The sequence below is a fragment of the Amia ocellicauda genome, chromosome 8, assembly GCF_036373705.1.
Source record: "Amia ocellicauda isolate fAmiCal2 chromosome 8, fAmiCal2.hap1, whole genome shotgun sequence".
Lineage (NCBI taxonomy): Eukaryota > Metazoa > Chordata > Actinopteri > Amiiformes > Amiidae > Amia > Amia ocellicauda.
The window spans coordinates 11,762,586-11,834,674 of NC_089857.1; the positions used below are offsets into that span (position 1 = coordinate 11,762,586).

At 37.4% G+C, this 72,089-nt stretch overlaps 1 protein-coding gene across 2 annotated transcripts; it reads left to right on the top strand.

The window, feature by feature from the left end:
- Positions 1-1,363: 1,363 nt before the first annotated feature.
- npr3 (natriuretic peptide receptor 3) lies at positions 1,364-34,956 on the top strand. Of its 2 annotated transcripts, none has more exons than XM_066712037.1 (8): positions 1,364-2,217; positions 9,144-9,266; positions 10,106-10,275; positions 23,174-23,309; positions 24,628-24,722; positions 25,925-26,033; positions 26,613-26,700; positions 28,501-34,956. In XM_066712037.1, the coding sequence occupies exons 1-8, from the start codon at positions 1,545-1,547 to the stop codon at positions 28,610-28,612; spliced, it is 1,506 nt and encodes a 501-aa protein (XP_066568134.1). In that variant the 5' UTR covers positions 1,364-1,544; the 3' UTR covers positions 28,613-34,956. The 2 variants fall into 2 exon arrangements, with proteins under 2 accessions (XP_066568134.1, XP_066568136.1); XM_066712039.1 differs by having other exon boundaries at positions 26,616-26,700.
- Positions 34,957-72,089: the final 37,133 nt, after the last annotated feature.

Consider the following 72,089-nt stretch of genomic DNA (forward strand, 5'->3'; position numbering starts at 1 on the left):
TGGAACAGAAAATAAATTCACTTCATGTACGCTTAAACATTAGTTTCCCCTTTAGTCCTTAATTTTAGTATAAATACCACTGAATAGCAGGAAAGTATTTAACAACGTAAATTAATCAATTTGTAAAATCATACTTCTAACTAGCTTTGTGAATTGATCTGTGCTGATCATCACAGATGTGGAGAACTGTTTTCATAACACATATGGGAAAATCACTTACAAGTAGCAGGTAAAAGGTGTTCCTGCAGCTGAACATTGTGTCTCGTTTTCGTTTTACTCTTAACCCAGAAGAACACAGCAGAGAAAGCGTAAGGTCATGAAGATGGTCCGGCACCAGGGGGCGCTCTACAAAAGGGCTTCCACATCTCCCATGGGAAAAAAGTTCAAAACTTATTTTAAAGTCATGTCCACGCTGTAAATAATAATACTTTACATTATAAAGCAATGGTAAAGAATAGAATACAAATAACTATCGATAGCATTATGAAAACAAACACAAAATGTACTGTATTAAAACAGAAAACAAGAAACACACACAAAACACAACCAACAGCAGTTAACAAGGACATGAGCTAAAGGCAACTGTGATATGTTCAGGTAATATAAATCAATTTATATTCCAGGACACATTTTTCAACGACCAGTGTTTTGTTTGCATTTTATACTTACATTTCAAACGTGTATAGATTTGTATTTTGGATGCCCTTTTGCAATGGAACAATTACCTACACTTTTCCCCCAAAACAATAAACTCACAATTAGTCCACAAAAGCCCTAAATGCATCTGTGCGCTCTGATACGTTGACATTCAATAGTCTGTTTTATTCAGTTTACAAAAGCTGTCTGTGACGAACTGGAAGAAAACCCATGATGAATATAGACGTATGTGATAAAGGTCAGGTTTTTTCCTACGCATGCTTTACATACGGCCACAATGTCGGGCAATTTAAGTGTTATCCAGTTATTTACTGCCAAGTAAATTAAAGCACAAATAACTGCCCAGTCGCATCTGCACTGTCCAGTATGCACGAAACTCGGACAGTGTTCAATTTAACAAACATGTTTTACATTAAGTCAGAGTTCATTGAACACTATATATATATATATATAAATGGATGAATGACTGAGCAACAATAATACTCATGTAACATGGATGAGCTACAACACTGTGTCACACGTGTGCCTCTTTGCCCGGCTCGTTTGTTGCAGTGCGGCCCAGCCGCTGTCCAGCCGCGGCGCTGGCCCTTTAAGGAGGCGGTGGTGACGCGGGGCTCATCACGGAGATGCTGCTCGGTCCTCCCCGGCCCCCCCGGCGGCAGGCTGGGCGCTGACCATATTTAAACAGGAGGAATTACCGGGGAACCGGGAGCATGAGGCGGGCAAACAGACGGGCTCTTTAAACACGTTGAGCGGGTCAGCAGTGCCAGTCCCAGCAGCACTGAAACTTCCAACACAAACTTCAGACAAGTTTCCAGCCTGCGAGCCCGGCAGCCGCGCATCCCCACACCCCAGTCCTTAAGCAGCTGCTGCCACTGAGCCCCAACATGCTGCGCCTGCTGCCCTGCTGCCTGTGCGTCTGGCTGTCCGTGCCGCCCGTCAGGGCCGGTGCCCAGACTGAGGACAGCGCAGTGGACGTGCTGGTCATCCTGCCCCAAAAAAACTCCTACATGTTCTCCATCCCCCGGGTCCGGCCCGCCGTCGAGTACGCCCTGGGCCGGATCAGGAGCGACGAGCGGCTCCGCGCAGACCTCCGCTTCAGCGTCCACTACGAGGACTCGGACTGCGCCAACGAGGCGCTCTTCAGGCTGGTGGACCGCTCCTTCCAGAGCAAGCCGGACGTCATCCTCGGACCCGTGTGCGAGTACGCGGCGGCGCCGGTGATCCGCCTGGCGTCGCACTGGGGCATCCCCGTCCTCTCGGCAGGTGCCCTGGCCACCGGCTTCAGCGACAAGCTCACGGAGTACACGCACCTGACCCGGGTGTCCCCCTCGTACCTGAAGATGGCCGAGACCTTCTCCGCCATGTACCAGCACTTCAGCTGGAAGAAGACGCTGCTGCTCTTCGACGACGACAAGGAGCAGCGCAACTGCTTCTTCACCCTGGAGGGCGTCTACACCTTGCTGAGCTCGGAGGGCCGTGAACTGACCCATGTGGATTTCCATGCCAAGGACGGGGTGGATATGGACGAGGTGATGAGGTACATCTCCGACAATGAAGGTAGGGATGGGACCGTTTGTTGAATTGGCGGCAGCCTCGCATACACACACGTGTCTGGGGTTAGCAGAGCCATTGCGCACTTCAGCAACTTATGCGTCTCTGGAGAACGAGCAACTTTTCTGGACTTCAGCGCCACACGGATTACGTTATGAATGATGTTGAGTGGACAGCAGGGCTGGTTTCGGTCACAGCCCTGTTAACCTAGTCCTGGTCTGTGTACACTAGTAGCACTGGGTTACCCAGGACTAGAGAAGCCGTGCGCTCCGCAGCGTGGATGCGCTCTTTAGGACTCCGCAGTGCAGCCGGGGGAGCTAGTCAATATACGCCCAGGTAACAATTGGACATTGCAGCAACGTTACAGAAATGGCGCGGCATTGCTGAAATGCAACGTTGTGACAACATGCATTTGTAGTTGCTTATGTTGTCACGGCGTCGTGTGTGCCTAGGGGTCTCGCAGAGGGGACTGGATCAATGGTGACGCTTTGAACTCTTACACTGAAGTCTGTAGCCATTGCGTTAAAAACGATTGCGTGCAGTGCATCCTTTTAAAACGAGATCGGCGTGTACGTGTGCATTGTTTGCGCCGGTTTGTCAGCAGTGCGCTTCCAGACGACCGCACTGGGAAGGGGCTGCGCTGCTGCTGCTGTCTGCGCTCAATCGACGCACTTGCCGGTGTCGCTGCTGCGGTTGTGCTCGGTACATTTCCACGGTGTGAAGTTTCGTTTGGTCCACTGTTTGCATTTACAATACCAACACACGCACACAAACGGGCATTGCTCTGTGTGTTTAATGGAATGAACGTATGCATGTATAGCAACACGCGTTATTTATTTGGCATGTGTGTGAATCCTGTACTGTGCTATTTCATATTTCTCTTTTGAGAGGAACTGTGACATTCTACGCACTTTCTCATACCATGATTCTGGAAAATAGGAATTTACTTTATTATAATCCTATTATATTAAACTTACATGCCTAATAGGGGCTCGGGCTGTTGCTGTGCATGTTTAAGAAATGTGGAAATAATTATGTCCTTTAATAATCATTATGGTCCTTCATGGACTTTCATTATGTGTTTGAAGTGCATGCTATGTTCAGCCAGGTTGCCAGAATGATGCCTGGCAAATATGACACATGAAACACATGAAAGTCAAGCTTGCTGTCGGTTACAAGGAGTGTCCTGGTTTTAAATAACTTTGCTGAGATCACTTTATGTCAATTGCAGTTTCATTTGTGTTGGATTCCTTACCACGTAGTACTTTGCACTGAACCCGTATTTGTAGGATACATACAACCTTCAAGGACTGTGCACCTCACCTTTTTATGTGAAGTTTAGTCCTATTCGAATTACTGTCAGATATTGTTGCTTTTATTAAATTTGATGTAGAAGGATACTCCTATGTACTTGGTGTTTTTAAATCTTATGAAGGAAGATTAATATATCCTTATTTTATTATCTGTAAACCTACTTTCAGTGGCACAGCTTCAGCAACTCCCTGAGCTGTTACTGTATCTCAGACTATGTGCTAGTTGTCAGATGTGTGGTAAATAATACATTTTACAGAACATTTACATTATCAAAATAAAGATACAGCCTACAGAACGGCAGCTGCAGAACTGGGGCTCCTGGTATCAAAAGCAGCTCTCTTAAGTTCCTACACGCAAAGGGTCTCAGTTTTAGAAGGGCTGCCCCCAACATATGATGACACGTAAGCGTCGTGGAAAAGAGCACCGTGCAAATATTGTGGGAAAAATATATAATCCGTATGTTATATCTGTTGATATCCAGATGGACAGAGATGAAGGACACAAAAGGGGTAGTTATGTAAGGTCAAAATCAATGTTTCTAGGAGTCCTAGAAGTTGTCAAGATAAAGCAAGTAAATTATCTTCATTTCAGAGACTGAACCAACCTCTGGTAAATGAGTTTCTGGGACTTGCAGGTTTTGAAAGCACCTACTTTTGTTTGATGGGATAATGGGGTCATTGAACTTGCATAAAGTTTTTTTTTTTTTATGATTTTCGTGACTTTTCTGATTTTCTCCATTGACTTCCAGCAAAGCACCTCCAGAGTTAGCACTCGTGTGATGTCACAGTATATTTTTCGATCTCTGATTTCTGGTACATAGAATGAGCTGGACATGAAAAACTCACTCCATAGAATATGTTTCTACTTATAGACTAACCTGAGAAAATATGGATTTTCGGTAGAGTTCTCCTTTAAGTGTTTAGGGAAATTGTGAGTTTGGGGGAATCATCACTGAACAACAGAACGAATAGTGATGTATTGCCATTGTATGGAGTGCTATTTCTACAGATTAATATTCCCGATTTGTCTTGAATTTCTAATGCAAGGAGACGAGAACTTTAGGCTTGAAATGCCATGTCAGTATTTGCGATAGATCATCGTGACAGATGACCAGCTAGCTGGCCGGAGAGCTGTGGTTATAATAGTTACGGTTTTACATTAACATATATTGCTATATACATTGCTACTGAATACATTAGCATATATTATACATACCAAAAGGTATATTCTGTACTGTTCTATGAAAAATACTAGTGGGCAATCAGTGTTGCAGTTTACCGTGAGGATATAAAGAGGTAACTATAGGTTAAACAGCTCTGTAGCCTGGGACACTGGTAGGGCAGGATTAGGAACAAGATCTGAACAAAAGATAACACTAATTCTATATGTCTTGTACTGCTGTCACACAGCCAGTACTGACACAGGCCTTTGGGACAATGTGCATTGCAGTATACACAATTTCTATGTATATCCATGAAGTACACAGTCCACCATTTTAAACATGTGGCACTGTGTTTTGAAACATTCGGAGACATCTGGTATGCTTCTCTATTTCAGGCACGTTCTGTATGAAGCAGATATTGACAGTATTATGCAAATATTTTCTAAATAAGTTTTCAATTTGATTTTTTTTTTCAGATATTTAATCATTTGCAATGTTAAAGACTGGTATGTAAAAAAGGTCACAATTTAATAGCTTAAAGTTTTTTTATTTTTCTTGATGAAACACTTTAAGGGCAGAATGTAAGTTATGACTCCTGACAAAAAAAATATTTGGAATAGTTCCGCATTCAAGAAATTCCATTATCATTCCTATGCGCTCACATAGTACTCCATGCCCTGACAGAGCCTGACTCCAGAACACTCCGAAGCACACAACAAAGCATGCAAATGGAATAAAGCGATTACACATATGTCATCTGTTATCACAGCACATCCAGAGGAAGTGACATCACCCAAACGGGCTCATTCTATAGGCCTTGTAACTGCATGAACATTGGTTAGTGTGTTTGTTTCCCAAAGTTACATTAAATAGCTCCTATACATTTTATTTATTTTTCCAAGATTTGTTGTACAGCATACACACCTCAGCTTAATTTAAGCGCAGATTAACAACATTGCAAGATAGTTCAATGATAAATCAGATATAACCAGTTATAGGTCAAATAGCCTATATGAGCAAAATAATGTTGGGTTAATACCAAGCAGACAGACATTATATGCCCAGAAATCTACACAGGGAAGCAAAAGCAGCATGTAGATGGCCTTCCACTTTTACCACAGCCAATTACATAAAAGTCTCCCTAAAAACAAGTGAGTGAAATTGGACTCTTACAGTTCATGGCAGTAATATCCCACAAACTTGAAGGACAGCACACAGTGGATTTAATATTTATTCTGATAGAATTTGACAAGAAAATACCTAAACACCTTAGATCAAGCAAAGACGAGTCCAAATTCATGACACTCTTAAGGTTGAGAAACTGTTCTGAAAATGTGACAATGGACTGTACTCTTTAACAGCTCCTAGAATATAGCTTTCCTGCTTGAGTCTGAACCGCAGAGACTTTGCATGCATGTGTGATCCTTCAGAAAGGTCATAGTCATAGATGCAGTCTGCGTGGATCTGGAATTCACACATTCTACCATAAAACAGCTGTTTGATGTATGATTAAATAGTAAATGCATTTCAGTCTTATCCTTAAGTATTCAATGTCAGTGATATTCACCTATGGAAAGCATGCTGAAATCACAGTAGTCCATTAAGCATGTAACCACAGCTTCTGATTTAAAAACTTTCTGTAAGGAACACCTTTCTTGTTCATGTTTGGAAAACTAATACACCGCTGTATTCCTCCTGCTGTTTGAGCATTTGTAATCTCTGGGATCTTGTTAAATCCCTACAGAATGGGCACTTTCCAACAATGGTTGGTTGGCGGTTACCAAGGAAACTGGTGGTAGCTAGCAAGGTGTGCAGGACTCCCACTGCTTCCTGAACGGGGTGACCTGCACAGACCTCTCCAAGCAGGCGAGGCACACTCTCACACCCCGCCTGACTCGTGTGCTCTGTACAGTCCTGATGCCTGCAGAACCTGTGTCTCTGTACTGTAGCTGCCCTTCCTGAGTTTTCACAACTGGTTTACACCAGGCTCAGACCGGCAACTCAGACCCAGGAGAGTCAGGCAGGCATATGAGCTGGGCCCCGTTAGCATTACAATGGGGACACATACTGAGTGATTTCAGAAGTACTGCTGACAACCATAATTCAATTCAAGCAACAGAATGTTCCTACACGTTGATATACATGATTTTCATCAGAGGATGTGTGGGAGAGTGAAATATCTTTATGTTCAGGTGTGGGATACCATCCAGAATAGCTGAGCAGTGTTGATCCGTCTTTTGGCTTTCGTAATGTACCCTTTTGAAATAATTTTCACTTGCAGAAGTATCTTTCATGTTAGGATTGTATATCTATACACACATACACACACGTGTCCTGCAGCATCTCATGATAATAAAGCACTAAAATACAATTTACAGTCATCAAGAGGATAGCTGTTGAGGGATCTACAAGCTCAAAGGTTCACAGATGCACAATACAAAGTCAAAATGAGTTTGGAGTTGTAATCAATAAATAAAAACAAAAAGATGCTGTGGGGTGGGGGGTGGTGGTTGTTTCTGTGCAATTTCGATGTCTTCCTACAGAGAGCCTTTCATGAGAGCGTACAGATAAACATCTTAAAAGTTACATTATATTTAGCATCTACTTCTGAGCTGTGAAGCAAATTCATAATGTAAATTCTGACATTACTTATTAACTTTAAAAAGCTTGAAAGCTTTAATTTAAATGTTCAAAACAAAAATCAACAGCAGCATTGATTTAGAGCTTTAGAATGGATGCATTAGGCTTCCTTTCAGAGAACTTGGCTTCCCCTACCATGGAAACAGACCTGGACAGATTAGGATTTCAACAGCGATAACTGACATGTCAGTACACTGGTATTATTTGCATATACACTTACAGTACATTTTTATAGTCACCTAAGGGTACATTAACTGCAGTTTAACCCATAATAAGCATATAGTGTGCTTTTTTCCATTCCTGAGTTAATTTGTAACGAACATCAGTGCCCTACAGAGAGGGAAAATCTAGATTTTTTTAAATACTGTTGGCTTCAGTTTTACCCCATTGGAATCCGTCAGCAATCGAAACAGGGTTTTTAGTGTTGGGCTCTCCATAATTAAAGGGTGCTGTAGTTTGGAAATACTGAAGATGAAGTGTGTCCTTCTCAGGTGAAGATATTTCAGGAGGCTGCTATAGCAACAGGAGACCGTGTGGAGAACATCGCCTGTCTTGGATCTCCTTCTCTTAGGAGACAAACAAACTAACACATGATAAGAAAAAGGCTTTCACACTAAAGACATTTGTTTTAACTTTGTATTTCCTGCCACAGGTATCAGATGCACATGATTAGTAAAACCACACATGTTTACTACCTTCCTTTAAATAATACAAGAGCAGACATCATTTCAGGTCCTTGAAATTGGTACAATGAAATTTGTATTTTTTTTCTCTGGCAATACTGTGTTGCATTAAGTTAATAATAATAATAATAATAATAATAATAATAATAATATATTGAATAATATGTAATGGATAATAAGGATTTACACAATATCTTTAAAAATAAACAAGTCCAGCAAGGCTGAAAGCCTGATATTTTAGCATTTTAAGGGAGCACTCACTGCTATCGTAACAATGGTTAATGTTGTTGGTTTTGTTGTTGTAGTACTCTGACAGTAATTCAGATGTTAGCAGTACGTTATAGACGTTCCTTCTCCTCCTCTCAGTGTGCAATTTGAGGGTCACAGATTGACAACCAGATTTCATAACATTCTAAAAGACAAGTTATTAGACTTACGCGGTAGTACATGAGCTGCATGTTTGCCATTGATTTACACCTTTAGGTAATCTGTTCCGCTCAGTCACTAAAAGCAATTCCAGTGCAAGATTTATTTTTCACTGCCATTTCAGCTTATCTGTTATTATTGCTAATGGGAATTCTCCTGTAGGTTAAGTGCAGGGATTTTACAGGTATGCTTGGTGTGGGAGAGAGGTCAGGGCACTCTGAAATGTGTGTTGGAGGGTCTTAAATAAGCTCTGTAGCTCTGCTGCTGTGGGTGAGTTGCAGATATTTGAAATGGCATTAAAAACTGTGAATCTCAGGCCCTGTGAGTATCTGACATGACTATGCCGTTGGAGTCCAGCAGGTGTGAACTGTTGTTTTTCTTGTAAACTTCTGTACATGAAGTAGGCTTCTTAGAAGTATCCTGCTTCTGCAAATTATGTCCTTTCTGTTGTACATCATCCAACACTAAGACCTTTGAAGACCTTTCATAGTCTGGCAGTCAAAGCTCACATTGTTATGAGATGCCAAATGTCCCCGTCCAGCACTGGCAATATCATATTCCTTGTCATAATTTCCTCTAGCCATTGTGAAATTTCAAACCTCTTAAAACATATTTCTTTAGTTTTTGTACAGTGTTACACCGGTGAGCTCTGGTTTTGCCCTCCATATCTGTGCAGTGTCTAAGAGAGCTATTTCGTTGTCTTCCAGTGGTCATAATGTGTGCCGGCAGTGACAGCATTCGAGACATCATGCTTGCAGCTCATCGAAGGCAGATGACCAATGGCAATCATATTTTCTTTAACATCGATCTCTTCAATTCTTCATCTTATGGTAAGACATACATACTAGCACTCTTTTTGTAGGAGAAGTAAAAAAAATGTCCCCTCTTGTTAGTGATGCATCTGCAATTGCTTGTTTTTTAGGGGGTTGTTTTTGTTTTTCATTGCTTACAAAATAAGTAGTTTCATAGACGTTGTGTGAGAATGCCTTAAGGTAAAGATGTACTAATTTACAAGCTTATATTGTAGGAGATGGGGTAGCTATCTCTTAAAAATCCTGGCTAGCTTTACTGCTTGACAAAATCGCGAAAGTCTTTTAAAGAAATAGATGTTTTGAAATTGGTTTTCATTGCTTTATTATATTTTGAATAATGATGCTAAAATCTTTCTGGGGGAGAAACACAAATTTTACAGTTACTTTTCCATTATTTGCATGATTTATTTTTAATGGAAACTTACTGGAAGATAATTTTATCTGGCTTTATCTACAATAGATTAAATGTGCCTGCAAAAGTTTAATGTTGCCTGTATTATATATAATATAACAATGCACAAGGATTTGGTGAAATTAAGTCATGCCAGAAGTTGTTGAACTAGCCTAGTTTGTAGTTTTTTAATCTTGCAATATGTCTTGTCTGAATGTACACCAGGATTTCAGTGGGCTACACCCTTTTCTGATGCATCTAGACCATAATAAAATAAATAAAATAATAATAATAATAATTACTGTCAGTACAATTACCAAATGCACAGTAATCCTCTTTTGCTCAGAGGATCCTGTAACACATTCTGATTGAAAGCGTGCTGTTTATGAATTTCACTATTAAAACGGACAGCGTTTTGGTTATTCACCTTCAATACAGAACCATTGTTATATAATTTCTACAACAGGAAACGGCTCCTGGAAGAGAGGAGACCAATTTGACGCCGAAGCGAAGCAGGCATACGCTGCCCTCAAGACCGTGACGTTACTGAGGTCTGTCAAACCGGAGTTCGAGAACTTCTCGATGGAAATGAAAAAGTCACTGCAGAAAGCAGGAATTGACGATCAAGGTGATAATGTACGTAAGTCTCACGGCACAGTTTTGTGACTTCTCTGTTTTGTTGGTGATCTTTGGACATTTAACATCCCTATTTTAGTAAAGATTGCTATTCCACAACATTTTGATGTTAACATTCACACATATGTTTTTACTCGTGTCACTGCTCCAACTGAACTTCATACCAAGACAAGCAGCCTTAACTGTTTTAGAATGGTATGATACACTAACATCAACTAAATATGATTTCACATTTAACATTATATACACTCACCTAAAGGATTATTAGGAACACCTGTTCAATTTCTCATTAATGCAATTATCTAACCAACCAATCACATGGCAGTTGCTTCAATGCATTTAGGGGTGTGGTCCTGGTCAAGACAATCTCCTGAACTCCAAACTGAATGTCTGAATGGGAAAGAAAGGTGATTTAAGCAGTTTTGAGCGTGGCATGGTTGTTGGTGCCAGACGGGCCGGTCTGAGTATTTCACAATCTGCTCAGTTACTGGGATTTTCACGCACAACCATTTCTAGGGTTTACAAAGAATGGTGTGAAAAGGGAAAAACATCCAGTATGCGGCAGTCCTGTGGGTGAAAATGCCTTGTTGATGCTAGAGGTCAGAGGAGAATGGGCCGACTGATTCAAGCTGATAGAAGAGCAACTTTGACTGAAATAACCACTCGTTACAACCGAGGTATGCAGCAAAGCATTTGTGAAGCCACAACACGTACAACCTTGAGGCGGATGGGCTACAACAGCAGAAGACCCCACCGGGTACCACTCATCTCCACTACAAATAGGAAAAAGAGGCTACAATTTGCACAAGCTCACCAAAATTGGACAGTTGAAGACTGGAAAAATGTTGCCTGGTCTGATGAGTCTCGATTTCTGTTGAGACATTCAGATGGTAGAGTCAGAATTTGGCGTAAACAGAATGAGAACATGGATCCATCATGCCTTGTTACCACTGTGCAGGCTGGTGGTGGTGGTGTAATGGTGTGGGGGATGTTTTCTTGGCACACTTTAGGCCCCTTAGTGCCAATGGGCATCGTTTAAATGCCACGGCCTACCTGAGCATTGTTTCTGACCATGTCCATCCCTTTATGACCACCATGTACCCATCCTCTGATGGCTACTTCCAGCAGGATAATGCACCATGTCACAAAGGTCGAATCATTTCAAATTGGTTTCTTGAACATGACAATGAGTTCACTGTACTAAACTGGCCCCCACAGTCACCAGATCTCAACCCAATAGAGCATCTTTGGGATGTGGTGGAACGGGAGCTTCGTGCCCTGGATGTGCATCCCACAAATCTCCATCAACTGCAAGATGCTATCCTATCAATATGGGCCAACATTTCTAAAGAATGCTGTCAGCACCTTGTTGAATCAATGCCACCTAGAATTAAGGCAGTTCTGAAGGCGAAAGGGGGTCAAACACAGTATTAGTATGGTGTTCCTAATAATCCTTTAGGTGAGTGTATATGTTACAGTCTAGAAAGGGTTAAAAGTTCATATGAAATCACGTTTATCTCTTGCCCATTTCATGGATGAGGGATAGCTTATAAAACAGACAACTGTGCTCACCGACTCTGTGGAAAATGGTTGCATAATGCACTTATATCTGATATCCACCCTAACCACCCACCTCAAGTGCCTGAAATCAAGCATGTGTGGTGCTGCACTTAGAAATCCCAGCTGTTGATGAACGTGAGGCACATGCGCTCGTGGGAAGACAGAGCGGGCGGTGGAGGGCCGCTCTTTCCCAGGTCCGCACTTGATTCAGTCGAGCAGTCCAGTGGATGGTGCTTAATTTCATGGGGGTAACTGATTGGTCGCAGACACGGCCAGATGCAGCCTGAAGTCAGAGACCAGCATGCGTCATGTTTGTGCGTGTGAATGGTGCGACCCGGGGATCCGGACAGTCCTGAAGTCAGCACTCATGGAGACTGTTCAGTGTAGTCTGGGTTTTTGTTCCCTCATGTCAGCTCCCATTGAAAAGCCATCGTGGTTTCGTGACAGTGGATAGCGGGAGCTGTCATGTTGAAACAAACGGCCGCTGATGAATGGACCGCTGAAGGTTAATAGCCACCGTGAGGGCCTGAGTGTCTGGCTGGCACAGAGATTTGGAGAGATCTGGTCTACAATGGAAAGAGCCGGGCTCCAACAGAAGTGTCCCAGCTGGGTCGGTGTCACAGAGTGAACAGGCGAGCACAAGCTGGAGTCAGAGTGGAGCTTCAGTTCAGTTTAAACCATTACATTGGAAAAATTAAATACTGTTTTAAAAAGTAAGTGTCTTGAGCAACATATATCTCACCTAGGTAAACAATCACAATAAAGTGTTGCATTTTGTTGTAATTTGTTGAGGGACATGAGGAACATTTGTTGTAGACTGATGGCAGTGGACTAACGAGACCAGTTAACGACCACGCTGGACTAGTGCTAGTGGGAGTAGCTGACATCTTACTCGTCATGTAAGCACATCACGTGCAAAGAAAGTCGTCTGGAAAAACCCAAGTTGTGGTGGCTGTAGACTTCACTGTGAACCACAATCACTGCCACACTGGGGAGTCACGATTGGAACTGAAGGATGCTTTTGTGTTTCAGTCAACCTGCTTGTTAGCGCTGCAGCCCAGTATAGAGTAACAGGCTGAAATAAACCAGTGCTGGAATACACAAATGGAGGCGGCAGGAATAGCTAAAAAGAGTCGCTGTGTCTTGATGGAGGATAATATAAAATCTCTATATTTTATTCGTTGTAGACTTAATTAAATAAAGTAATTAGTAATGGGATACAAGTATTGGTGTTTTCCCAAGTGCATTAATTATATATATATATTTAATTACATGATATTTGAACTATTTGAATACTGCCATGCAAAATGGTTACAATCAATGTATTCAACCAATTGAGCTGGTCTCTATTGCAGTTAATATATACACACACGCATACAGTTAAGTACATACACACGTGCTTCTTTAATGACACTGAAAATCAAATGTACACAGAAACTTATTCCAAAAAATGTATGATATGCCACGAACATTACAATGAAGGGGCATACAATGAATACATTATAAAATGTATACATTAATACTCTATAGGGCATCCATTATAATGGACCACTCCTCAAAAAACACCTTGACATTCCCAATTTAATGTGGCCCACATTAAATTCTGAACCACAAATACGATTAGTTTAGGAAAGGGCAACAATTACAGGAAAAGGCACTCTTGTGCCCACTTGAAGAAAGCACAAAACCTACACATCAAAAGCTTGACTGCAGTCAGGGCCCCAGTGACTGTGTTTATTTTTGATGATTTCCCTGAATGTCCATTGCTTGCTCAAAGCATTTTCAGGGCAACAAAGAATATTAAAGGCCTAATAATACTGTAGTCTGCCAGAAACACTCAACAGTTCCATAGTGGCTAACTTCTGTTAAAAAAAAAAAAAAAAAAATTATACGCAATGACAACCAGTAGGTGGGTGTGTTGGATTATCGCACTGTAAAACATACCCAAGAATGTACAGTAGACAGGAGAAGAGTAAGATTTATTTTGTAAGTCATTGACATATTTAGTAGAAGAAAAATATTGTGGCCTGTAAGATTTATGTTGAAGAGGGAGATCAATTCAGCATGAACAGCCAGTGATAAATACAGTGGGATGCCGAAGATGAGAAAGGTTATTAAATAAGGGAGGCAACACCTCTCAGTCCAGTCAGAAATGCAAAGAAATGGTCTCTACCTGCAAAAGTACCGAATTGTGCTTTAAACATTTTTACTTTCAAAAGGAGCCTTTCTAGTTTTATTCAGTAGTTCCACTGGAACCTCCAAGAGGAATGCAATGCTAATAAATCATTGTTTATGGCACAGATTAAAAACAGGCTTGAAAAATATATATTAGACCATTGATACTGATCAGTGCAGTGAAGTGAACCAGCCAAATTACCAGCTCTTCCCTATGTACCCTATGTAGCTATGTATGTAGCTAAGTTCATTTCACTAGGTTAGAAAATGAATGTGGGGCCACCCAGCCCTTTCCTTTGTCTTAATTGTAAAGACCTTTATCTTAAGTGACTCCACTGGAAAACCGAAGCAGAAGCGCCAACCTTATGGAATCGGCAGAAAGTCAGGAGCCAGCTTGCCTCTCCGGTGACAGATGTGTAAGAAGAATAACACACCCAGCATTATCAGCGCCTGCTCATTCTGTTTCATCCATTTTCATGTGTGAAAACAGACATAACTTGGCTTCTGTGGCAGGAGTTTATTATAATTTATTCTTACACAGCATTGAAGCTAGATGCTTCACTGGAGAGAAGGCTTCTGTGAGAATGAAGTGAATGTTGTTTGCCACTCAAATGTTTTTTCTAAAAAAAACTTGTCTAAATCTGCAGTACCTCTCAACAGTAGTTTTGTGTGGACAGAAACAATCCACTAAAACCTTGCAGTGACGCCAGGGAATGCATTGCTGCCTACAGATTCTATCTGGTAGGTTAGACAATACAACCCAGGAAAAAGTATGTGTTTTTTCATGTAAGTCACTGCTTCAAAGGTATGGGAATGTGTAATTGTAGTTGTTACATTTATTAGTGAAAGATTCCGTATTTTGAGTGTCATATGGTGCATGTGCTTACATGTCTGGCTGATGAATACTATATGAACCTATATGGTGTGGTACAATCCTGTTTATGCTGTATGCCACAACGCCGCAATTTCCTCAGCAGCCATTGTGCACCCATAACTTCTCACTGAGGTGAGGAAATTGGCATATAGTTGGTCTTTTTAGTAGAAATCTTCCAAAGGGAGGTATAAGCAAACAGGGATGAGAAAAATAAATATAAGAGTCTTTGAGCTGAATAAGAAATCTGCACTTAGCCAGCTGTTCCCTAATCACCTACATTTTAGGGATGAGCTAAGTGCTAGTGTCAAGCCAGGATCATCAAAGAACTTTTCCTCCTTCTCCGCTCCATTTCAGACTTATTATTTGAAGCCTTTAAGAAGAGTAGAGCAGAGTGAGCAGGGTGAAAAAATCAAAGTATTCCTGCAAGATATTTTACAGTTCCAATGTAGAATCCATGATCCGTGTCTCAAACATGCATCATGAAATTCTTCCGTTGGTGCATTCATTTATATATTTTTGTTTAATGGGAAAGAAATTACACTGAGCCATTGGGGCCTGTTTGGCAGTGCGTACAATCTGCTAATGGAAATGTGAAGTATAATTCCATCCACATAGGTAGCCCAAGATTGGGTGCAGCTAAATCCAGTATTTGCAATCTATACATAATAGAGGAATCTGTTTTTGAACATTAACAATATAAAGAACTCTAGGACAAGTAGATTTTAATTTGAAAAACTTTTTTTTCCTTTAATTCTTTTGATAATACAAAATCACTTAACCACTTCTAGTGTTTCCTAGTGACGACTAGTGACTTTCTGACCCACATTTTCGGGGGCCCCCACATGCTTTTAGTAACTCTGGATTATACTGTTAAAAATACAAATAATTTCAAGAACATTACACCTTAGTATGGGAACATTGCATTACACACTTTTTAAAACTAATATAAGATTAAGATGTGTTATAGAGCAAAAGTTTTTTTTCTTTTATATACTTTTATATTCCATAACTAATTTTAGCTAGCATATGTAATACCAGTTGATTTACTTTCAACATAGAAAAATAGCTGCTGGTAAAGTTCAATTGAGTGACTGTTTCAGAGCCTTGCAATAGCGATGCATATTTGACACTTGTCCAAATTTACAAAAAAAGTATGTTCAACTGAATTACACGGGAATGCAAGGCATAAATAAATAAAAATCCATGCTTCATGAAGGGGGGCAGAAGAGACAGCTCTCTGACGTGGCTTAATATGAGATTCCCACTCTGTAAAGCACAATCCCTCAACATGATTACCTAAATCAAGCAAATAAACCAGCTGTAATCCAAGAGTACTTTAAATAATTGCCAGCATGGATCTAGAGACAACTTTAAAAAGTGAGAGAAAAATATTTTTGAAACAATGTTGATAGTAAAGTAAGTTGGTTATATTTCATAGTAGTAGTAATAGGAGTAGGAGGGGGAGGCGTATAATATAAGGATTTATTGTACATAGATTGCAATACAAGTTTTGACTGAAAACACACACCGGGGGTGAAAATGTCATGCACATCGGTTGTGTATGAGGGGAAAAGTTCAGATGTAGCGTGTTTATGAACCACACGGGAAAGGCAAGGCCCTGTAGCACTCACCTAACATAAACCAGTTATCACTCTGCCACTTCAAATAAAGGTTAAAATGGCAAGACACAGACATGCACACACACACACACACACAATGAGCATGCAAATGAGCTACCTCTGAAACAAGTTATTTAAATTACCCAGACTTCTGAAAATATGAAAGATCGAATCCTTAAAGGGCTTAAATCCACAATGTTTGGGTGTCATTTAGTGCAGTGCAATGGTGCTATGCAGAACCTCAGCTCCTACAAGTGGGTAGTTGACAAAAAGTAATGTCCGGAAATTGAAATAAAATAATTTATTTGAATCTGAAATTCTCTGACAAATGTATTGTAACCTCGGATTTTACATTTTAGTTAAATTTTATGAACCTTTTATCGCATCAGTGCCTTGAATTTGACTTTTGACCATAAAATATGTATATGTAACATTTCAAATTATCTCATTTTGATAACAAAATTGTTTATCTTCATCCTTGACCACTGCCGTTTCTAGAACCTTTACTATCTTTTGATTATCAAGTGAAATGAGAGAGCATTTGCTGTCATAATAGTGAAACCCAGGTGTCTCCAACTACATTTTGAGTAAGATTTGCTGCGATTTTTTTCTGCACGTTGTTAAAAATCTATGAATTTACTTGTGTGGTATAATGACATGCCACATACTCTACATTTATTTTCATATTTTAATTTGGACAAGAAGCAGTGAGATTGTTCTGTTTCAAAAATATATTTTATGATATTTTCAAGTGTGTGAACACCATATCTTTTAAATGTCAGAATTCAACAAAAGAACTTGAAATGTATTTAACACAAGCTTGAGAAATGTGCCAACTCTATGAAACTGAAATGAGGTTTCATTCTAAACAAATAATTATTTGCAAAATGTTTGTCTAAAAATGAACATAACTGAGCAGCAAAGCATTGGTGATATTTCACTGAAAAACTTGAATTAATCCCTTGCATTGTAACTTAAGCTAAACGCTTGAATTAATGTAAAACATGATTTATACTGGTTTATTATGAGAACATGTCCACTGGTGTGACAGCTGTGTCCTCTGGAGTGACATTAAAATGGTGTCATACCAGTTGACATATCTGTCACACCAAAGGACTTCTCACAATGTTTGGCCATTTTGGGGCCTTGTGGTGATTCTCAAGCATTCCATTTTAACTCGCTGGACTCTTTTCTCATTGGTTTTCATAGTTTAATGATTTAAAAGGTATTCCTGTTTTGCATTCTTATTTAAAAGGTGTCACGCCAAAGGACGTAAATGATGGACAAAAAGGGCAATGCTAGAAAAGTACAATATTTTGATACATTTATGATAAAAAAAACTCACCCTCTAGCCACACCATATGCAAAATGCCCGTTCACTTTTTTGGGGGAGACCCCTAAGACTCTCTCGCGGACCTCAGGTTGAGAACTGCTGGTCTATACTTCCTGAAAGAGGAAAGACCCTCTTCTCCATAATGATTTCCAAGTAAATGCACATTTTAAAATCATTATGGTGTCACACCACGGGACTTCCTTTTTGTGGACAACACTAAACCTATTATAACTATTTAATAAGATCATGTACAGACTTGAGGAATATCATTCTTACAGGAATTCGACAGTGGACTGTTACTAATTATTCTTAAAATGATCACACCAGTGAACATTGATCATGTTTAGTTCCCCCAAGATTATTGTGCATTTTGCAAATTTTCATATAGTTTAGATTACATACAAAAGCCTTTTACTATATGACACAGTTTTAATCAAAATAAAATTAAGTTATAATTGTTTTTTGCTCCATGGAAAGAAAAATCAAGACGCCACACCAACTACCCAAATATCCACTACAGGAACACACAGCACAGGAACACCAGTAGTAATAGTCCAGAGGAGGGTGATTTTGTGGATCTCCAGGGAGCACTTCACATTTTCAGTTTCAATGTTTCAACGATCGTTAAGGTAATGCCACTGTTGTCTATTAAGTTTGGAAAATAGGTGTTGATGGGTCAGCTGGGTGATTATTACTATCATCCACAGTATACATAGACTAAACCCATCGGGAATGTGTTTTGTTCTTGTAAGAAAGGAATGGGCTCTCTGCAAAGATACATGTAAGCCCCAAACAGTGGTTGTCTACTAGATACCTGCACTGAAGAGCGAGCGAAGTGAACTGCTCCCTTTGATAAAATGGTTGCTGTCTGATAAGCCTCAAAATGTGTGGAGACTATCTGGTACATAGACATGGTGGAGTGAATCAGTCAGTAAAATGAACACACAAGACTTGAACAGGCTGGGATTGTACAGTAGCTGCCTCACTTATGTGGATGCAACACATTGCTTCTGACGAGTCATTTGGGCAAAGCCAGATGTGCTTTTCAGGGTTAACAAGACATCTTCTTTGTCCCTGAGATTTACTAAATCACATCTCAAGGATTTGCAGCACACCATTTCAATTAGCACATGAATGTAGTGAAAAGAGATGCATCAATATGTTTGTACACAAAGAATCACTGTCGCAAGGGCCCATATCCTTTTATCCAGTCTTGGAAACCTACTGAAAGTGAGGTAACTTTGATCATAAATTGTCTACTCTCATCCAGAAACGCACGCCAGGGATTGCTTCACCGTTTAATTCCACATCCACTACTGCTGACATGTGTAGTTACAACTCTGTGTGGGGTAGTTTCTGCCTTTTAATGAAAATTGAAATATTTTAGAATGCCTTTTACTTGGTTATTATTGAATTCATTTTATTTATTGATTTAAAAATTACAATCGGGGAATTTGATGTTTCATTAAAAGCTTCCAAGCCATTTGCTAACGATAGGCAACCTTTTGTGTCTCCCACTTGCTTTCCAAATGGGGAAGAGCATTTAAGTCAGCCAGCAAATAATTTGTTCAATGAATGGGTCCATTCTTTAGCCTGAGCACTTTATAAACACGGCTCTGAGAAGTGACTGAAATCAACAAACTGTGTTCATTCTCCAAACACAATAAAATATCTGAAATCACATTCCCAGGGTATCTTGAATGACCAGCTGCCTAGAAAAGGACAGTGTGTGGTAACTGGTGCCAGGAAGGCCTGCAATAACTTGCACTTAGTCCAAGCATTACATCTCTCCTTAAACCATTCTGTACATTGAGATTCCTGGTCTCTTGGCAGATTTGAGACTGGTATTTAACCCCCTTTTTATTTCTGGAGTATAGTCTCAGCAGAGAATTATGTAAGGTATCTGTGCTTTGGCTGAAGTATCCAAGATAAAATGTTACAATGGCAAGAGAAAACCTTCTGGGAAAACAGGGCTCCGATCTCCAATGCTCCAGTCTCTGGTTACAACATTGTTTTATAGTCTGACCTTTTCTCTATCCCAGATTACATATTACATATTATTTAATGCTCTGATCAAAGAGGTTCTTCAAACAAATGAGGTTGGGGAATTGGCCATCTTCATTTTAATCTTCCATTTTGTGCATAAAATTAATGTTCTTGTTTTATTAGGTGGAGGTACATGCAGCTGTGATATAATTGTTATTATTCCTATTGGCACCTGACTTCCAGTGCAAACAACTCTGAATGATGTCTACCCAGGACAGATGAGACATCTGCTCCTGTCTCTGTGAAGCCGGTATCTGGATCAGTTGTATAACAAAACTTTATCGTTTTACTCCAGAGTGGAAAGGGACCCTACTGGTCTTTTAACCTTTTGCTTCTCTTCCTTATCTCCTGCCTCTTGCTTTATTCCAGTGTAGAAACATGTCTCCTTCCAAAGACAGGGTGCCTTGGATATGGAAAGCAATCAATAAAATAACAGTGTCAGGAGAATGTTGTCTTTTCTACAATAACAGTGTGGGAAACAGTTAGATTTCTCCATGAGGTGTGGAATATAAAGCAACTGGCTAGCGAAAATACTATCATTATCAGTAAGTGGACAACCTGTCCAAACACAATGTGAGTACTAGACATGTGAAATCCTTGGTTTTCTAATCATAGAGTAGCAGACAGACATAATACATGTTCTTAGTTTTGAAAAAGTACTTTGCTCTGAAAACATGATTTGAAGGTTGAAATGTTGTGTTTTTAAGAGATGGGCTGGGACTTAATCAAAATCCTAATCGAAGTGAACATTTTCATATAACCTCAACACATATGGTAGTGAAGTGTGGTATAATGCAGACATTGCAGTTCATGTAGTTATTTAACAACTAACAAAAAAATATTAATTTTGGGGAAAGCCTCTTCTTATTCTTTTACTCCTCATTCTTGATCACAAAAGTACAAACCAGGTTCCTTTCAGGCTCATTTTGATGCTGAAGTTGACATTAGCTAGAACACCTTTGAGTTCTTCCACACTATAAACCATGTATTACAGCATTAAAGTATAACATGCAGGTTAACAAAACATACAAATATGTAAATCTTACAATGGAGCATTGTATGAATCTGGGGGAGGGAAGGGGGGGTATACATTCTTTGTAGGCCTCGTGCTTTCCTGAGAAAATAAATACTGTTCAAGCGTTTGTTTAGGAACAGACTACATAGTCCAGCTAATTATTTTTATGGTATTCAGGCAGTAAATTGTCTGTAAAATGCTCACTTGGGTGTTCTGTATGGCATTATTTTGATGGCAAGCAGAGAAAGGTTGGAGTTGTAGTGAAAGAATGTCTGCACCACTAAGTTACTGACGTTGGGAAGGGTTGCTTCAGGCACCAGCATGCAAAAACAATCCCACTGAAGATAATATTACTGTTGTGCACCACCACACCAGCTCAATACATCCCACATATTATTTAAACCACAGAATCAGAAGCACTTGACGGATTTCGTCAGAGTGACTATACACACTTCATTGGGGACCGCTTTGCATTGTTCCTGAGCGTGTCATACTAGTTACAGTAACAGAAAGTGCTTGGGTGAAGCCAGTTAGACCTTGAACGTTTTGTGGAATATATTACTCAGCGGTATCGTCTCAGTAGGCAACAACAGGAAACATTGTATTCATTTTTTCAGATGGCTTTACTTGTTGCATTTTATGTATGATATAATGGCACAGATCGATGCTGTGTCGATTGAAAGTGCAAACAGAAATGACCCATTAAAATTAAATGAAATCCAAACATTTGGGGGTTTAATTTTTAATCCTTGTGCTAGGTATTTATAGATAACTCGTCATTATTTATTGTCATTATAATTAGGAAAACAATGCCTGAATACATAGATTCATGTACAACATTCTTTCAGTGCACTTGTATGCAAGTTTGAAGGCTTTACTAAGCTTTTGTACTTTTGAAATGTCGAAAAAAGCAAAAAACAGATTCTGTTGTCCGTGTTTTGTTTTTGCAGTCGGTGTATGCGTATTTTATCCTATTTGGATTTGTTCTCTTTATTAACACAGTACAAAGAAAACAAAACAGCAACCACAACAAAAGCTGGGAGACACACCCTTCCAAGGGGATTAAACTGACCTGAAAATCATGAAAAAGTGTTGAAGTGTACTCAAAGGACTACCCAAAGCTTCACAATCACAAGACCCAAATTCACGCATTGAGAAACTGGTGCACAGAGGGAACGTCTTTGAAACAAGAGTTATTGGAGTCTGAGACAAATTACCCAGCCATGCAGCTGATTTAGGGCCAGTTCTAACTTTGACCCACCGGCCAACAGCAAACCACAAACCTGAGCTTGATAGTGGTTAAATTGAGGAGTAGAAGAAAGGAACATCTGATAATCAATAAAGCTCCTGCTGGGCACAGGTTTTAGTCTTCTGTCGACCTTTTGAGTTAATCCCAGACTTATTCGCTTTTTAATCAGACATAATGAAAACAAATGTATTGTAACATCATTCTTCTAATAGAAGGTATCTGGTATCTGAGTCATCAGATGTTCAGGATCATTTTAGAGATTCTTTAATGCGTGAAGCTGCTTACTGTCTGGGAAAAAAAATATATATATGTATATTAACAAGCCCTGACATATTAGGATCTATAAACATAAATCTACTTGATGCCTGGAGAACTATGATCTGCCAGGTACTTTCCTTTGCCAGATAAATACTGTGTGAGTGATGGATCTTTTTCCTCCCCATGTATGCCAATGCTGGAAGTAACATGTACAGATATTTTTCATTGGGGGAAGGGGTGTGTAAACGATACTGAAGAAAAGATGCCAGAGAGGACTTATATTCTGTCAAAAAACACAAGTAAATGATAAGGCCTGTGGTTATATAAGAATCAGGACTACAGTTCTACATTTCTATTTATCACATTGCATAACAGTGTCTTGAATGTGCTACAATCTCAGCTGAAATAGCTGAGAAGTGTTTTATGTTTGTAGTAAAGCTTTTATCACTTCAGATTTAATAAATTGAAAAAATCTCAGGAAAGGGCAAATCATTTTATTGACTTTGTAGGTTTTTCACTGAAAACATGAAATACTGTTTTAGAAATTTATTTTTACCCTGGATTTAGCATAATAAACAAATATTCCCAAATATGCACCATACCCATGGAAACCAGAGGAAGAAGAAAAAGATTCTCATGCAGCTAAAAATCTAATATTTTTTTTCTTCTTCCACTGATTAAAAAAACGAAACAATACCAACTCTCAGGAAAACGGTTATTGGTCAATATGCGGGATTGCTAACAAGCTTTACTGCGCTTCTCTGTGCAGATCAACATGTTTGTGGAGGGTTTCCATGACGCTCTGCTGCTGTATGTCCTGGCCCTTCATGAAGCGATGAAGAATGGCTACAGTAAGAAAGATGGAGAACAAATCGTGAAGCACATGTGGAACAGGACCTTTGAAGGTAAAGACTTTCCACCAAACTCTCTTGATCTTGCCAGTTCCTACCCAAAATGAAACAACCTGAATATTTGCCTGAATATCGGGGCCAGATCCTGAATGGCAGGTTTAATTGGAGAATCGCATGTCGTTATGGGATGGTGGATAAGTGAGTCTTCCAAGGTGACTTTGTCCCTGAGGAAGTCAAGAAATTATAAATACATCCCCATGGAGAGTATTGGATAAAACCAGAAATTGCTAGGATTTACCTTTCTGGCCCTGTGACAAGGTACAGGCCTCCAAACTTCCATCTCAAATTCTTAGATTTATGTAATTTGTTAGGATCTGGATGTTGTCCACATCGTTGAAAGTGTAGTTCACACACATCTGGGCACACAGCCTTAATATGGTAATGATGTAGAAACATGAATCATACTGGAATAATTTTGTCTTAATGGGGGGTGATTAAATAATTTAGCAATTTGGATCATGTATACAATTTCTATTTACTCTGGTTGTTCAATCATTTTGTTTCATTATTAAAAAGTAAAACACTATTGCCATCTAAATACGAAATATAAAATCAATACTGTAGACATATAGATAGATAAGATATTCCAGGAATACCAAAAGTGTTTAACAATTCATGTTGTAAACGCACCCAGAGAAATCAGTGATAAAATCTGAATTATATTAAAATTGTGCTATTTTAATATACAAAAAAACTCTGCTTAACAATGGGATAAAGGTGTACATGACTGAAACATTTCAGTCAGTCCATAAATTACAGAACCTTATGTGAAGATAAAGACACGAAAACTGACCTGTTAATTAGACCCATCTGGGAATTCACTTTAATTGAATGGAAAGGGCTGTATTCCAGTATTCATATTATCAGATTATAATAATTGGGAGATCATTGGGAGAAATGCAAGAAACGTAAGGCCTCACTAAACAGCTTTTCCATCCCCAATCCATCAATAAGATATCATAAGAAAGGGATGTGCCATCGAAACCACTCACGCACCTCCATGACTAGTGAGCCAGTGTTCGACTATGTGGGATAACAATGTTTTGTTCTGCAGGGTCCTCAAAAATAGGGTCATATTTTCTTGTTAAAATAAAAATAATAATACTTAAAAAATGTCAAGAATTTCGGAATGCAGACGCGAGGATGAAGTTACAATTTCTCGAGGCGATGCCAACGAAAACGCTGGGAGACTGATGAGATTTCCTGTTGTATTGGCTGTCCAGAATGTGTGCACTTCTGGTCTTGTTTTCCTTGGAATGCATGGGGTCTTGTAGCTAATTAATGTTCTCATTCTTTGCATGCCATTCTTTAGGCATTGCAGGTCAGGTGTCTATAGATGACAACGGAGACAGATATGGGGATTTCTCCGTGATGGCCATGACTGACCCCAAGGCAGGCACCCATGAGGTAAGGCCTCATAGGAGCACACTTTAAGGGTTACTTCAGAGATGGAGGGGAAGCTCATGTAGCTAATGTGATGCCACTGATTGACGGAGATCTCGAATATGAAGTGTTCATCCCACAGCTCCTCAACGACAGCTCATCCAGACACCTTAAAGGGATACTTTGGTATCAGGCATTTTAACCTGATTTCTTACTCGCCCAGAGTCATACGAATCCATGGAAACCTTATCTTAATTCTGTGCGTCCAGTTTGAAGAAATTTGAATGTATCTTTTCATTAGCATAACACAATTGCTGGAAGCAAATGGTCGCAAATGTCCCGGGTTCGACTCCCGGCTTGGGGGCCTGTCTGTGTGGAGTTTTCATGTTCTGCCTGTGTCCGCGTGGGTTTTCTCCGGGCACTCCGGTTTCCTCCCACCGTCCAAAGAGATGCTGGTTAGGTTGATTGGTCTCTCTAAATTGCCCTGGGTGTGTGTGTTACAAAACTATAAATACTAAATAGATAGTTCAATAATTTTGTTAATTTACCGGTAATCATAAGAAATTAGCTTCTACATATTTCCTTATGGACTACTTTCGGTTCTGCCTGCGCTTTCTGTGTTTTCATTCGCACACAGTAGAGAATAATTTAATGTAGAAATGTGCTATCCATCCAGCTTTTAAGTATTTAAAATATCTATTAGCCGGCTTTTGAGAGTCAGCGATTTGCGACCATTTGCTTCCAGCAATTGTGCTAAGTTAATGAAACGATAAATTCAAATTTCTTCAAACTTGACACACTGAATTACAAAAGGCTCTGGATGAGTAAGAAATCAGGCTAAAATCCCTTTAATTTCCCTGGCTCTCCAGTATGAGGACCACATTTGGTTCCTCAAGCAATCCGCATCTCACATCTGAGGTCCTAAAAGATCCAAAATATGGTTTCTTATTATAGTGTCCTTTTAGGAATACAAGAATATATTAGTTGCTGCCAGCGAGATCTGCCATGTTTAACGCAAACTTACTACAATGCTTTGCTTTGGATATCTGCTGAGACACAATAACTGGCATTATTTACAGACATTTATTTATGATCAATTAGGAGCATGGAAAGAAACTCAGCACCAGGAACAGGGATGGCAGCTTGCATTTGTGTTGTGCAGTCCCAGGTTAGGTACAGACTGTTTAAAGTCCTGACATTCATTTTCCTTGTTTTTTCTCTTTCAGGTTGTTGCCAATTATTATGGCATTAACTCAAGTTTTCAGATCCAGCCAAACGTGAAAATTGAACTCTTCACTCAAAAAGAGAAACACTCTGCACAACCTGACAAATCATGTAAATTATTTCTGCTGTTTTTCTGTGTTAAGACCCTCAGATGTGTATTTGTAAACTGAACACACAAGGCCAGAGTTATGGGCCAGCAGCACAACATGACAGGAGATGGGGTTACTTCACTTTGCTGTTCCATGTTTTAGCAGTCTACTTCTCTGAAGTCAGATAGGAGGATCTATCCATCCTACCTGCTACTTCGTTAACAGCCTCGTTAATTACTGTGTATGAATTATAATAGAGGTATGAGTGGGAAATGTTAAGTGCCAGCATCTCTTAGGCTGTTTTGAGGGTTTACATTTGAATGCTTTGTGATATATCATATTTACTACATTTGAATGCACAATTTTCAGGCAGAATCTTACAAACATTAAAATGTCTATTTGCTATAATGAAATAATAAGATGCCTGTTGTCATCCACATCTGTCTCTGTCTTATTCCCTGTACTTTGCAATGCATAGTGTGGATGGTCTCATGGTCTTTAATGCATACAAATAATGATGATAATAAAACATGTGTAGTAGGCCAGGGTCTGCAAATCTGAACTCAGTGTGACTACTAACAGTTTCCTTTTGTTTCCTAAGCAGGTGGACTAGGAGTATCTGCTGTAACTGGTATTATAGTAGGTGCTCTGTTGGGAACTGCATTGCTAATGGCATTCAACTTTTTCAGGTGAGTAAATCTAAAAAATAAGTATGTTAATAGATTAATGCAAAATAAACAAACATTTGTAACACTTTTACATTTGTAACTGGAGGTACACAGACACTGTAGAAACAATGAAAATCAACAACCAGTTTGTTATAAGATGATCAAATTGTGATGTACTGTAGCCCTTCGATTACAATTGCTGTAAACTTGTGGCTGTTGACATGAATGCTGTGCAAGATGATGTAGAACAGAAATAAACCAGGTCTTTATGTCACTGCACTCAAAAGCACAGAACGTCTATAAAAAGCAATGGAGCTTTACATTTAAAAACTGATACATACAAGATATGTCAAGTTATGCAAGATGTAGAAAGCCATGTGTATTCATTGGTTTATAATGATTTATAACACTAATTTCTGGTGTTGTAAGGTCATTATTATATTTGATTCTCAGAACACCACATGTGCATACTTCCCTAATAAAGTATGTAATGATTTGGTGTAGAACAGGGGTGCACAACATCCTGCCCATGAATGAACAAAAAAACGAAAAAATAAATCAAATCAATAATAATAGTATCTTAATTGAAATTATTATTTCATGGGGCTCAGACGTCAATGTAAGTAGAATAATTTTATATAACACACACAAATGTATCTGATATATCATATGTCATTAGCTGTGGGGATGGGCGTGGACCGTGTGTGGCCCTTGGTCTGATAACTTTTCATGAGACAGGCCCTTGTAAAAAATATGTTGTGCACCCCTGGTGTAGAACAACAAAAGGAATTCAGTGATCCAGCCTGAGCTGAATGATTCCACTGAAGAATTATATGCAGTATTACTTTTCTGGAAAAGGAACTTCCAAGACTGAAGTGCATAGCAGAGGTCCTGCAGATAAGCCTGGACTCTGTATCGGGGAACAATGGGGAAATTAGTTCTCAAAGCAAATGTCCAGTCAAGCACATAAAGAATAGAAGGTCTGTGACTAGCACATGGACCTATAGACTTAGTACAAGGGCAAACATCTGCACGTGTATTGTGAGTCAAATATGGTTTCATTCATTCAAGAGTTGTCCCCCAAACCACAGCAAATTGCTGTTATCCATGAATGAACAGTAGATACTTTCTATCCATAGTGATTTCTATACTGGGACCTATTGTAATGAAAAGTAAGTGTTATGCTCTTTCTTTACTCAATTGTGTTGTGTAGACAACTTGTATTGCCATTGGGAGGGATTATTATGTAGTGAATTATTTTAGTGAAGAAAACAAAACATCTAACCTGACTGATAGAAGAAGATAGACTGCTAGTAAATTATTGTTCAGATATTGAAAGTGCATTTTGTGTGGAACTGTAAAACTACAAAGCTAAAGAGGAATGTAGGGTTAAGGCTTCTGTTCCCTTCAGGGGAATTCTTTCATCTTTGGCTTCTCAAAAGCCCTGATCCTTCCATTGAATTAATCTTTATTTGCTGCTAGTTCAAGGCAGTTTTGCTAATTAAGAAATGTCATTCTGTAGCTGCAGCTCTTTAAAGAAGAATTGTGTTTAATCTGCCTTTTCCTGTTTTTGTTTTTTTTTTTGTATTTTTTTCCAGGTATTTCTGATTGCATGTCCTCTGTGGTGTTTTCTGTAGTTAGAATATAATTTACTTCAGTGGAAATTTAACAGAAGGTCTGAGTAGATTCTACACTAATCACCTGGCAGCGCGCAGGGGAAGTTAATCAGTATCGCACAAAGCCGAACAGATTTTTGATTAGAAATTGGGAACTTTGAACAAGGACATCATGGTCTACTTTTACCCTCTGTGTTGTTTTCAGGAAGAACTACAGGATAACCATCGAGAGGCGAGCCCAGAGAGAAGAGTGCGACATAGGCAAACACCGCCAGCTGCGAGAAGACTCCATCAGATCAAATTTTTCGGCAGCATAGACAAAGTGAGAAAGCACTGGAGAGAGCGCTTCCGTCCTGGGAAACTGTCTGTAGGATGTGACCAAAGACTCTGCAGGCTGTCAAGGAACTCCATTTATTTAAGAAGTAGAGTTATTTTTCAATCTCATTTTCTTTGACTTTCAGAAAACTCAGGAAAGTTGTAACGAAATGCACTTCCAAGGCATTTCATCTCTATAGAAACAAGGATGTATTTTTAATCTAGAAAGCTTTCTCTTTTTTTTGTTTTTCTGTTTTCGTGGCTTGTTTCTTTGGAGGCCAGTATTGAGATCAGGGGTAGTGGTGGCTCTTTAATTATATATAATCTCTGAGGGGCTGGGAAAGGCTCCGCATTCATAACATAGATGATATGAAAAATATAAAGTTAAATAAGTCTAGTGGCAGTAGAGGGGATTGTACAGCTAGGCTTTGATTCAGATGCTAAGGATTATGGATTGTGGCCATCGGCACAGTTATTTCTTGTCCGTCTTTTTTTTTTTTTTTTTTTCCTTTTGAGGTGTGGTATATACATCAAGTTGTGTGCTGCATCCTTGATTGTTTTATGTTTGTAATTTTATGAAACAATGGGTAGGAGGTGCTACTACACCACTGCACGTGCAGCTTTGGCCACACCCTTTCTGTTGCTGTTCTTTCCATTTTTCTTCCCACCCCCAACTCTGTTCACTGAGCAAAAGATAAAGGAAAACGGAGGGATGTGAGATGTGTAATGGTTTTAAGGGTAACATAAAATATACTAAAGCTTTTCTATTAAAGGTCAGATGAACAGTATTTTAAATAAAGAACTTCAACAGGGAATGGGTAAAAATAAACCTCTCTTTACTCACCATTAGGGGGTGTCAGTGATACAATTTTCTGATTCAGTAAAGCTCTTATAGTTGTTTCTAATACAGACATCGAAATGTATTTTCCAATATGGTAATACCATTAAAATATTGGCATATTTTATATCCAGATGATGCACACAGTATATTACGACAGTATGTTTCTGTTAAAAATGGTAATGGTAACTGATACATGGTATCATCCCATTGGTCTGTATCTTCAAACCAACCACTTTTGGGTCCTCTGTGAGCTGCATTGAATGCCATAGTTTTGGCCCCTGCCATTCCCTCACATTGCTTTTGGTGACTGAATTCGTAAGGAGCATGACAACCATTGGACAATTCGGCTTCTCTGCTAGCCATGACCTTGAAAGTTGCCTCAAAACCTCTTCATAATCCCTTTGATTTTGAGAGAGAGTTGTTTCAGGAGAGTGGGATTAAAATGCTTTGCCGTGCTCTCTGAGTGTGACGTAACATAAAGATGGAGCTCAGGCACTGAGACAGGCAAGGAGGGACATTTGTTATTTATTTATTTATTTATCAATCTTTAAAGTTAAGGCCCCAGAATGTGAATTTCTTTAAGAAATGCTGTTCGGTTGATCTTCAAATCCAGTTCTAAGACATACTTAGCTTAAATTTATGGGCACAGTCCAGCAACTGAAAAAAGGAAAACTCTGGATAAATTATGTTTTAGTTATCAGGCTGTATCTTTTTATATTGAAAACATAACATAAATGCTGAAGTATTGAACTGAAGGTTTAATTATCACAGCTAATATTGGCAAAATTGTTTGTGGAAATATAGGGCCATATTCAGTTAACACCTGTTTCTCAAATAAAAACAAAATAGTGAGGCAGTGTCAAATGAAACTCTCAGAAACAGAGTGCTTATAAGGTTACAATAGTCAATGACATGATTTGATTTTTAATTTGTAAAATTGGGTGTTTAATATTTTACCAGTGGGGTGGTAAGTTTGCCGTGATGTTCAAGCTTTATGAGTATGGACCACTGTTTTCACAAATTAGGCAGTGCATTTCTTAAAACGTATTCACCATCAGTGTTGCATAAGTAGAATATATCTATTTAGTACATATTCAGACAGTTTCAAAAACTTAAAAAAATACTCAAGCCACAGTATTTGAAAGTTTCGACTTGAATAATTGATTCAGTACATGTAGCTTACAATGTGGGTTGAAAAACAATACCACCAGAGGAAAAGTGTTTGAGGTGTTTTACAATGTGAACAAATTATGTACTGAATACAAATATATAGACTAGCTTTTATATGAAGTTCAGTTTATAAAAACAGTGACAAACAAGAAGACGTATCTCTGGGTTGTAGACATGGTATGTTTTTACTTCAAGTTGAAAGTATGTTTTGAGGCCTTGCTATATTGCTATTCCTTAATGTACAAAAGCATTTTAATATATTTTCCCTAAGGTCAATGATGTAGATACATTAGGATCTGCACAGACTTAAAGCATCAGGACAGACACAAGAGCAATTTTACCCTTATGTAAAAATGCCAAATTTTCTGATCACGTATGAGAGCTAATTAATGTGTGATTTGCGCCATATTTTTACCTAAATGTGAATTAATGCTTTGTTAGTAAATTAAAATGCAGATGATGCATATATTTGAAAGATCTATTTTTAAAAAGTAAACACATTTGTGGAATTTAAGGAGAAAACACACTTTAATCTAAGTATCTTGCTGTCTACATCAACCAAATATCATCTGAGGTAATAATAACAATAATAATAATAATAATAATAATAATAATAATGTTACCCATCTGCTTAATGATTTAGATACATGAGTTTATGTAATTTAGTGAGACCCCGGACCAGCGGTGAGTTGTGTTTGTAGAGTGATGGTAATTCCAGAAACTCTTCTGTCCTTGTTGCTCAATTTTCATTACTATTACATAAACAGCAGAACATTAACATCACCATATGCTGTCATTTTCTAATGAACACAACATGGTGTATGTTAAAAGCTCATGGTCTTTCACATTTCATTTTAATGTGCTTTGTGGTTGTGATGATTCTTGTTATCTTTTATTCAGAGGTTGATTTGCTTTTTTCTGATAGCTGTCACAAGTGGCACCCGGCAACAGGAAACTCTCCCATGCCTCGTTTCTTAGCAACGGTATCTAACCGAAAATTATGTATGGTTTGGGTTTTGGATTTGTGCATAATCCAGATAAACTGATTGTGAAACCCATGCCAAACAAGGATATTATAAATAGAACTTTATTTTTGACAAGACATTTAAATTTGTATAATATTTGCCTAAGTATCTAATAATCAATCTATCTAAGCATAAAGACATATGTGTAAAGTTTAAGATAGAATATACATTTATTTTCCCCACAAGGAGTAATGCAATGCATTCATTAAAGTTCCATAGTAGAAATACACAGTCAAGGTTACAGTATTGGTTTCCATGTATTTGAAGTTTAGACCAAATTTTTCTGTTAATTATATTTTCCACCATAGACAGAGTAAAGAAGGTCCTTGATTACGTCTAATATACGGGAAATTAACACAGAATGTGGAAACTGTAACAATTTGTGTAAATGTAGTTGATGGAAGCAGTCAGTTACTTTTACTTTTTACCATAAACTGAATTTTGGCTTGAAATAGTTCCTCCCCTACTGAAAGAAGCTTTTTTTTCCAAACTATACACCATTACAAATTAGACATGAGCCTCATTTAATGTTAACCACGTCTGGCTGATTATCTTTAGATATTAGAGATGTTTTTTTGTAAGAAAAATGTAATGTCAGTTGGATAAATCTGGAAAATTAAAAATGTTAAGAAATCCTAGCTGTTAACTGCCAAAAAATGACCTGGCAAGATTGGAGTCAGGGCAAATACAGAGGCCCAGTCATCTCATGTCTTACATAAGTTAAATACATTTATAGTGTGCTTCATTATATATATATATATATATATATATATATATATATATATATATATATATATATATATATATATTATATATTTTTCCCTCTTATTTGAGCATATGGTGAGGATAGCATCTTTGTGTTAAAAACGTGCCCGTGGTTGAGCAATTCAGGGATACTGTATTAATGGAAATTCCAATTATTTTATCTAGACTACTCAAAGAAAATAGCCATTTCAAGAAGGAAAAAGGCACATCTGGGCTTGTTTCCACAGAGAATTTAAATTACTGAATTCAACATGGTTAAGGTAGACATAAGCCGTTTAGGCAAATACTTAATCCAATTCAATCTCACTGTGTTACACAGTACTAGGAACACTGTGTTGCTACTGAGATTCATCTGTTCTCTATCCAAGAAACACAGTTTTATTTTCAAGTGAAAATCTGTCTTCGAAGAGTAGGTTCTCTCATTTCCTTTTTTTTCATTTCACCTGTTCTGTTGTATTTGGCCATCATTCTTGACTTTGTGTGTTTATGATGAAGAGTCTAACAGCCATGTACATTTTAACAATGCAGTATAGATTGACAGCATATCAGAGATACAACAGCCGTGTATCAAACCTTTAATCACAACATCCATTTGAGTATAGAAAACTAGTAGACTATTCCTTGCATTGAACTCGCATACTTGTTCAGGATAACAAGGATTCACTGACAAACGAATAGCTGCATAAGTCAAAGCTTTTTTTTTTTTTTTTTTTTTAAAGTAAAATGCATGTTTATACACAGCTATCTTTACTTCACAGAGCTCTTCTTTCCTTTAATCCTGGGCAAGTTGCCCATGTATTATTATAGTGTCACTTTCTGTCTTCATTTGTGCTCGAGATATTCATTTTCACTGAACAGGGCTGCTTTATCTACCAGTACAGACAGGTACAATACAGATGACTTCTGAAACCCCCTCCCCCTTAAACGTCCACCACACATTTCCTATGTTTCTGACTGATACATATTCCCTGCACATATACGTTTAATTATGCTTGTGCCGTATTGAAAAAGAACAAATTTAGTATTCTGGAGGAAATAAATTAATTTGTCCTAAAACTCAACAAAGCCCAAAAAGGGCACATAGTATATTATAAGGCTTACGTGGACTAATGGTGAAAATAGTTTATTAAATGCCTAGGAACACTTCTTTGATATTGGGGGGTTTATTTATGTGATGTAGCCCTTCAGCCTCTGTTGATTTGCATTGACAACACGAAAGGAGATATTCTCATGTTTTTCTATCTTTAATTGCAACTTTGAAAAGCTGCTCACGGTTCTGTAATGCTGTACACTTTAGACATGCCTGTGTAAGCCTTTGAAATTCAGCTGAGGTTCGACTGCTCCTTTTAGAATACACAGTAGGGTTTACTTTTTTGTTCTGTACATATTGTTTTTAGCTCTATTCATTTCTTTTTGTGAAATAAAAGCACTGCCCATTTTATTATTAATATTATGATGATGATGATTGTCTTTATTCAAATGTAATCGGTTGAACAATGCTCAGACCATCTTTCCTTACAGACAAATTAACTGCCTTTACATGCACAGAGACAAGCATATATAAACCTTACTCTGTTTTGCCCTAACATAAGCTATCTCCAACTGAATGGCAGTTCACAGAAGCCTTCAAATAAAAGTACTTCATAGATTTACTGTACATACTTCATATGCTGCATAATAATGTGTGGAAGATTTTAATGAATTTACATAAAAGGTTCATGAGCCTGCATACTAATTGCTGAGTGCATACAGTTGTAGCTGAAAAAAAAAATCCTTAACCTGAAACAATGTTATGTGGTATTTGGTTAAGTAAATAGTTACTTTTTCACTAAAGATTTAACTGAACTCGGATGAGACGGGCAACTGGTAAAATGCTGACTGCTAGTTTTCTATTAAACTCTAAAAATATATAGCCTACTTGATAAATAAGTATGAACAATATTGTTTCAGGGGAGACCTGTGAATACTTTCAACCATAACTGTGCCTAAGATCTTCCAAACACAATGCAAACATAGAGTATTGTATGTTCAAATAATCATTGCATAATACATTTGAACTGTAAGAAAATATAGGTATGTAATACATTATGCATTGATGAGATGTTCAAGCATGAGATATTTCTGGAATTGTCTTTTCCATACCAGGGTCCAGGGCTTCTGTGATTTCTGTGCAGATTGTTGTTGGAGACTTTTGTGTTTCCAAAATTAAAATAAACTTTTTAAGTGGCAAGAGTGGACGTTAATACTGCACAAGCTATATAAAATGTTCTGATGTAAGTAGAAGTATCTGCATATAATGTGATGTTATTTATTGATACCTTTTTTTTAATATTCCTGACTGTAGATATAACCTCTTGGTTCTCTTGTGTAATATATTCTATTCAGAGAAGATTTTGTCATTTCAAAAGGTCACCTGACTTTTCCAAGTGTCTATTAAATAACGATTATGTGTACATGGCTTTGTAAACATTTCCTGCAAAACAGAAATGTGATTTATTTAGATTGCTATGGTATATTGACAAATAAAAAAGGAATACAATATCAATCCTTAATCTTGTCTATTTTTCTTCAGTACACAATGCACTAGTGCCTCCCGTTGACGTCCTGAAGACAGTGCTGGCATCACAGGGGTTGCAAACATTGAGCTGGGCCTGCACTCTGTTAGGGGGCCACAAGCAAAGCCAAAAGGCAAGAACAGTATTACATCTAGTATAATCAATGTATTGCATCGTAGTTCACAGGTGATATATAAAAACAGACATGAGACATGCAGTGGGGGTAATTTAGCTTTAAAAGGAGGGGGCGCATATCACATTTTTGCCACTGACTATTGGCACCGGCTCTGCCTAAACACACCGGGCCAAAGCAATAAAACAAGTCTGCACATAAGACAAAAACATACTTTAATTTCAGTAGACTCCCCATCAACTTGTGCATTAACTGTTAACATGTACTGTGCATAAATTACAGAACACATTTTCTGGGGGGTGGGGTTAGATTTTCATCACCCAAACACCCACTAGTAATATTTTGTATCACTCCAAGCACAGGCTCTTGGGGTGAACTTGAGTGCCATTTCCCAGCTTAAAGGTGATTTTTCACATTTATAGTACTGCTGGTAGGTCAAAACAACTAATCTGTGTAGTTTTTATGTGTAGGTTTTAATGCTAAGTGCATGAAAAACAATTCCGAAGTTGACACCTCACTCAAAGTTGTGGCTAATATATGTGCTCACCGTCTCTGTTTTGCTGCATTAGCGCTAATGAAATCCCATTACCAAACAATAATAATGCACCGATGGGAGAGATACCATGGTAAATATGTGTATAATATATGGTTACATCCAGATACGTAACAACAGGGTCTCTTCATTATTAAGGCCCAAAAAAACGTACACTTACAGTGAAGAAACGAGAGACGAGATATTTTGTGCAGAATTCCCGAGCTGGGAGACGCACATCTTTCTGTGATGTGCTGCTCTGTAGGGCTGCCACCTGACCCGCAATCCCGGGACATTTTGGGACAGAATGGGATTTTAAATTATCCCTACACCTTTGCTAAAATTAATCCGGTTGACTGTGCAACAAACAAGTCATTCTGATGCCACTGAGCAATGTTACTGATTGGGAGAGTAATACAGTATTAACAAAGTAAATTACTTTAACCTACTAGTATCTGCATAGGAACAAAGGAAATATGATTAATAATAATGAAATACATGAAAAGTAATATATTGTATCTATTATTATTATTCTAATAACATTGTTTGCTGTGCATGATAATTAAGCACCATTATACATTTGAGCAAAGGTGTAGGAGCTAATTTTCAGGTTAATTTCTCTCAGTTAAGGAGTCTGTCTCAAAGATTACAACAGCGCCCCACCGCATATTAAACAAATAAACTCAAATAAAAAGTGTATATGTTCTCCTGCTCTGCTGTATCTGATGTCGGGGACTGTCGGGGTGAATTATCGTCCACCATAACACTTTCACAAGAAACATCCGAACCAGTGGTTTAAATCTGTGAATGTCCTGGTGTGACGTCACGCACTCTCACTCTTCCGGGTACAGGAATGTGCTTTTTTTTCCCATCTTATTAGTAATGGATGTGAATAAAACTTTCAGGACATAATTAGAAAGTATAGGTACACCCATTAATGAAAAAATAAATAAATTATGATATGCCATGAATGCCAGGCCCGGAAGCACCCCAACAGATCAGAATGGATGGATGGATACAAATTATTCTTGTACAAACAGTTGTAGTTGAAAGTAGGGCTGTGCTGGTGACAGATTATTACCGTCGGGGGGGGCATGGCTCAGAAATTCTTAAAATGTAGGAGGACTCTTCTGTTTTAGTCTTCAATCAAACAGTAGAACTACACAAATACAAAATAAAGGTAGTATTAACAAACACAAACAGAATGAAATAAAGATTTAAAAGAACGATGTGCAAATGACATTGCAAATTGGTTTAAGTGTTATAAAATTATCGACTTAAAATCCCTACTTTAAAAGGAGCATTTGAAATACACTTTTTAGATGCAAATAAATGTAAAAGAACGATATGTAAATTAATAAATTTAAATGTTGTTGTTATCGTTTTTTATGTGTTACAAACATGTGCTTTCAGTTATGTTGTGTGGAGGTTCCGTGCCAAATATTAACATATTGACTCGATGATCGCATGGGAACTGCAATGTTTCACTTTTTGTTTTAAAAACTCTTCTTAAATGGTTGCCTAAGGTACCCGTTAATATGTCACGCACATTTCGTCACCAGTGACAATTGAGTTTTGTGGTCAGACTCAAGTGCTAGTTGTTTTGTATTTATTTCAATGAAAGTATATTATTTTACTTAAGTTTCTGCCTCCAGGGTACCAGGTCATTCAGATAAAGTTTTTTTAATTTCCTAAAATCTTTCGGTTTCCAAGGTATTAATGGTGTTAGTGAGTGAATTTTCTAGTATTGCCTGAGGTATTTCCATATTACAAAGGAGGTTATGTGGTGGACCCAAACAATTATCTAGCTTATGCATTCTTTCCAGTATTATAATACCAGTATCATTTCAAACAGACCATCACATTTTATGCCTACAAAATGAACATTTTCATCAACATTCATTTAATTCCCACAGGTTAAAAACTTATTTTGAAGCTATATTGATAAACATTTAACCAAGGCTTGAATTGCTCTTTAAAGTTGTGGTCTGTGCATTCACTGTAACTGTATAGTCTTTTTTATTTATGTGCTCCTTTTAAATATGGCACTGTTTAACATTCCCATTTTGTGAATTAACAACTGTGAAATGTTACTCAAGTGTGACGGTTGAGACACTAAAATACAATTGTAAGGAATGGAATTATATATCTGCAATACAAGCAGAATTAAAAATACATGATTTAAACATTTGACTAACAATGCATCTGGTGAACAGAATAATGTTGCAGCACTTGAAAATGCCACAATATACAAATTGTTCAAAGGAATGTAACTCACTACTTGCCAACAGAAAACAAGAAAACTAGCAGTCATCTTTGGAAACAAACAAGCAAAAACAAGGAAGCATTTATCAAAAAGGAAATCATCACAATTTCAGTTTTGATACATTGGGAAGACTATCCCACACTCATAATACCAACCAAATATCCTACTTAAGTGTAAATTCAGGTCATTAGTATTATTTATTTTGTATTTCTTTGCCGCCTTCAGCTTTCACTTGTCTTACTGCTCCTCATAGCTTCTGACTACCTAATCCTCATAGCCAAGGTATCAGCCACCAGCCATGCTGGTTTATACATTTCCATTTCATCAGACACAGACCCTGATATACCTGCAGTTGGTGATACATAATGAAATCAGGATGTGTGTGGCATTCTTTACCCCCCTTTATTATAAACCCATGCTTTACATAGCATGGCTGGAAAGGTGAGAATAATTTGATGCAACTCTGGCAAAGAATTATACTATTATTCATCTTTTTCTTTCCCAGGGCAAACTTTGCCATTCTTATTCATCCTCTAATACTATATACCACAATACAGTCAATAAAACAAAGCATATATATATATATATATATATATATATATATACATTGCACTAGAGGGTGTAATTTAAATATATTCCTGAAAAGAAAATATGGAGGGGTCGGATTTTCCCCATGACAGTGAATTACAATTTAGTAATTTAATTCTTCTCCATGTGGAAATTTTCCAAGAACAATGGAATGAACAATGGTAGACGGAATATCCATCTCAAACAGAATGGAGTTTAAACCAAATGTGTTTAACAGAAGATAACTGCTATCTCACACAAGCATAGATACAAATCATTAAGGAAAACCAAAAAGAGAAGTCATAAATCAAGACACACAATATACACAATGAGTACGTGAAATTAAGGTTGAGCCTTCACACGACATGACATTGACCAGACCAGGATGAATGATTAATAGAACAGCTTTATTTAAAATTTCATTGTAAGGCACGAGATACGCAAGCAATTTTCATTGTCTGTTCTAATAGACAAAAAAGTAATTGTTTTTGCCAAATGTCCAACATGCACACTGGAAAACTGACTATTATTAAAAGCAAATTAAGATGTCAGCTGTTTGCAGTAAATGTTTTGGCAACTGTAACAGTAACTGGAATAATTCTGGAAAAACATTTGACATAAATTGTTACAGTATCCAAAATAATGTTATGTGTGTTTAGGATTTTTATTTTGTGCAATGTGTATGTAATAAATACTGGTAGTATTATATATTTATTAAAATGATAAAATAGTATATACTGTATTATGCTATTGTGAACATCAATTATCAATTAAATGTAAAGTTATATAAAACCTTGTTAAGGGGCCTAGGCCTTTTAGTCATGTGGAAAGTTTGTTGCACTGTGGCGGGGGTTGAAGCGCCGTGGCAGTGGCCCCCAGGATGTTACAATATATGCATTAATAATAATACAAATAATAATAATAATAATAACAATAATAATGTTACATTGATTACCTTGCTGATGTGTGATGGCTACAAATACAATGGTTATGTAACAAAGGGTCCTGCCTTGTTATAACAATGAAAGGGTAACATTTTCACTTTCACTATTTCAATGTAGTTATTTTATGGGGTAGCACAAGTGTCATAATATGATATGATAATAATACAGTACAGAGAGTTCATATTATAGAGAAACATCAACACAAATGCTGTTTATTATGTCTACACCCTATTTTACAGGGAGCAAGTCATTCCACGTGCTCATTCCTGTCATTTCACATACTAATTTCTTTATCCCCAGTGGTGTTTTCACCTTTTTGTCCTACAATCAATACCCTCAGGTGGTTTCACCTCTTGGGTCTCCTGGTTTCTGGAAAATGTCTTACAACATGACAATCATTAGCCCACGAACTCCCAGCTTCCCTCAATGCAGCCCAAAGGCTAATCCCAGTGAAGTTATACCACAGTGCCTTCTAAAGGAACTGATGATTAAAAATTAGGCAAAAGATGCATTCTATTTGTCGTGCTTAGTTAAAATAAAATGTAATTTTTTTTAAATGGTTAATTTAAATTAAAGCTTTAAACTATCAGTATAAAAACACCAGGGCAACGTCCGTAGTTTTGTGCTTAGAAAAGACGTAATTTGAATGCACTGGAGTGTAACAGTGGTGAGCCTTCAAATGTGGAGAGTTACTGCTGAGATTTACCTTTGTAAATTAATCAATCTTCAACTTCATTTTGTGGATTACACAAAGTCTGTATGTATTCATCTGAAATGTGTGTAGGTATTCTGAAAATGTTGTATTCCAAAATCTCCATACTTAAATGACTTAATGCCTTGTCATGGCAACCAGTGTTTTGTTTTTCTCAGGTCTCACATTCTTCCAGTAGATTGTTTTCCTGCTATAATTAACTTTAAATCAGTGGTTATTCTAAGAAAAACACAGAAACAAAAGCCACAGATTTGATTAAATACAGTAATACAGTACGTGTTATGTGAGTATGTACACTTGGTGGACAAAATAATGGAAACGCCTGGATAAATGAGGGACACCAAATATATTGACAGCAAGGGCTTCCACACAGGTGTGGCTCTTGCACTAATTATACAAATAACATCCCAGTATGCTAAGGGTCATGTATACAAATGCTGAACAGGCCTGTTGCCTATAATTATAGCTAGCATGGCTGTAAGAAGAGTCCTCAGTGCCTGTGAAAGAAGGGTGATTGTTGGGGCACATTTGGCAGGAGCTTTGGTGACCAAGATAGCTCAACTTGTTGATGTTTCAAGAGCGCGGTGTCTAAGGTAATGTCAGAAACTGGAACTCAGAGGGAAATCAGGGAAGGGAATCAGCAAATGTTAACAGTGGGTGGAAGCCCATACTCCAGGTTTGTGATATCCCTGCATTCATTTTAAGACAAAACAAGCAAGCAACTGCACGGCATGTGTGATGCCAACCTAAAGAACCATGCAGCTCTGAGACCTTGGTTCCAGCAGTGGGGTGCACTCACTCCCTTAGAAGGCACAGTAAATTATTATTTTTACCCCATATTGCAGTCTTCTAGGATGACAATGCCCCCATCCACAGAACTCATGTGGTCGACCCTGTGGTTAGATGAGCATGACACGTTATCTATGTCAAGGCTTTCAGATCTGAAGCCAATGAGTATGAATGGGATATTATGGATTTGTACCCTACTGAGCACAGCATATTTAAAAACACGCCTGTAGATGTGGTCAGATGTATTCACACACTTCATGTGAATCAAATGATTGAACACAATTCAGCCCAATTATAAATATATATCAAACTAAATTAGTCGCTGGATGAATCTGCTTCAAATGCAGGGATGAAATGCTTTTGGCTATTCTTAAATATCAACTAAACCCAATCGAGTAAAAGTATTAAACCTGCAACTGCAAGAGCTGGGCTTGTGGAGCTAATTGGGAAGATTCTGGAATGTGCAAAACTCATTTTCGAAAGTTGAATTAAATCTGCTGTATCAAGTACCAGTGCTACATCGAGAACGTGAAGCTTTGCTCACAAATTCCTCATGGACTTATAAGCTGCTGTTGGGATACGATTCAGGACTGTAAACCTTTTCTGTGTACACAGGTCACCCTGCCAAAACCAACAGGGGCAATCAAGTGAGCTGTCCACAACAAAAAGGACTCTCACTCAAGAAACCAGACCTATCCGGACTCAGACTTTCTGTGTTAATTGACATACAGACACAGCGTGCCTTGAGAGGATCTCATTACTGGCTGTTAGGCAGGGTAAGAGCCTATGTCTGTGACTCCAACTGTTGTAGTTTTACAATGGTCAAAGATGTGAACTTCTATAGCCCTTCTGTGTGAAACACCAAAACACCTTTCTTACAGATTTATTAATTAGGTATTTTAATAGTATGTTCACTTAAATTATGTTATATGTCTTAAATAATAATATTAAAATAATTATTCAAAAGATTGTTTTGAATGTAAATTATTTTGTAACTTTTATAGACTGGAGTTTTTTGATTCATGAATTGCCGAAATCACAATGCACTTGAAAATCATCTATTTGCATACTGCTGCAATGTCACCAGATGTTGGTCAGGACCTTAGGGAAATACATAAGGGCAGCACTGTGAATGCTCTGGTCAAATTGAAAAATTATGAATATGAAATCAATTAGTTACATTTCTTTCATTGTTTTAGAAAAATAATCTTGGTTAGGACAATTTTGTACATTAAATAATACAAATTTCATAAGCATAGAACAAACAAACAAACCAAATAAACCCCAACAAAAAATATACGCCCTTCTTACACTTCTCAACAGTAAATTACTTCTTCAGTCGGATATAACCTGCCAGGTCCCTCCAGCATTGAAAGGCTCAACCAGGCTATTCATAATGCAATTGAACTGATCTGAATTGACACACATTATAAATTAATACTTTTCTTGTGCTCCCCCCCCTTTGAGCGCAAGTCTGAGCGCATTGTGCTGGTTTAAAACTCTTGCATTTAGCAGCCTTTCTATACCTCATCAGCTTTCACTTTTAACGATTATCTTTTCTCAGCCTGGTCTGCACAGAATCCCAGATATGCATCTCAAATGAAAGGAAACATCGACATCACATTATAGTGTTGCTTTTGAAGCTCTTGTCACTTGAGTCTGGGGGTCAGACAGAGTTCTAGTATTACCAAAACTCTCAAGAACTACATCTGTTCCCTATTTTATTTACAATCAGCAAAGGCACACATTTGTATACAAACCTGACGTAACTAATTTCATTTTATTGTTGCTCAGAGGAAAAATGATTTTTTTTTTATTTTACATTTTAGAACAGTGTATGACAAGGCCAGAAAGACAGATTATAAGGCTTAGGCATTGTAGAGCTCCCTAATCTTGGTCAATTTTATTTGTGGGCTGTAGAGGTGCTGCAGGTAGACTGCAAAAATATTTTACAAACAATGCTTTAAAAATAGGAATTCGTTTTATTAAAAATAATAATAATAATTAGGCCTGACCTTTAGTGTTTACTACTTAGTAGTACTCATATAGTTGTCCTTTTTAATGTTAATGAACACCGGGTTATATTCATCAAGGGGTTTACACCGATTCACTATTTCCAACACTATTTTCTGTTTTGAATAAAATGCAAATTAAAGTTAATATGCATATGTCACCATACTAGTTTATTATGAGTAAAGTTAAACCAATAGCAAGTTAAATCAATAGCCTATCTATATATAAACCTATATCATAAATTAAAACACGATTACTGTTTGAAACTACAATGGGACGTTTTATTTTGTTTATATGGATTAGCTGTAGAAAAAAAGATTTTCATTCAATTCTATACACTTACTAGCTAATGTGATGTAATCGACAAATTATGCAAATGTATCTAATTTGTTTAAATTAAAAAATGTGTTTTTGAATGGATTGTGTGGATAGGTTTATGATGCTGATCAAGTTGGCCTTGGGATGGAAAAGGTTGGGGAACCCCTGTCTTAGAGAGAATCGTGTTGAAAAAAGTAGATTGTTGTTTGCATCCAGTTTTTTGTTCAGTTTTGTCTTTGCAAATATTCATGGTGATTGTTGATACATGGTACACTTATTTCAACACTATGAACACATGAAGGGACTTCTAAACTTGACCCAGGCTTGAGAATGCTGTTAGATTACACAAATTCTTAAACATTCCCAGATATAGCAGTTAGTTCCAACATGATCATTCCTTTATACAAATTATAGATACATGAATACATTTGGCAAGTAATAGTTTGGATGGAGAGGAGATGTTGTTGAACGTTGCCGTCACAAACAAATTAATAACTTAAACACCAACGTGTTGCACATTCAAAACCGCAAATTAACAGTTCTGTGGGTTTGTGATGAGGACAAAACAATTGTAGAGCACATTTTCTGTAAAGGATGTGAGATTTGTTGTACATTGTAAAAGCAGTCAGAGATTTAGCTTAGTAGCAGAAGACTGGTGTATTTATTTAATGATAATAATAATGTAATAATCCTAGTATTTATTGTACATGACTTCCTCTACAAATATGTACTTATATTTTCAAATGTAACATATTGTAACAATACCATTTATTTAATGGTCAAGTAAAGAGCAGGAAAATAATAGAATAAAAGCAATTTCTGATTAAGTCCCTTTGAAAAACAGCTACTCGTTCTACAAAGGACTTCAGTCTGGATTTTATAGACCCAAAGTATTTGTCTTTCTCTTGCTAAGTGGAGGACTCAGCACTCAGAGCTGTCAGTCCCAGAGAAACAGCTCTTTGCTTGTTTCCACTGTGCACAGTGTCCCAAGAGAAAAGCGTCCCACTGTTGGCTCTGACCACAAACACAACATGGAGACCCTAGGGGTGAAAGGTCAAGGTGAAATTAAAAAGATAAAAAAAAGAACTTCTAACTTAAGAATATAAAAGGCAGCCTTGTTTTAAATAAAAACAATATGTTCCAGCCTGCAGGACTCTCATTAATGGTGGTGTCCAATGGTGCAAACCACTGGTCTTTCCCTTTCTTTAAAACACAGGAAGGCAGATATTGACCCTGTCACTGAACTCTGCCTACAATGTTCTTTTCAGCTCTTTCTGACCCGTGGAGAAATGGTTCCTCTGAGAAATCCATTAAGAGCAGATTGTGCAGCAAATACATCAGTGCATCACTCACTCACTATGATACCAGCTTCACTTTATTTATGCACAATAACATGATGTCGTAAGTACGGTCCGATTTTTTCTCTCAACCGTTAGTCCTCTGGAGACATACTGATTTTGCTTATATATTGAAAGAATGTTATACAGTTTGGTCCATACATATTTGGACAGTGACACAATTGTCATCATTTTGGCTCAGTATGCCACCACAATGGATTTGAAAAGAAACAAAGCAAAAATATTTGGTTTAAGTGTAGACTTTCATCTTTAATTTGAGGGTAGTTAAATCCAAATTGGGTGAACAGTGTAGGAATTACATCCATTTTTAGATGTGGTCCCCCCAATTTTAGGGGCTCAAAAGTAATTGGACAAACTAACATAATCAAGAATTAAATTGTGAGTTTCAATACTTGGTTGCAAATCCTTTGCAGTCAATGACTGCCTGAAGTCTGGAACCCATAGACATCACCAGATGCTGGGTTTCTTCCCTGGTGATGCTCTGCCAGGCCTGCACTGCAGCTGTCTTTAGTTCCTGCTTGTTCTTGGGGTGTTTTGCCTTCAGTTTTGCCTTCAGCAAGTGAAATGTTGCTCAATTGGATTCAGGTCAGGTGATTGACTTGGCCATTGTAAAACATTCCACTTCTTCGCCTTAAAAAAGTCTTGGGTTGCTTTCACAGTATGCTTCGGGTCATTTCCATCTGCTCTATGAAGAGCCGTCCAATGAGTTTTGAAGCATTTGGCTGAATCTGAGCAGATAATATAGCCCATAACACTTCAGAATTCATCGTGCTGCTTTTGTCAGCAGTCACATCATCAATAAATACAAGGGAATCAGTTCCCTTGGCAGCCATATATGCCCATGCCATAGCACTACCTCCACCATGCTTCACAGATAAGGTGGTATGCTTCGGATCATGAGCCGTTCCTTCCCTTTTCCATACTCTTCTCTTCCCATCATTCTGGTACAAGTTGATCTTTGTTCTAGAACTGTACAGGGTTCTTTAGATGTTTTCTAGCAAACTCTAATCTGGTCTTCCTGTTTTTGGGGCTTACCAATGGTTTACATCTTGTGGTAAACCCTCTGTATTTACTCTGGTGAAGTCTTCTCTTGAATGTTGACTTTGACACAGATACGCCTACCTCCTGGAGGGTGTTCTTGATCTGGCCAACTGTTGTGAAGGGGTTTTTCTTCACCAGGGAAATAATTCTTCTGTTATCCACCACAGCTGTTTTCCGTGGTCTTCTGGGCCTTTTGGTGTTCCTGAGCTCACCAGTGCATTCTTTCTTTTTAAGAATAGTTGATTTGGCCACACCTAATATTTTTGCTATCTCTCTGATTGGTTTGTTTTGATTTCTAAGGCAATTGCAAAGGCAAGTTTGCGCATATAAGTTAAAAATACGCACGCTCAGCATTGTGTAGAAATCTAAGAGACGGAACCGGAAAGGGGGTCGGGAACTTTTGTATGGCTGAGAACTATTGTATCCTACACCAGCTGACCGACAAATCCCTTTTACTCAATCAGCCAATCCGAAATTGCCATCTACTGACACAAACGTGTAATAAATTAATAGCTTGCAAACATAGCAATAAAGAAGACTATTAATATATTGAGGATGGCTACACTTGACCCTATCATACCAGCTTCACACAGCAAAGTGTAAACATTCAAAACATTCTGCAAGGCAGCAGCATTGAAAAAACCTCCATGTCTTACCTACAATGCTGTACTACTCTCTGCTAAAGGCTCAGCATTTGCTTCTGCAATGTTATTTTGTTGTAATTGATGCTCTCCTCACGTTTAGTTATGTTTTTTGTGTTTTTTGTAGAACAGTTAGAAAAAAAAGTCAGATTTTTGCTTCTGCCTATTTCCATTTTGCAGACAACTAATGAGCACTAGCTTTGCCCTTGCTCTCTCCTGCCAGCAACCACGGCGCTGATTGTGATTTGTTGATGGAAAATAATACGTAGCTTACTCCATTTAACAATAGGCAATCAACTATTATTCTGGCTACAGATTTCCCTGCCATTTCAACCAATCGCGCCAGTCTCAGGGTTAGCAATGTGTTTATAAAAATCGTATCTATTGCGATCCACATCACTGCGTTAAGCCCCAGCAGGGGGTGCTGCACACCCTCAACACCCCCCTTCCTGCACCTGTGTACCTGTTTCTATGCAAAATGTTTAATAGGACAAGTCCAATACTTTATGACGTACTGGTTTAAAATGTGTTCTGTTTATTTATTTATTGTTTGTTTGTTTGTTTTATGCAGTTGTATTAATATGTAGCTAGGCAATGGTCAAGCCCAGAAAGACGGCATATGTGCACCAGATCTGAATTTAAAAAGTGTGATGGACATTGGGACATTAACGCACGTTTGGTGCTCCTTGAAATGAATCTTTTACATAAATTGAGGAGTAATGAAGTGGAATGCTGACGAATAATAAATAGAAGGACATGCTTTTTTGCAAATGGAAACGTATTCCAGCCATGGCCTGTGTTGTGCAAACATCATAGATTTTCTAACTTTTCAGCTTACTGCTGCCATCTGGGGATGCAAAGAAATGTTTTTTTCCATGTTATATTGTTGCCGTGCAGCTCAGTGTTTCAGACGGACTGATGTTAGAGGTTTCAGTGAAGCATGCCCTAAAACAAAATCTTTTTCTCTTGTGGTTGGGAAACAGGGTTCAGCAAAATTGTGCTGATGTGAACAGAAACTGTAAGAATTAAACTGTGGTTATGGATAATTGCAAAACAACACCAAAACATTAAAAAAAAAAAGATACCTGAAAATAACCTACATGTCATTGTCAAATTCTAATCAATAACATTTTAACCCTCCTTCCAAACTGCTCATCTATACAAACATGTGCTGTCAACAGAACAATCTGTTTAGAAAACTTAGAAAGCTGCCAATTGTGTTTTCTACCCTTTTCAACCACACAAAACAACATTTGACAGTTACAATTTCAAATATAAAACTTAACACACATTTATCTTGGTTTACAAACTTTCAATCAAGTTTAATTCTCAGAGGTTCCCTTCAAGTCTAAACACAAGATGTGGCATTGTCAAAGGCCTGTGATTGCTTAAGAGCAAACCATTACCCTAATAACTCTGCAACTGCCTTTAGTCTGCGAACTGAACATACTAATAAAACACCTTTCAAAATTCAGAGGCACAGAGGCTTCAGTGGATATTGTGAATGCCTCCTTTTATGGTGTGCAATGTCCACTCCTACTGCTTCTCTCACAATTAAAAGTAAATAAATTTCAGGTACCCAGAAAGGTCAATGATGAGTACAATGCAGGGATCTCAGTTACCACGGAAGTGCGTTTCCTCTGCAGATGCCATGTTGGTGTGTAACACAGTGTACTGCACAGTTCCTAACGTTCTTGGGTGGTCTGCAGGCAGGATCTGTTGAACTTTTCTTTTTTTTTTCTGGGGATCAATGTTCTTTCCCCTGAGACTTCAAATGAAACTTGTGTGGAATCCACCAGCTCAGTGGAGCCTGCAAATTAAATGAAAAAACAGAGGGGAAAGTGCTCGGATGGAGCTGTGAATCTGGCTGTTGCTTGTGTGTTTATTTAAAACGTAGTATCCTTTACACATAAGAATTTCAGAAATGAACTTACCCTGTCTGTTTTGTTTTAATATTATTTTTGTTCTGTGCTTTTTTGATACTCAAAGGGGAATCTGAAAAGTCATATTTTAATGCTGCTTGTTTTTTAATCCAAAATAGTTTACATAAATCCACAGCTGATGAACGCCCATGCAGAATACCCCTGGATTTCACCAGGATGTCACACATTATGTATTTTAATCAGTTTACTCAGGCTGTTGTCTCTTCACTTTTTGTTGGCTGTGAATTGAACGAGTTACGTAATACTGTATAATTGTATTGACAGTGTGGTTGAAAATTAGATTTACATTGGATTTTCTTTTTCTTAATTTTCATTAGCATCACTTTAGTCTGACCATTTTCCTTTTTTTACACCATTGTAGAGTCCACGTTCTGCAAAAAATGATTAATTGTACAGATTTTTTTGCCTAAATTCATAAGTATATAACACTATCCACCTATACAGCTGACACATCAGAAGTGAAAAATGTTTTAACGGGGAAAGATAAACTGAAAATAAACTGTAAATCTGGAGCTATGCAGACGTATTAAAAGTTACCTCAATGGGAACACTCTGATTTAATGAATCTGTCAGTATTAATCCCGTGATATGTTGTGCTCTAAGGAGACACCATTTTGACAAAAGTTCCCAACATTATAACTTTTCCAAATAGTCTTTAACGTGTTTCCAATTGCTGGCCGACTGTGTTCTAGCGTCATGAACAAAAGTGTGATAATTAGCATGAAGCTGTGATGTAATGTAAAGCAGGTGTCTTGTGGAGATAAGAGTGCTGCAAGACGGCCCTGTCACCTACAGTAACACGCTCACTCAGGGGTCAGAAGCCAGAGCACAGCCCAGGAAATGGAGAAGCTTGACATCAGAGGCAGGTGGAAAGCTTTATGATCAAAGACTCTTCTTTTGTTTCTTAATTTGTCAGGGAGCTGGATTTCACTTCCTGACAGCTCTACAGCAGGAGAAAGCAATCAGACAATAACCCAAATAATCTTTCTTGCCTTGTTTTTTGGGCTCAGAATCAGAGTTCTACTTTTTAGAATCAGAACCTTCTACTAAGACATTTATATTTTAAATAAATATGCTATTATTAATTTAATATTCTGCATATGTATGCACAATTTTGTTGTTGTTTTTGCAGTTTCTTTTAAATTTAAACATTGAAAAAAAATGTAGGTCTGCACTGAATATTTCACAATACATTCATTCATACATATATACATTCACTTTCATTGATATGAGTTGGCAGGGTTGTTTAACTCCCATGCCCCACATCAATGTAACTAAACCATTGCCTTCATGGTTCTATGTTGAAGAATAATATAGGGATTATATTGCCATCCCAAATTACGTCTCTAGTGTAGTGCTCTGCAAAACAGCAACTTCAGGTTCCATTAGGTGGACCTGGTGTGCATGTCCAGCAGAGTACTTTTTAGCCGGGAAAGAAACCCTCTGCTTTTCTAGATCTCAGTTCCTGTATCCTCAGATGCTTGTCTGTCAGCCCCAGGGCTTTAACAAAATTCATATCAGATAAATGCATCTTTATCATCTTACTATCTGATGGCTTCCTGGAACTTTCCCAGGACACTCATTAAATCAAGACCTCATAGCTCCAAAGGACCCATGGCATTCAATGTTAAATAAACAGAATAACAGAAACTGATAAGGATGTCAGATGTTTTGCTTTTTTTTCACAACAATATCATAATTTGTGAAAACAGTAAATCATAATATATATATACAGCTGAAGCAGAATGTATTCATAACCTTCATGCAAAACAATTAGTTTAGGTATATTTACTTAAATTATTCTTATTTATCAGAGTTTGATGAATGCTAATCTTCTGAAATAAATGCTTTAACTAACAAACAAATGCAACAGGAAATATAAGCAGAAGGAATAAAGGCATTGTACTTTACAATCAATATTTATTCATCAGGACAATCCAAATGCTGCATCTTATATATTTATGTATGTATTGTTAATTTTAACATTAATCATAATAATGTAATAATAATAACAATAATAATAATAAACAACAACAACGGTTCCCCAAAAAAATACCAAATTGACTGATTATATAAACAGAACAGTCCAAGAAAATGTTAAAAATCAGCTTAAATTATTACACAGAGAGTGCTCCGGTTCCACTTGATAGCCTTCTCTATTTTGTCTTGTGACTTGTAATTTCTAGCATGAACTAATAGTGCTTTAGCTGTGAAATATTAAGCCTTCAAAGCTTTCTGCTGCGAAAGTGCATTACATCTGAGAACCGGCGCGAAGGGATTTCAAAAGCCCATACAATCACACTTGTTACAATGTCACCCTTTTATTTCACATCTGGCAATGGAAACCCAAATTGGAAACATTCCTAGAATGCTTTTTAATCAGAGGAGCACATACTATGGGGTTGAACCTGTTGGCTCTGCACAGAAACTTCACAGCTACGTTGAAGAAAGAAAAATGTAGTCAAACTGGCCGAACAGTGACCTCCTCCAGTATATAAGCTAACAAGACACAAAGTCCCCAAAGAACCTTTAACTGCACTTTGTAAAGTGATTTTAAAATCTTTTATGAAATTTGTGTATTTATTTCACCCTTATTGTCTCCATTTAAAAAATATAACTTACAATAATATACAAAATATTATATACATTACATTGCAGTTTTTTTAATTTGTAGCTGTGACAAATTGACTTTGTATCAATAAAGCTAACCCATTAGGTTATTAATAAAGGGTCTGTGATCTTGACTTGTTTGCAGATGTATCGAAAGTCCAAGCAAACAGACATACACATACTAAGTACCCTTAGAACAACTAGAAGCTTCCTGTTGTGCAGATTACATTTTTTAATCCATCTGGGAATGGAAAACAATACATTCAATTGTCCATTTAAAATAAATATATTATTATTATTTCATTCACGTTCAGGTCAGCCTCACCCCCCGCCACATGTACAAATTCCTGCAGCTCTCCAAAGATTGCATTTTATTAAAACTTTGCTGCATTCCAAGAAAGGAAATATAATTTTAGGGGATGGATAGACATCTCAGGAGTCTCAGACTTGACTGGCCATTATGTTCTGAGGTGCCATCTGCAGTTATGCCTCTGAAGATGCAAGCCAATTAAAAGCACAGGATATCATACTGAATACAGATTGCATCTTGTTTTTTTACTTTTAAAGCCTTAAGGAATACAAATGCTTTGAACATACAAATATTTATGAGGAACAATTGGAACACCTATTGCAATTGATTATAAATTGTGCTAAATCTGTATCTGAATAACTAGAATAAACCAACCGTAAAGAGAATGTATCTCAAAGGTCTTTTAAAATGTAATCTGTATTCCCCTCTCTCCTCTAGATATACACTACCGGTCAAAAGTTTTAAAACACCCCAATTGTTCAAGTCCGGTGAATAACCTGAAATGGTACAAAGTTTACAGTAAACTGCCAGAGGTAAAAAAAAAAAAAAAAAAAAGTGTAGGTAATTCAAAAATAATGTACATTTCAGAGTTATATATTGTGTTACTACACCCTCTTAAGCATTATTTGGCAGTGTTACACGCAGCTCCTGTGCATAGAAGTTACACTGTTTTCCTACAATGCGCACATCATTTGAAAGCTCGTTCTCTGGGCTACCAGCGCACTTCATTCTCAAACACATCTGATTTACAGTTTCCGTGTCACCAGCCATCATTCAGAGCCCGTGGATTAAACACACAGTCTGCTCCGGGGGAGGGTCTCATTCAGACAGTCACAGATCACTCAGTTTCGATCGGATTTCTTGGTTTTGTTCAGAACAACCTAACAATTAATCCAGTATATATTGCTTGATGTTCTATAAGACACATAGAAGTTCAGATCCAATTATGTAAAATCATTGTGTATTAGTGTAGCGTGTGTTAATATCAATTTTAATTTAATATAAATGACTACGCCACCCTCAGACAGGTGAGGGACCTCCAATGATCTCCCACACAGATCTCAACTGAGTGGAACAATGGCAACTGCAGGGATTAGTATTCAAGACAATGAGACCAGAATTAAAATAATGCATTTATGACACACAGGGTTAAAATATTGTCCTTCAAGTTCTCCAATAAAACCTTTTATCTTGAAATAACAAAAGAGTCTGAGATGGCAAGTTCAGACCAGCAAACAGGGAACAATTTAAATAAAGTACCATAAATCTATAAAAATACACATCTAATATCAGGTGATTAACTTTAAAACCAATACATAAACCGAACAATCTGCACAAGTCTTAATACAGTATAAACCAGTGAATAATGAAACAAAATAACACAAGTAAACATTTACAAAAAAAAAAAACTCAGGCACGATAATTGCAGATGTTACTCTCAGACTAAGAATAGATCAAGACAAGATAAAAAGCCAACTTGGACAATAACAGCTATTTAAAATACAAAACAGGGATACCCAATTACAAGTAAAATATAGCGTTAAGAATTCTAAAAACAATATAAAAGACAAACTGCACGTGCACATGTGGTACAACAATACAATTCAGAATAATCACTAAAACCAAAGAGTGCCTGAGGTGAGAGAAGTGTAAACCTAATAATATCCAGGGAAGGGTGCTTAATCACATAACTCACCAACCCGACTTTCTCGAACATATGCCACAGTCTCATGTAATAGTCGCTCCCCTTTACTGCAGCCAGCAAACAGTTTCTCACTCTGTGTAACCAGCGACCAGCATGTTCTCCCAGCTCAGCTGCTCCTATACAGCCCGGTACAAAAGCGGAGTCCTCCTTTTAAAAGACACCATACTCCTCTTCCTCATCCAGATACGGTCTGGAGGTACCAATGGAGATAAAGTGCGTCAGATCTCCAGGGCAACAAATCATCCACAATCTTATATGCAAAACAAGACCTGCCATCAATTATGCAGCCAGAGAAATCAATCACAGATCAAAAGGCAGTCAGGGAAAGTTAATTATAACACTAGACAATACCCTTGTTACATTAGTACACTGTAAACTGAGTTTTCCATTTTGACATTTTGAGCTCTCTACGGGTGTGTGTTGCTTCTACCAAAACATGGATGGTCTTGGTTTGATCAGTAGACTGTCTGGTTCCAGAATATGTTATAATTGTCAATATTTTCTGAGATTTTGTATTACTACTCAGACCAAGTATCCCCCCACCCCCCCATTTCACAATGCGGAGGGGGGTGGAGGCGTAAATGCGGGGGGGTATAAAAAACAAACTTTTCAAATCAGAGAATGCTTCACATCATGGGATACCAAACACTTGGCAAACAACACAGCAGTGAAGAGTACACATGGGATTAAAGAGAAGCACATGGATTTTGTGTCCTTTTAAGAGTACTAGAGGGGTTTGTCAGCTTAAGGGGTTCAATTTTGTTAAACAAAATGATTCCATGATTTATTTTTTATCTCCAATTGTTTATTTGTTCTATGCTTTAATTTCAGAGTACACTGAGACATTAAACTGCGTACATTTAGATAAAAACTGGAAAAACGGAGGTGTTCAAAAACGTTTGACCGGTAGTGTATACATTGAGTTTTATTTCTTTCTTTATTTCTTTATTTCTTTGTCTCCATTACATTTTGATCATCCATTTGTAAACTGAAGTACTCCAGTCAGTTTGATTTCCACTTGAAAGTATGTCTGTGCAGTAGTATATCCTTACATGGTGGATGTCAAAACAATGGCACTCACACTTGATTTCATTTCAAGATGTGGACACAATTATCTCATTACCTCTTTGATTAATTAGTTATTAATGCAATTATTTAATTAGGGGGCTGGTTGTATCAACACCCTGTAGAGAATGAGCAGAAAGTCCAATATTACATTCTCTTCGCTCTACATGGTGAAGCCTGAAAGTGAAAAAAAGCATGTTTTTTGTGCACAGTATAATTTTGAAGTGACTTATTATCAGCCTGGTGAGTGGAAACCTTACACTGTAGCCCTCCTTAAATCTGGACGTGCCTCTGCGGTACTAATTTGTTCACACTGAAACCAGCCAGTGACCTTTCTTTTTTGGGTTTGAATTGGAACTAGACTTGCAAAACTAGAGACTACAACCTGCGTACTCCACAGACACTTAAACCAAACTCCAACCGCAGTCATGCCAGCCACGGAAGTAACAAGCTTCTCCTCTCACTCTGACCCAGGACGGGCACAATTATGGGTCGGGGCAGAGCACTATCCCAAATGTTAAATGATTTTATTTAATAGTTCAATAATAAAGAATTGTATCCTTATGGAACCTAGTTGGACAAAGAGTCTGATTCAGGAGTGTTTTCAGGCTTTCTGGTTTCAGTGGAAAACTTGCGAGTGTTGGAAGCAGTGCAGCATACCGGGATTCCCAAAAGCTGGTTTGTGGCATATCTGTTGCCTTGATTCCCAGCCAAAACCAAAATTGTAGGCATTCCTACGACCACGGTGAACTGCGGCTGCAGCAATGTGGAACCTAATTGCAGGCATTGTGAAGTGTCATGTTTTATATACGACATATTAATGTTGAGTATATATTATTAATAATATGTATATTATTTCTGGATCTATAAAAAGAAAATGTAGGCTCACATTATGTGCACATTTTGTTCTGTTATTAGGCAAACCTCCAAAGTGCATTTCACTTGATTTGGCTCCTTCTCACTGAAGACTGCTTTATCCAGATTGCAAGTAAGGCATTCATTGCAAGTGGACACAAGAAAAACAAATGACCAGAAGGGTCAATTACTTTGAAAAAAATAGATTTTTATATGTTAACAACATATTAGTTCTGAGCACTGTCGAGAAAGGCAAAATTACATAAGCACTAATTTCACAGAAACTACATGTTTGTTGTTTAATGCAACTGCATCCTTTCCTTCAGAAGTACAATTTACATTGATTAATTACTGCATCAGCACAATGTTGAAGCACCACTATCTTTACTAACATGCATTCAATACAGTACAGTATAAGATTAAACTAGCAGACTGCATTCACCAAACATCAGCGGGGGGCTATTCAGTGAGATGTTTGGTATAAACCATTTTACTCTGTTATAATGTAAAACAAAACATGAAGAAAATCAGTCCACTGGTATTGTATTTTCTAAAAAATCTTTTCAGGATGCCAAATTCATAATCCTTTTAAAATATGAAAGAAGGAAGACAAATAATAGATGAACTTTAAGACTAAAGAAGCACAAAGCAAACAACAGTTTCTTGTAACATTACAGGCTTATGGCATAAAACAAGTGATTTATTTCCTAGCACGTTTATAGTGGGAGCACTAAATAGCTACAACATTTTAAACTCAGCAGGCCTCTATGCTGCTCCTTGTTCTGCACAGCCATTAGTCATTTGTTCACCTCCACTTGAAGGTCTTGTGTTGGTTTGCCATTGGTTATTCTGGAAAACTAGATGTTTAAATAAGTGAAAGGTGTGGTAAAAGGAAAACCCAGGGCTTAAATTCCTCCACTTGAAACTCAGTTAAGATGTTCATGTTGGCATTTTCCTTAAGAGCTGCTATGGGTAGGTGATACACAAAAATCAACAAGAATGATACTATGAGCTGAAGGAACATAAGCTCCTGGGAGCAAATCTCAAACAGCACTGTAAAAACTTCCTGAGATAATGAAATCATTGAAAACTGCAGCCCGGGAGGGGGAAAAGTAACCACGGTTATCTGAGTCTACGCACTTCCTCATGGTGCCTGTTGTTTAAATTTCTTTGGGGGGAAACATACACATGCTTAGGTCCTTGAGGGGGTTGCATGTTAAAATGTTAATTACTTTCTCTCTATTGTCATTTATCTGGAATTCTGGAGTCCTCTGTTTGTTCCCTAAAATAAGTATTGTGCATTCTTGTGAACCACAAGGCTGCCCAAGGATGCACCTGATTTTCATTTAAGGATCAAGTGAACCTGAAAATACATGTATGAAAGATGGTTTGCAAATGCTTTGGTCTGACAACATCTGCAGCTGATATGCTTGCTCAGGCTGAAAAAACAAACAAACATATATATCATATGTCAAAGAATCACTGACATTTCATATATTTCTCCATAAACCTTTTGTTCATTGTTAACCTTTCTGGTAATCCTTCTTTTAGAAGAACCCTGTCTGGTGCTATAATTTATTTTAAAGACCAGATAGTGGACATTTTTTAAAGGTCTTATGGACACTTTCTTAAGAAAAATTAAATATATAATATATTTACCAAAAACATATGAATCATAATACAATTTTACTTACACAGCTGCATATTGCTATATTTTATGTCACCACACTGCTTCCAGATTAAGTGCAGTTCATGCATAATCCAATTTTGTGGCTCCAAAATACATTGGAATTAAGGAAGAAAGAAAACAAAAGGAACAGGACACATAAGGGGGCCGGTTCAAATCTTCCATCTGTTTTCAATGACAGTGATGTGTCTGTGTCATTTCAATTCTTTGCTTAAGCTTTTGTATTTTACTTCTTTATTATTTTGAGTTTGGATCATTAAGCTAAGCACTTAATTTAAGTCTCTTAATATTCTTCTTCCAGAAAATAGTTTTTTCAAGTTAAATAATTGGAATATCCCTCTGCAGCCAAGAGCTCCTGATACATCCAGACATTATCCCCAATTCACACCAAAATAAACTTTATTAAGTCTTAAGCTTCTGTCAAAATTCTACCACTTCCAAATTTTACATTCAGGTGGTCCACTCAGAATTATGTTTTACCATGTGAGCAAAAGTACTTCATTTTTATGTTAATCAGCCTATTCAAGTATGTGCTGATCTATTAACCAACGGTGTGGCAAAGACCCACTGTTTCTTTGTGTTTTGCTTCGACACCTCTTGCAGTCTCCTGCATCCTCCTACAAATAGCCAGTGCATTAATTATCCTTGCTGCTTTTGATCAAATTCCAGTGTTGCAGTCTGTCACACAAATAATCACATAGTATGTAATGTAAGTTAGCATTTTGTAGCTAACGCTCTTACACACACATTTAAACAAACACCCTTGCAACCCACGCCTGATTAAATTAGCCCAAATCTTCTCATCCATTTCAATGAGAAACAAACCCCAAATATTTCAGAGTTTGACCAGAATGGTTGATTATTTTTCCTAGCTGTTTGTACTATGTTTAATCAAGGAGTGGATACAGAAAAATCAGATCTATATATTATGTTAATGTAATAGGTGACTATGTGAGAACCACAGGATTTAGAAACAAGATCACAGGCCTGCTTTTGTACTGAAAAACACATAGATATAAACTGGTTTCTGGGCTTAAAGTGCAAGCCATATTATCAGTATGTTGCCAGTTTGAAATGTGGAACTGGGAAACTTGAAATCTGGAAAGAGTTACAGAGATTTTGCTGTTGCGTAACACTGCTAAAGTATATTAATTTCGAATTTGTTTTCTTTAACAATCTGCAGATCACTTCCAGAGCAACTGTTTCACTTAAGTTATTAGCAAGTCCCAGAGCAATGATCAATGAAGCGTGTTTAAAGCATCTGATACCAGACACAGCTGATGCTGTCAAATGCAGAAGGCATTTCAAGTATTTCCATACAGCTGTTGCCCCTTTAGTAAACAGCTGGCAGCATCCTTGTGTTTGACATGTTATTATTTCCTGGCTTGAGGCTGAATCGTTGATTAAATCTTTTAATAAAAGTCTTTGGTATTAGATGCTTGTTTTTGGCCAGTAAAGAAAATTCCAAAAAGGTTTATAAAAGAATTCATACAAAACAGAATAACATACATGGCTGTAATCCTTAAGCAGCCTGGGTATGGAAAACAAGTGACAGTGTTTAAATATTACCCATCAAAACAATAAAAGCAGGCTGCCTAATCATAAGTCGGATATTTATAACATTACTGATATCTACTAAAAGTAGGAAAAAAATAGCTGTGCAAAATTTTGAAATATAGCTTACTTTTAAAATTGGTTTGGCTTTGGGTATACTAAGTTTACATGTAATAATGAAAGTACAGTATACAAATAGCTTTTTACATGGAGGTTTTGTATTACTCTACTTAATGCATTCCATAGCTTACAGCTCCCAAAGGGTATCACTGTTCTAGAGCGATTAAGTGGATTTCCAGAATTCACCGATTTTGCCATTATTACATGTGTTCTTACGGGCCTGGAGTTAGCAAATTAGACCCTACATCTAATACACCTGCCTTGATAATGTGCTCAGTACATCGGCAGACCAGTGAAATTTCAATTGTCTTTAAGGGGATTGTTCTGCTAGTTTAAATTAACCACCCGTTCTATCACACCATGGTAAACGACAATCCTATGCTCATATGGTCAGTGTGTGTTTACAGTGTCGGATGAGTTAAAACATCTCATTGCATCTCTTGCTGGCCTCTTGATTGGACAGGGCAATGAATTAAACACTTTTGGGATGAACCTATATGTTGGCTACAATGTTACAGTCTATATTGCCATTAACAAGTCTGAGTATTATACTGATCTCTGAAACTCGCCAGATTACATACATCAAGTCACAGAAGATATCATTTTTCAAGCAGTGTAGGCAAGACATTTATGATTTATGATGAACTAAATAACTCATATTAACAGAAGGGATTCTACTTGCCTTGAGTTTCATTGTTTGGTTGGTTGGTTGTGTTTTAGGGTCATTGCAAAAAAGCAGAATACGAATTTTAATTCCATTCAGATCAATTTTATTTTCATTCTACCAGGAATTTCCATCATTCATAATGGTACTTCACAACAAGAGTTAACCTGAAGCTACGGAGCTTGACCACACTCAGCACCAGTAATCAGGAAACACGCAGTGCGATTACTGCTGTATCTCTTACGCAAGTGCAGATATGGTGACTGTTTCATCTCAGCGGGATGCTTTGTGTGATGCCTACATTAAGGTTCACATGTGGAAAAAAAAATTATGTCCACAGAGCAGATTGGCATCATCTTAATTGTTGACAAAACGCACAGCAACCCAAATGTTGTTTGACTTTTTCTTCCAATTTCCCCTGTTCCTTATAATTCTCCTTTGTAGTGGACGTCAGAGATCTCTAATCAGTTTTGGTTCCCTCTTGTCCATTTCTAATCTCCTAATCTGAGATCTGTGAACACTTCTTTTTATTTATTTTCTGGTCCTGGAGTCCCTAAGACTGAAGCAATTGCCAGCTTCCTTCCGTATTGATTTGGAGCTTCCTTTCTCATTGGTCCTACTCTGCGATCAACTGACCTTTCCTGCTGCCTGCTATTACAGCGATCCCTCATAATTTGGTTGAGGAAGTGGCTAATGTCATGCATCATGGTCTTTTGGCCTCTTTATATATTTTTGAATACTTTAAAAGAATCTAATCGTCCCTCTACACTTACCCAAAAAAAAGTTCTCCTGGACAATTAATTATTGACAACGGCTGGTAACAACTGACTAATTTAAAGAAAGCTTGTTGATTGTTTACACTGATCCAAATTATCATATTGTCACAGAATTATTTTCACCTCTGTCTTCCTTCTCTTTCTTTCTTACTTATTTTAATGACTGTTAATTATAGACCTCTTGCATTTAAAAAAAATAATAATCTTGTGATGTAATCAGGGTGATGACCCACTGACCGTGAATGTAAGTTCAAATTGAAAATTAAATATATATTCTTAGAGGTTTGATAGAGGTCTTCTTGCAATTGAACATCAACTCCAATACAGCCAGTTTAGAGAGATTGCCAACTGCTCTTCAATGTATCTAGTCAGTTAGTTAGAAAAATAACAATTTGCAAAGCAAAACAAAGCCCCCTCCAGATAAGGAATCCACTCAAGCACCTTATCATTATACTAAATAAATACTGAGGAGGAAATCTGGTTAACTTCACTTGGTAACTTCACCCTGATAATTTCATAAACACCAAGCTCTGATATAAAACACTGTCTTGCAGAAACTCTAATTTTCCCAACCTGGAGCAATAACCTACCTAATCAAGGACTTGTTCTTGGGTGAAATGTTTGTCAGGAGCCTCTGTTAATGGCTTAATCAGCAAACATCTCCACATGACATCAACACACTAACCAGCAAAACACTTGAAAGGGGGTCATTGTACACAGAAAACAGCAGCAGGTTTCACAAAAATACGACACATTTAATAGACAAGATTTACAGCTCTCTTTATACACAGCTTACTTACAAGCTAGTCTGTAGTCCTGGCAACCAAGAATGTTACTTTGTGAAACTGATGGGTTTATTTACATGTACGCTTTAACAAAATGGTCAGTTTGGTTAACCGAGTTCTGTTGGCTCCTGGGAAAGTAAACACAAGCAAACAAGATTCATCTTATATGAAAATGCGGCCAGCTGTAATTAACAGTGCTACAGATTATGCCCTTGCAAATATCACACGTGAGGTTTGCAGACTTTTCCTCCACCTAATGGGTGTAAAATAGTGAAGCCCTGATTATTTTCAAGTTCTCCTATCTGCAAGTAGCTGTAGAAATGTACGACAGTAGGAGCAAGCTTGCCATTACAGCGGGGCAGAAAGATTTGCAGCCATGTCACGAAAGGGCTTTCATGTCATTTTGGATGCCATTAGTGCCTTTGCGATGCGGCTTTAGCACTAAACAGATACTTTCCTGTTATACCTGAGCTGTACTGAAAATAATAAAAAAGCACAAACTATAGTTCTAGCTAAGTTACCAAAAGAAACAGTTGTACTTAAATTTGGCCCGTTGCCAAAATAGTTTGAGAGAGTCTGGAGTGTCGTCAAACCACAGAAGATCTCAGCTGGGTTTCCTTTCCCCATTCCTGCCAGGTACTCCCAGCACAGAAATCAGTAACTGGATAGGCTTGGAGAAATACAGGCCACACGAGACCTGTTTGTAGTTTTAAGAATTAGCCTTCTGGGGCCTAAGGCTACAGGTGAGGGAGGGAAGTGAGACCGCCGGACCCAAAAAAACACGACTGATTTATTCATGAAGCTACAATGTATAACACGACAGTTTGTATTAAAGGGATTGATCACGTGCATTATTAAAATCCCCCTAGTTAATTAAAAGACCACGACTTGGTGGGGGGTGGTGGGAGGGAGAGGTCATGTCTTTTCTACACAACCACAAGCCACAGATCACACCAAGGAATGCCTTGTCCTCTGGAATTCCACAACATGAAGAGAGTGTGATTTTATCTCTTTTTGAAGCAAGACTTCTGCCTACTGAGCAGAATGTATGTATGTATGCATGTATGGATGGAGGGTATGTATACATATGTATAATACGAAATTGGAACGGGAAGCAAAAGGTCTGAAGATTAATGGGAACTAGATAAATATCCTGATTTTCCTGACAGCATTACTGCACTTGGAATTGACCCAGAAGAGTTACAGTTACGAGCCCAACAACTAAATGAGGCAGGCTTGAAAATGAACCTGAAGCTTAAATGATGTTTAACAACTATAGTCTTCCTCAGGAAACTGAAGTAAATGGCCTTGACCAAGTGTAGATTGGAGGTCTTTTGGAAGATTAACTTTGACTCTAAAGGGGGGAAACTGCTTTGGTGCGTTGAACCTATGGATGCTGCCTGAAGAACTAGACCCTGAGCACAAAAATGATACAGTAATTACAGACAACCCAAACAGAGACGTATACCCTGAAGCCTAATTAAGACAGTAACTGAAGATTCAGTTGAGGCAGAAAAGGGAGTGAAAACATGCAGTGTAATTTATTTTGTGTATTGATGTTTATTAGCATAACCACCTGACCTGTACATTGCTCACTATATGAATTTAGTCTGATTTAGCACTAAAATGTTGCCCATTATTTGGACTCTGATAAAAAAAAAAACATTGATCAAATTCATGTCACAAAAAACACCTAACCTTGTTAACCTTGTTTCAATTATGTCCTAATCCATTGACGCAGAGACAGCCCTGGTACGTCTGAAGTCTAATGTGAACCTCTGACATCTGGTGCTGACACAGACATTGAGGACAAAAGATGTCATCGAGGTTGCCTCCACGGGCTAACAAGGTTTTTGTCACATTTACGACTCATTTTGCACCACACGATTGGACTGAAAGAGCATTAAATTCACATCTTCCAGCTGTGTCCTTCATTAAAAAGGCCATAAATATCTTTGGTCCTAGCAGACAACTGCAAAGTTGAGACTCAGAGAAAAAGAGAAAAACTTGAAAGGGATAAAAACTTTAAATCTAGATAGCTTGAGCTTACTTCATCCATCAGCTCACAGGGACAAAAATGAAAAAATAAAAATAAAAAGGTTTTAGTACTGATGTTTTTTTTCTTCTTCCACACAGAAGTTTATATTTGAAACAGTTTGCCAAGTCATATTGTTTAATCCTACACCCTGGGATCTGTCAGCAATCAGCAGTTTCATGTTAGCATCACTTGAGTTACATGACTCAAAAATATATTAATTGTTCTGATGTTCTTTTGCTGTCCAAGTGGAGGAAATGCTTTAAATTAAGTGTTGTTGAGTATTAATTGTGTGGAAAATGTAAGGACTTTGGATTAACTGTAAGTATACTGTATGTCAAACAATGGGATGGTGATAAAGGCAATACATTATCCTTTTTGATTGACTGTTTGATTGGTGTGTTTTGAGGAAAAACTAATTAAAAGAACCTAATGAGATACAAATTAGGAACAATGCTTTGCAGACTTTCAGCTACTAAAAACATTGTCATCTGCAGAACATAAAGAGATTATGATAAAGGACAATTATAACAATTATTTCAAAAGCCTCAGATCCTAATCTTTATGTCATATCAGATTTGAATTTATATGCATGGATTGAATGCTTGTGTTCACTAAATTATGTAGCATTTAATCCAGAGATCAGCTTTTCTTAGTTTTTATAATAGCTAATATGCATTATTCATTCATTATCTGAAGAGTGTGCTCAACATCACAGTTATTCTGCAGTTCATGTCACAGAATCCTTTATTTTATGACACATTAAGCTATTTCTACTTTCTCTTACAATTATGGCACACCTCTTTCTGTTCGCATACTTAATGTCAACAATAAAGTGGTGAATTCAAACTTCATCTTGAATGCTGCACAGACATTGATGTTGTGCTTCAACAGATATGGATCTTTTCGCCAAAGCAACAACACTCTGTCCCATTTACCGGTTTGTTGTTTTTCTTTAGGGTTATTTCAAAATTACCCACACACCCTTTGTAAGGTATCTTTCTTACAAAAAAGATTTCCAGGAGAAAAAGAACATTTTATTTGAAGAAAACAGGAATAATAGTTCTCCTTAGAGTGATCTCAGATTTGCACGAGCACTCATCAAAGACTCATATTAGGCCTTTCGTGTGTGCGCTCTCCAGAGGAGGCATTTCAACCTTTGAAACATTCCCTTAAAAATATGATCTTAATTCTCAAGACTCCAAGCATACCCTGCCATCAGCCATCTTGTGGGTACAATAGCTAGAATGTCAAACTCAGTTTTCCTTAGATCTTTTAAGAAGCCTACTTGCTGAAGAGTGCTCCTCCTTGTAGCTGAAATAATTTTGAACAGAGCCCCAGGGGAAACAGACCTCGGTTTAACATCTCAAGCAAATAACGTGTGACTTTAAAACTGTGTTATGGGACATAAATCCACAAAAGCACTCAGACTTTAAGAATGTGTCTGATCCACCCTATTTTATTGCCAGTCTGTATTTTGTAGATTTAAATTCTGAGGCCTCGCCAGTGCAGAAGGTTTACCTGACACATTCTTGTCATGGCCGTGGTTTGAGTTTTATTAAAACTGCATTAAAATCTTGCTTAAAAGAGTCCAAGATGTTTCAATTCCATTATGTGTGTACCCTTCATTGCCTTCAATTATTAATATTTATATCAGTATAGCATGTTAAGCCCCAACATTGGCCCTCCCCAAACTGCACGCAACCCAGAGGAACAAAGTCAATTATTTTACTGCTCTTATTCTGTATAGAAATTGGTAACGTATGATTTATTTATTTTATGACCATTTAATGCATTTTCTTTTTGCTTTATTGAATGTACTCTTTTTTCCCCAGTGGTATGATTTTCCCTTTTATGTTTTAGTTTAATATCATTCATTCTGTTCTTTATTCCATATGCATGGCACCCTCAATAGTCCCCTTAAAAAGTTAAAGATATGTTTGCTGTGCTTCCATTAATTACAGTTGTTTTATTTGGGGTATGTACATTTGACTGTGTGAAGCAAGATTCGTTTTTTTTTTTAATGCCTAGGAATGATTTCTCCAGCCAATGATTTTATGTTTTATATCAACATGGATAACAGTAAAAGTGGGTATCATGACCAGGTCTTTGCGTTTGTTCTTTCTATCTTGTTCTTCAGGGCAGTAACCACTTCAACAGGTACCACATCCATAGACAATTGCTCTGTCAAGGTTATTTACAACAGGGTAAGTCCAAATATTTAACCAGTTTACATTTTATCTTCCACAGCTCATGCTTTGTTGCTCACATCACATGTTCAATAGACAAGTCCATAGATCTTGGGTCAAAAATCACAACCAATGCATACAGTGTGGAAGACCCCTTACGCACAGATTGCCAATGAAAGCAGTGTGCTGTTTGGTTTCTCATAAGTGTAATCAAATGTAGTTCTGACTCTGCACGCCATATGAATACACCTGCTCGTCTGAAGACTGCTAATATGATTTTGTAGGGATAAAACCTTCCTGAACAAGGGCAACACACGACTAAGGATAAGGATCTAGCAAAACAAAATGAGTCAATGTCAACGTCTTAATATTGACCGTTCACAATGCTAAGCCTGATCAAGCCATTTAACGTTCTGAAAATCAGGTGGAGCTGCTGTACATAGGTGTGCCATTTCTGTTATGTACATTGTGTTAACAAATGAATATTACTTACAAGAATACTTAACCTGAGTTACTGTATGTTTATGTACTGTCAGTCTACGTCTTGACTACTTTTACCCAATGAATAATGAGATTTCAAAATACATAACCATTTTTTATGTAGCTGTGACCATAATAAATTGATGACCCTAATATGAGAACTGTGTTTGTTCAAATATTTTTGTTTAATCCTGTATATATTACTTTTTAATGTAATATCTATAATCTGGACTATCAACATGCATAAAAGACATTGATAAGCTCCCAAAATGTATTCCTTGCCTATCATTACAATCAAACGATGTGTAATGATATTTGTTAGATGCTATTAAATCATAACTTCACAGGAGTGAACAGCACATGAAAATAACTTTGAAGTTAAACCATAAAAGGCACTTCAGTTTAAAGGGGTTAAAACAGGAATCGGCTCCTACCCTTCAAGGGAACAAAACAGCTCTGTAAATATACACACCAATAAAGCAGGATCTTAACACCAGGACATTCTTCAGCATAACTGAGTGAAACTTAGGCCATTAGCTGGTATTGTTGGTGCCCAATCCCATCGCTTTGCATCTCTTGTCTCCTAGGTGACTGGATAACTGGACAAAAGAACAACAGTAATTATCACTGCTCTGGACTGCTATTTCCCTGTTGCCTCAGTTGGCTATTTGTCCTGTCAAAGGGGCAGAGATAACAGGCTATAATAGCGCCAAACAACTGCAGCAGTGAAGAGAACCTTTTCAGTTTAAAGACTCCTTATTAAAATGAATGTATGCTTTGTGGCATTGATAATGATGAAAATGTTGCAGGGCTGCCACTACAAGTGCACGTTTTTGTACTTTCAGAAATCTTGGCTGCACCCTTGTTGTTTTTCTCCACAAACACATGTATTGAATTAATGTCCATATGTCTGTACATACTTCTTTGTTGTTTCTCAACCTATGAATATCACTAGAGTAAAGGACAGGAGATATTGGCTGCAGAAGAGAGAGGCTGGCATGTTGCTGGAAGACATTACCATTATTATTATTATTATTATTATTATTATTATTATTATTATTATTATTATTATTATTATTCATTGTTACCATCACCCACTTCCTTCTGTGCTATGAAACACAGCTTTCAACTACCAAACACCAGTAGCTGGAGGACAAGCGCTCATTATTTAAAATAATAATAATAATTTGCATTAATCTGCTTGTTGGTAGATTAAAAGGGTAAAAAAATTAACAAATATCAAATTTGCAGGGTCCTTTTTTATTTATTTTGTTACATCACATGTTCCAATTCAATGAATTCGTTAACAGAAAATATCAACACCTTTGTTTTTTCATTTTATTTTTTTCCCAACATTTGGCTTTAATTACAGAATAAATCTTGACCATTGAACTTCTGAAAAACATTTTGGGGAAGTCCAAAGTGGCTGCATGCCCAAATTCTGAAGACAAACACCGACTATAAAAGTTTGTAATATTGTGACCTAAACATCCTCAAATACTAAAGGTGCAATCCCCATGGTGCTAAAACAGTTTGGAAGCCTCTGAATGTGCAATAATATACTTATTAGAATCCTCTATCCCCTTCTCCTGCTGGACAGTATCCATTTTGAGACAGAATTGTTTTCCATTGTGTTTAAGTGGTATTACCATCTGATTGTACAATCCAGACACATCTGTAGCGGTGTGTGTTCCCAGTTATCAAGATGACAAGATGCTTGAATTCTACAGGCCAAGGTCATTCAGTTTGACACAAACAAGCAAACATAACGAATGCCTTTTGAGTTACAAATTATCTAATGTATAACTTAGCTGGAAAATCTGATATTGTTGGAAATTTGTACTTTGAATGTGTCTCTGCTTGTGCCTTATAAACACTCAAACTGCAAGAACAATGAACCCTACCAGCCAACTCCTATTGAGAAATTGAATTGCCATTTGGTAAGAATGCGTTCCTTTTATTTATGTCCCATGTTTGACTTTTTAAATGTCTCTTTATTAGTCTGCATCAAACCTTCAGCGTTCACTCAGCAGGCGTGCTGGCAAGACAGCAAACTGAAAATCAAAGGAAGCTGGCAGCACATTTAAAATGTCTCTCCACAGTCATTGCATCCGATGTAGCAGTAACAAAAATTTCAACAAACTATTTGAACTTTTCCATCATATTCAGCTCTTCACTATTCAATATTGTAATTATAATACATCCAGTGAGGACTAAAGGTATATTCTGTAATGTCTTTCTCTTATTCTATTCTTACTTCATACATCTCTTGAATTATATGATATTATATTATATTTTGTATATTTTGTTACTCTTGTAAGTTACCCAAGTGAATGGCATTTGTTAATAATACAAAAATAAATAACCATAATAATAATATTAACTATTAGGTTAGGAGTGCTTGTGTTCATATGCCTTTAATTTAAGCATTTCCAAATTCATGTAAAAGACAATATTAACACTAGCACTAACCTTGTTGGCATGGCAATCACATTTCTGATTGAACTGAATGGCAGACAGTAAGCCCAGAAAGCATAATACAAAATGAATACTTACATAAGGTACCCTTTACTCTTATTCTGCCATAGAGTTAAATTTAGATTTCTCACTCTGCAGCCCTTATCTCATGTAACAATGCATGCAAATTGAGAACAACCTACTGCAGAACAAATCCAAAATTAAAAATGTTTTAAATTTGTTGCAATTTTCCTAACTTTAATATTACACAAAACAAGCACCTTCCACAATTAGACAGTTTCATTTTGAAATGGTATTTAATCAGTCCTCCGCAGAATAGTTATTTTTCTTCTGTGAAAAACTTACGGCACTAAGGAGTTAGGTGTTGTGCGAATGATATAAGGAGAAAAACAATGAAGCAGTCACTGTAACAAATCTGTCAAATAGACCTAAAAATAATTAAATAAAAAATACACACAATCTTTATTTATTTACTAAGGTTTAACATTACACTCCTGCAATATGTAATTCATACATGTACAACAGACACAGGTTTTATTACTAATTCTACTTTTTCTTCAGTACAAAATATTTTAGACAACATTTCTGATGTCATAAATAAAGCATTGTGTCTTAAAACCCATATTTAGCTAATGTGCTCATATACACGCTTACTGTTTATGGTTTAAAAAATCCTTTATCACAACCGGATTTTATCCCAAGATGACATTGTAACTGGAAGTGATCAATAACTGAACACTACTGTACTCCACAGAACTCAGATGTCAGGAAATGTTTTAATTTCGATTGGTTCACAACAGCTGAACAACATACATACCATCTCACCCAAATCCACGTAGTTTAAAAACTTCTCAGCTAGAGAAAAAGGTTTTCCATTTTTGTTCAAATATCTGCTGCCGTCACACATTTTCTTTCATGTCAAAGACCAACAAAAGAAAACAGAAAGATTAAAATGACCTGGGGGCCTGCTCTTATATTCCATGAGTTTAGGTCAACGTGATCTTGTGGTAATATAAAATTGGTCTGTTTATCCTTAGTTTAAATATTTGCGTTGTTATTCCATCATTTTCATGGCAACCAGATAAACAGCTTTGAAGACTCTGGCCTATGGAGAATGCTGTCATTACAATGGTTTTATGGATTATAGTGTGCCAACTGTATGTCTGTTTGGCGAAGTGTAAGTTAGTCAAAGTGCAAAAGTCACACTGTATTTTTATTGATATTAAGTGCCTAGGATTCTTTCCTGTGCTGAACTAAATAGTCTTTTCAGGCTAGTGTTTGTTTCCATGGGTACAGTTTTGTTTAAAATCTCATAAGTGGTGGAATGGCTGTTTATAGTTCCGAAAATAATTATTGATAACTGCATGTTTAAGGCTCACTCAACCAGAAACAAAAAATAGTTTGCCAAGATAAAACAATACTAACCAGGTCATTTTTTTCCTGTTTACGTCAGGACATTTAAAATAGAAAAAAATAAAATACAAAAAAACATCCTGCTTGTAGTGGCTACTGAGATAGACTGGCTGTGCAGAGAAACTGGAAGTGAGAGGCCCATTGTGAATAAGGTGTATTTTTCATTGAGTGCTGCCCCACTTCTTTATGCTCATTCAAATGAATGCAAGTCCCTTAGATTTGAATGTGAACTTCTCACAGACATCATGACACGTTTCTGTGGAGGTCACAATGTGTCTGGGAGTTTCTGCAGTGTTTTCCATTGAATTAACTGTACAATAAGTGTTGCTAGTTCACTTACAACCAAATCCACCAAATGTTTGTGTTTACTTTGTACATAATGCATAATCATCATCATCATCATCATCATCATCATCATTTGCTGAATTGCCGGATATGTAACATTACCTAAATGTTGCAATGCCACACCTATTTCAAAGCTGTCTGATGTACATATATGAATGTTTAAATACAATTACAAAACAACAATGCATTTCCTCCATATCACTGTGGGAGAAAATACAATAAAAATACATTCATATCTATAATCAAAGGAAATAATTCAGTACAATCAGACTCCATCTTACTGACAGAATGAGGCGCAGGGTGTTCCTATGGTGGTCTGTGTTTGGAGGTAGGTTTCCACCATACAAAAAATCCCCACTCCCACCCCGCCAGCAAAAACTAAAACAACAGACTACACACACATATACACAGATATATATTAAATTGTCTTACCTTAAACTTCTATAGATGGACCTTTGGGGATATCCAGTGCTGAGACTCGCCATACAGACGATTTTTAAACACATTGCTCACCCTGACACTGGCCTGATTGGTTGAAACGGCAGGAAAAGGGGCGGGCAGAATAATACTTGATGGTGATTTGTTGAGGGAAAATATGACGTAGATTATTCCGTTTCACAACAGCCAATCAGCGCCGTGGTTTCTGGCGCGGAGAGCAAGGGCTAAACTGGCGCTCATTAGTTGTCTGCGAAATAGAAATAGGTAGAAGCGGAAATCAGACTTTTTTTCAAATAGTTCTACTAAAAAGACAAAAAACACTACTAATTGTGAGGAGAGCATCAATAACAACAAAATAACATCGCAGAAGCAAGTGCTGAGCCTTTAGCAGAGAGCAGAACAGCATAGTTGTAGGTAAAACATGTTTGTTTCTAGATTGACACAGATTATTCTTACGATTCACAAGTAAAACGACGGAAATTTCGTATTGACTTTAATTGAGTCAAAGGGAGTTTTGGGTTGGCCTATAGTGCAAGATTCAGTAGAAAACATTGAACAAAATGAAGCCATGTAAGTTCACAAAGTTGTTTTATTCCCTATTAGTACATTATGTAAATTGCAGAGACTATATGACAAGATGTTCATGCAAACTCTGGATTAAATTAGGCCGGTGACCAAATGTACCACTAGAAAATGACTGAAAAAAAAACTATAACATAAACAGGAGACAAATGTTTACCTCTCCACCCAAGTGGCTACATCCTGCTGTAGGAAATGTAATATTATAACAAATAAATTCGGGGCCATTTTACCACAGAGTACAGGTAGTACATTGCATGTCAGTAATTTTGCAAAATACCGAAAGAAATCATAATGATATTATCCATCAGCCTTCTTCCCTCACAGTTCTTAGTTACATGAACATTTCCAGTGCCTGTGGTAACTGTCCCTTTCATCATTTGTCAGTTTATGAGTTAAAAGAGTTGATTTAATCTTCTCTGTAATTAATTTTCCTAGGTTTGTCAGTGCTTCCTAGTCCGATGTTGCTTTACCGCACTAAATGTTTCTGTAAATGTATTTGTTTCTTGAGGCCAATCTGTCTCCACAGCAATTTTGCCTTGAGAGAACAGCATAATAATGTAATGACGTATGTGTATAATTTTTGAAATGGAATAAAAATGAAAAGCTCATTATGAACAAATAATTAAACATCTAGACATGAGACTTTTACAAATCATGGCTTTCTTACATTAGTCATTAGTTCAATCATATACTTTAATGTTGTACTCGGACAAGATGTCAGTGGACAACCATTCATTTCCAGGAGAGTCTCCCTCTGCACACGCACATCTAATTTCTGAGACTTTTCTGTGAGATTTCTAACCATGGCTAATTTTCATATGAACCCTCAACCTTTCCCTTAATTTAATGATGCTGGGTGGACAGCCGGTCTTCCTACATAAATTAAATTGAGTCCATGGAAAGGTAAGCAGGTATGGGGCTATTTTTTGTTTGCTGTGAGTAAAATGTCTTAGCAGACACCCTTATCCAGGACAACTTACAATTTATCCATTATTTTTACATACAATTATCTATTTATAAAGCAGCATTTTTACTGGAGCAATCTAGGTAAAGCATCTTGCTCAAGCGTACAACAGCAGTGTCTGTGCAGGAGTTCACAGCTTTAACCACTACTCAGTACTATGCATTACAATTTTACCACTTTTACTGATATCATTTTTAGCTGGAATCCAGGTGTTATAAGGGATCTGTATTTTCATCTTCAAGTTGCTGTGCCATGCTACATTGTCATTACAGAGTAAGGTAAACACACCTGTCTTGTGCCTGTACTAGCGCACTAAGCAATCACTACATAGTGATTCCCAGGTAATAAATACAGATAATCCCTTTTGAAAGGAAACCAGTATGTACTCCGCAGAAGCTGAAAAGGTCCAGAAAATCAAGTCCTAAACAGTTAAAACGAGCTGAACTGAAACCAGCCAGCTGTAGCACAGTAATTAGATTTCTTATAACCACAGCATTGCAATCAGGTCTTACATCTTAACTGGACATGGTGTCTCATTTTGCAAATTGACAGAAGCAGATTTGTGTGGTTTTCCAGTTGACTTGATAAGCCCTAATGCCATGTATCAGGGGGGCAGACAACTTAATGCACTGTCACTGTTTATTTTATTTGCTGTATCTTCCAAACCAAAACTACAACCTTATCATAAACAAAGCAATTATTTTCTGTGCTCGCACATAACATCTGAGCAAACTATAAATTATTTAGAATGTGCTACTGAAGCTTACTCAAAGGAAGTAAACAGAGTCTTTTGTTTTGATTTTTAAAGTCA

Bases quoted from the DNA above. Each gene is read 5' to 3' on its own strand.
- npr3 (XM_066712037.1), top strand. From the start codon at position 1,545: ATGCTGCGCCTGCTGCCCTGCTGCCTGTGCGTCTGGCTGTCCGTGCCG. The intron at 2,218-9,143 runs GTAGGGATGGGA...GTTGTCTTCCAG, and splicing joins GTACATCTCCGACAATGAAG to TGGTCATAATGTGTGCCGGC. The intron at 23,310-24,627 runs GTAAAGACTTTC...GCCATTCTTTAG, and splicing joins GTGGAACAGGACCTTTGAAG to GCATTGCAGGTCAGGTGTCT.